At 37.3% G+C, this 72,089-nt stretch overlaps 4 protein-coding genes and 1 non-coding gene across 6 annotated transcripts; 3 read left to right on the plus strand and 2 right to left on the minus strand.

Moving 5' to 3' along the window:
• Window positions 1–3,322: 3,322 nt before the first annotated feature.
• Window positions 3,323–7,341, plus strand: LOC113355845 (E3 ubiquitin-protein ligase KEG-like). Of its 2 annotated transcripts, none has more exons than XM_026598806.1 (6): window positions 3,323–3,340; window positions 3,769–3,941; window positions 4,142–4,522; window positions 4,654–4,745; window positions 4,844–5,317; window positions 6,142–7,341. In XM_026598806.1, the coding sequence occupies exons 3-6, from the start codon at window positions 4,157–4,159 to the stop codon at window positions 7,091–7,093; spliced, it is 1,884 nt and encodes a 627-aa protein (XP_026454591.1). In that variant the 5' UTR covers window positions 3,323–3,340; window positions 3,769–3,941; window positions 4,142–4,156; the 3' UTR covers window positions 7,094–7,341. The 2 variants fall into 2 exon arrangements, with proteins under 2 accessions (XP_026454591.1, XP_026454590.1); XM_026598805.1 differs by lacking the exon at window positions 3,323–3,340 and adding an exon at window positions 3,539–3,679.
• A 50-nt stretch (window positions 7,342–7,391) lies between these two features.
• Window positions 7,392–11,001, minus strand: LOC113355844 (cingulin-like). The gene is made up of 2 exons (XM_026598804.1): window positions 10,628–11,001; window positions 7,392–9,898 (listed from the first exon to the last, which is right to left on the minus strand). The coding sequence occupies exons 1-2, from the start codon at window positions 10,709–10,711 to the stop codon at window positions 7,613–7,615; spliced, it is 2,370 nt and encodes a 789-aa protein (XP_026454589.1). The 5' UTR covers window positions 10,712–11,001; the 3' UTR covers window positions 7,392–7,612.
• A 9,076-nt stretch (window positions 11,002–20,077) lies between these two features.
• Window positions 20,078–22,989, minus strand: LOC113355846 (receptor-like serine/threonine-protein kinase At3g01300). The gene is made up of 6 exons (XM_026598807.1): window positions 22,561–22,989; window positions 21,669–21,979; window positions 21,439–21,574; window positions 21,177–21,310; window positions 20,968–21,091; window positions 20,078–20,849 (listed from the first exon to the last, which is right to left on the minus strand). Exons 1-6 carry the CDS (start codon window positions 22,694–22,696, stop codon window positions 20,401–20,403), a joined length of 1,290 nt encoding a protein of 429 aa, XP_026454592.1. The 5' UTR covers window positions 22,697–22,989; the 3' UTR covers window positions 20,078–20,400.
• Window positions 22,990–39,245: 16,256 nt separating this feature from the next.
• LOC113362332 lies at window positions 39,246–39,343 on the plus strand. The gene has a single exon (XR_003365702.1). It is a non-coding gene; the product is annotated as a U6 spliceosomal RNA (small nuclear RNA).
• Window positions 39,344–40,170: 827 nt separating this feature from the next.
• On the plus strand, window positions 40,171–40,539 carry LOC113359289. Its single transcript, XM_026602953.1, has one exon. It carries the CDS (start codon window positions 40,171–40,173, stop codon window positions 40,537–40,539), a length of 369 nt encoding a protein of 122 aa, XP_026458738.1.
• The last annotated feature ends 31,550 nt before the right edge of the window (window positions 40,540–72,089 follow it).

A 72,089-nucleotide genomic window follows, 5' to 3' on the forward strand; every position in this document is an offset into this window, starting at 1 on the left:
TTTAAAAGATGCTTGTCACATGATGAAGCTAACTCTCTGGCAGCTCTTTTGGAAATCATTGGCTCTAATCCACCCGCACTTGATGATCTACCTGACACTAGACGGTGGCCTTTAGCTTCAAGTGGGATTTTCATGGTGAAATCTTTATATGCGGAGATGATCAGAGAATCTGGAGAAGATAACTTTCCTCACAATTTTGTCTGGATTACTGGTATCCCTCCTAAGGTGAACTTTTTGTTACGGTGTGCAATTCATGGTAAGCTAAACTCTTAGGATATGATGCAGATAAAAGGGTTCGATATCTATAGCTCTTGCATTATTTGTGGGGATTGTACAGAATCGCGGGATCATATTTTCATTCACGGTAAGGTTGCTTATAATATTTGGTGTTCTATTATGCCAACTGACGGATGGGCATGGGTTTTCCCTGACTCAATGATTAATCTGGCTAGAACATGGTCTAACAATTTCCTCTCTTCTAATGGAAACTTTTTTTGGGACCTTATACCAGTAGTTGTGGTGTGGGTTCTTTGGAGGGAAAGAAACTGTCGCACCTTCTAAGAGAAGTATGTCTATAAAAAGGATGCATATTTGTGTACGGACGTTAAAACTCTTGTGCTGACTTGGACTGCAGGTTTTGGAAATCGTATACATTTAAATTTTCACATACTTTTAACAACTGGGCATAGTTTTTGCTTAGCTCTAGTCTGTGCTTTTGTTTTTCTTTTCACTACTTCTTGTAGTTTGTACATTCTTTCTCATTTGAATAAAATTCTCACTTCTGATCAAAAAAAATAAAAATAAGCCTGCAATGACCTATACGCAAAAGCATGTTCTATGCTTAAAAAAAACTCAAAGGATAATCATGCATGAAACAATGCATCGGCACAAGCCTCAATGGCTTAAAACCCTTCGCATAACGAGGGTAAGTTGGAACATTGTGGAAACTAAGTCATCATGATTACAAGGTCAAATGAACATGAGTTTTCCTAATTTTAAGACCTGATTAGTAGTATCATAGTGGTGCATCGAGGAATTACAGCCTGCGCGCAACTGGCACAGTGTCTTAATTTTTCGGTCTGTCACAAAGCATCATGTATAAAATCTACTACATTTGAAAGCTAGGTTATTATTGAAAATCCAACTCAACAGATATATTGGTTGAGATGTTTTTGTTATACACAAATTTAATAGGCCTCACATATTATAGTGTTATGATGAATTACAGGCGAACAACCAAAATCTTTCAAAACTTGGTTCATAAAATAGTTTATTCTTTGGGGTGATCGTTCCATCATTATGGGGTCACGATTCTTTCACATGACTCATATACTGCGCTATTTTGATCAAGGACGACATTTACTCGAGCACACACAACTATATACAATCATGAGTAGAGCTGCACAAGACCCTGTCCATATTACATGTACCAGTCAGGAACCGAAAAAAATGGTCCGGAACCGGAGTAGCCGGTACATGGAACGATAATCAAAAGCAGAAACGGTGTAGGAGTGAGTACATGTACCGGTTCTTAGTTAATTCCCGGAGGCACCAGACCAAAAAACCCGGTGAATATTAACCATCCAGATATATCAATCTTAGCCGCCAATCCTAAGTATAATCTATCGACTTCTCATCTGTTCTATTCATTTCGCTTAGTATCGTCTTCTTCTTTTCAGTCTCAACATCCGCAACACGATTCTTGTTTTCTCTCAACTAATTTGTGGTTCACTAATCTTCTTCATCACTACCACCACCACCTTCTTCACCACCACCACCACCTACCAGGTTCCATCAACGAAGAAATCAGTTACTTACTTACTTCTTCTTCTTCTTCGATTCATTCATCTGATTTAGGGGTTTTTCAATTAATTGCATGTCTATTTAAATTGTTTAATTGTATATTTGAATCTGATTAAGAGTAGGCCATTCAGTTCCAACGAGTCTCTGAGTTAGGTTTGATTTTAGATCTATGAATCTATGATCACTTCTTCTTCTTCTTCACCATCTCTAATCTCATGTTAGGTTTTTGATTCTATTTCTGGGATATTTGTATTTGTATTCGACTATAGTAGTTGATCATGTAATTGAAGAAGTGAAATTGAAGCTCTGGTATTGACAGTTCTTGATAGAGAAATGAAATTGAACAAGTGAAATTCTGTGTATTGATGTACTATAGTAGTTGTTCATGTAAAATTGCTACCAGAAGGTGCACAAATTGATGAGTTGCATAAGGGTATTGTTTAATGTTGTTGGTATTGCACAAATTGAATAGTTGTGTGTTATTAATTAGATGTGCAAATGGATTCAATTTTGCAATCTTTTTTTAAGAACATATGATTTATTAAGAACAAATAGATTAAGAGAAAATTATGTTGCATATCTTGTATTTTTGGTCTTCATTACTAGACTGACAGTGAAAGAAGAAGATATTATCTATGTGAACCAAAATTACAGATAAAAATCTGGTCCCGAATTTGTGTTACCGGTATAGGTACAGGTACTCAAAATAGAGAACCGGTCTACATGAGGTACAGCTACCGGATTCCTAGAAAATCCTGACTGTACCGACTCATATGCAGCTCTAATCGTGAGCAGGGATGGAGCAAAGCCCGTGAATCGTGAGCAGGGATGGAGCAAAGCCCGTGACAGAGGTTGACAGTGGCCTACCTGTCGGCCGGCTCTCAAGCTTAATATATACTCAAAATTTTCGGCTTCAAAATTCATTTTTCCCTTTGACCCTGACTCTATGTCTAATTATAGGTGGCCATGTGGGCAGCCACGTGTCGAGTTGGTTTCTTCACTTGCCATGCATTGCAGCTTGCAGGCTATGAATAGCCTTCGTGGATCAGCTGTGTGTGTCTTTTGTCTTTCTCTCCTTTGTACTCGTGTCTTATTTAATTTGGTGTTACTTCAGGTACTCTATCGCCATGTAATGTGTTAGATGATGCAAGTAAGCAACCATCATCTGGCCGTTGTTTCACAATGTCAACTTCTTTATCATTGACTTGTACAGAAATGGACGATCTGGAGAATTGTTGCAGTATGGGGTTTAAATACCTTCCAAATTGTGGGGTGTACGACATCTTCTCATTCCAATACGACAATCTGACTGTCTCAATTGTTGGACGTTTTAACGGTAGCACAACAGTAAATAGTCCGGCTAGTTAGATTTGCTTAGAGGAGTTTGGCTCAGTTGTGCTGCATAAAAAAAAAAAAAAAAAAAAGTTAAAAAAAAAAATCAGATCAGTGTGAGATAACCGGATAAAACTTGTCTGGTTATATTATTTTTGCCGATACCCTAATTCTTTCTCATCGGAGCTTGTTCTTTTGGTTTCCGGTAGGTCTTTTCTTCTCTTTTACTTCTTCTACCCATTCAATATTTTTATGCACATTGTTATTCAGAACTGTTCAGTCAATCGTTTTTATTTTTTATCTGACTCTCAAAACGGCCATAGCTCTCAGAAACCGTTTTACAGACCTTGACTTTTAGACTCCCACGTCATATTACTGCAGATTTCTTCCCTCTTCTGTCTAACCAGAGACAATCCAAAACTTCATCCATCATAATAATCAAATTTTAGTACTAAATCATTCAGTTTTCCAAAGACACGGGTTTGTGTCTGTATACTAAAGACTGTTCTTTTGTTTTCTCTTTATTCTTCTTCTTCTTCCCCAGGTCCCTTTTCTGAATCCTTTGTTCTCTTCTTCTTATTTGTACTTGTTTTTTTTTCACTATTTGATTCTTCTTCTTTTTCTTTGTTGCAGGTGCTTTAATCACTAAAGATGGTGGTGGTGGTTATTATAAGCTTTTAGCTTTCACTTTGAATTTGTTGACATCTCATAATTCTGCCTGACAAGTCTTCTTCTTACACTGGTTCTTCTTCTTCAATTCTTTGCTCATACTCCATCTCTTTATACAGATTCTCCCCCCTTTTACTGTAAGTATGATGAAATTTGGGTCTTTTCCATATTTGCTTACATTTTTTTCCTAAGAATTAATTAGGAATAATTCAGTGAATAATTGGTATGATTTTTGGTGTTTGACTTGAATTAGTGTTATGATCAAACTGGGTTTCCTTTAGAATTTGCTTTTGTATATGAAAGATCAAAACTTTGTATGGGTTTCTATTTTTGGCAGGAACCACCAGGAACAATGTCTAACAATTCCAATTCAGCTTCTGATGCTTTTGAATTTGAACTATTTGAGGGAGACCCAGAGAATTTAAAGACTGTAGTAGCAACAGCACCAAATCGGATTAGCAGTCCATGGATTGATTCTTCTGCATTGAAACTTAAGCATAGGATTGGGCGTGGTCCATTTGGTGATGTTTGGTTAGCGACTCATCATCGTTTAACTGAAGATTATGATGAGCATCATGAAGTTGCTGTCAAAATGCTTCATCCTGTCAAGGAAGATCACATGCAGACTGTAGTGAATAGGTTTCAGAATCTATTCTCTACTTACCAAGGGATACAAAGTGTTTGTATGCTTCATGGTATCTCAATCACTAATGGGAAGGTAGTCAAGTTTGTTCACATTAGTTTTTGTTGTTCCCGGTTTTATATATGTTTTCATGAGTGCAAACATGTGTTCGTTGAGCTTAACATCTTATTTATTGTCATTCATTGTGGCTTGTGATGTACTCCTAGATTTGCATTGTCATGAAGTTTTATGAGGGATCTGTTGGAGACAGAATGGCACGTCTTAAAGGGGGCAAACTTCCATTACCCGATGTTTTGAGGTGATGTGGGCAAAATCTGTCTCAAACCTTTTCTTTACATTTAAGTTTTAGACAGTCATATCAGTTTTTATATCCTCAGTTTATTTTGGTGTCAACAGGTATGGGATTGAATTGGCTCAAGGGATTCGAGAACTTCACTTGAAAGGAATCCTTGTTCTTAATCTCAAGCCGTGTAACTTCCTTTTAAATGAAAATGACCAAGTATTTCTTGGAGATATGGGGATCCCATCACTGCTGCTTGGTGTTCCTCTTCCCACTCCAGATATAGCTTTAAGGCTTGGAACTCCAAATTACATGGCTCCTGAACAATGGGAGCCAGATGTTAGAGGTCCAATATCTTTTGAGACGGATTCATGGGGGTTTGGATGCAGCATTGTGGAGATGGTGAGTGGAGTTCAACCTTGGTGTGGGAGATCGGTGGAGGAAATCTTTCGGTCAGTCGTCATAAAGCAAGAAAAACCACATCTTCCTATTGGTTTACCTCCTGCACTGGAAAATGTTCTCCGTGGTTGCTTTGAGTATGACTTCAGGAAACGCCCCTTGATGGTCAATTTGCTAGAAGCTTTCAAAAGGTAAATTTCACCTTTAGTCTTTTCTTTCATAGAGTCTCTAAACAAGTGCAGAAGTTTCTCATAGATCCGACTCTTTTTTATGTGTCTTAGAACATTTGTTGTTTTTGTTGCTAATTTCATTCATGATGATGTCATAGACCTTTACTTTAGAGGACGTAATAAGATCTATAAGGGTACCTTCCTACTTATAGGTTGATGTAGTTGTTTGATTTGGTTCAATCTTCCTACTTATATTTGTCCACTTGGGCTTTGTTAATCTCATTATAGCGGTAGACATTGATTCTACCTTAGTGATTCTACCTTAGTGGTATTGCAATTTTCTGGGTGGAGAGGACAACAGATGATACCAGAGCAATAGGTCTTTAGTGGTATATCGCTCCACGTGTGTTATATAATTGTTACCTTGTTTCGTTTTTGCTCTCTCTCTCCTGTTACCAAAAAATACGTGTCAGTACCATGGTTTTGTCTTGTCTATGCTCATGTGCATCATGTTGTCAAATGAGTTTCCTGCACAGTTGCATGTTTTATACTATGTCCTATGATTATGAGGAATGCTATGAATTATGCATCTCGTGTCAGTATATTTACATACTTCTTTGAAGAAGAAAATGAATCTGATAGTGAGTATGGACTATTTAGTGACCAGCAGTCTGTTTATGATAATATGGAACCCCTTTCTTTATAAACTAGTTCCCAGCTTATCGCGTCACATACCAAACTCATTCCACAAATGTACTGTATGCAGCATATTATGTACTTTTATCTGCAGATGTTGCTACTAAAACCAACAAACTAATATATGCTGACTCGGTTTGTCTATGCAGCTCTCTGAATGCTGTTTACGACGATGTGAGTTGGATTGGTCTTGGAAACAGGGCACTAGTAGATAAAGCAACTGGGATTGGTTATACTGAGTGGCTACTCTCGAAGGATCAGCTCCAAATGCGTGACACTGTACGTTCTCGTAAGCCACCAAATTCATGCAAAGTTGAAAACATGAATGTCCCGGAAGGAACTGTAGTTGGTTTAGAAACCGATGGATTTCTTCTTGTGAGAGTCCATGGAATTCACGATCCTTTACGGATTCATTCATCAACCCTAGAGAGGGTAACACTTGGGTTGGCAGCTGGAGACTGGGTTCGTCTAAAGAAAGAAAACAATAAAAAACATTCACCTATTGGGATTCTTCATTCCATCGAAAGAGATGGAACAGTGGCTGTTGGATTTATAGGAGTGGAAACCCTTTGGAAGGGTCATTCGTCAGAGCTCCAAATGGCAGAATCTTTTTGTGTTGGTCAGTTTGTAAAGCTGAAGGAGAATGTATTGAGCCCTCGGTTTGAGTGGCCTGAGAAACGGGGAAATGAATGTTTCACTGGAAGGATATCCCAGATTCTACCAAATGGGTGTCTTGTTGTTAAGTTCCCTGGAAGATTTGTTTTTAAGGAAGCATTTAAAACCCACCTTGCTGATCCAGCTGAAGTTGAATTAGTGTCGTTCAAAACATGTACTGGGGTTGTAAAGAAGTACCAGCATCTTGAGGCCTTCCACTGGGCAGTGAGGCCCCTTATTTTCTCCCTGGGTCTTTTTACTGCAATGAGATTGGGAATGTTTGTTGGAAGGAAAGTTGGAAGATCAAAGAGGAAGATGGACCAGAGGAAGACGGATCAGAGGAAGAAGGACCAGACTATACCAGTGGAGGTTGGTGATGGGAAAAATCAGGATGCCCAGACAGGTGGGAAAGGTTGGAAGGTCACTAATATTCTCTTTCGAGAATGATTCCGTCCAAGTAACTTAAGAATCTTAGCTTGCCGAGCCTACTTGGAGAAATCTGAAATGTAGTTCGTTTTAGCTGCCATATATTGTCCAAATTACGCTAGAAATACTGAAGTAGAATTACTTTAAAAAATGAGCAGCCGTATGATCAAGTACATATTACTGCATAGGTTGCTCATAAGATCTAATTTTACAGTGTATATATGGTGATACAGTTTCCCCCTTTCCAGTTAAATTTCGGTTTCTGTAAATACTGCGTTTTCACTTTGATGTTTCTCAGTAGTAAGATGGATGTCTTTCAAAACCATAAACCCTTTTTAAATGTGCTTTGCTATGCTATGCTGTACAGAGGTAAAACCAATTGTTCAATTATGGAACATGGAGGGATCATGAGTGAGCTTCACTATAAAAAATAACAGAAAAAACAAAGAGCAAAATTCTTTGCACCTGCCTGCCTAAGTTTTAAGTACAAAAGTTCGGTCAGATATCTACAAGACTGATCAAGAACTGTAATATTACTTTCTAGTTTGTAGAACCATCAAGTATTCCTGCATCCTTCACAAGTTGTTCAGTCAAATCAGAGAGTCGGGCGATTTCATATTCTGCTTCTGAGAGACGCATTTCCCTCTCTTGAACAAGTAATACTTCCGGGAAGATGTCATCAATGTTTGCCTGTGCAGTACTGTTAGCTTTGTCCAGTAGCTCACCACTCATGTCAGCAAGCTTTTGAAGCGCGGTAGTTGCAGTTTCCACCTCTAGCTGGGCTGCTTCAAGCTGAAGCCTCTCAATTGCTAGGTCCCCTATGGTTTTGTCCCCAATTTTCTCCTGTGCAAGCTCATACAGTTTCCTCAGGCCATTAGCATCGTCCACCATTTCTTCCTTCATCCTGCTCAGCTCCCCTTCCTTGTCATCCAGTCTGTTAATAACTGTTTTCAGCTTCTCATCCTTTACAAGCAAAGCCCTCTGCGAAGCGAGAACCTCCATTTCTTTCTCTCTCAAACTTTCCTTTGTCATCTCAAGCTCAGTTTCCAACTGCTTCATCTCCCTTCTGGAAATCTGTATTGGTTTCTCAATTGCGTTTAGTAGTAAATGATCCATCCCTGACAATTGGATTTCCTCTTTTAATGGAAAGCTTGCTGAACCATCATATCCTTCTTCATCTTCCTTCATAGAAAGAACCAACTTGTTTGTTAAGTCAGTGATCCTTTTCACAACACTAGCAGCTTCTGAGTAATTCAGCTTTGTGTCATTGAGTTCAGATTGTATGGCATCAACTTCCTTATCTTTATCCTGTAACTCCGTCCTGGCTTGAATAAGCTGTTCCTCTCTGCTGGTCAAGAGCCTCTTCAATTCTGCAATATCAAGATTTAGTTCCTCCAAGTTTTGCCGTGCATGGAGAAGATCAGTATCCCTCTCTTGTAAAATAAGTTGGCTGGAAGTCCACTCAGATTTTAGATGCTGAAGTTGAAGCCTGGTCTCCACTAGTTCTGACTCTTTAACACTAAGGAGATTTTGCGTCTCTTCAAATTCAGAAGTACTTTTTTCTAGCTTAGTCTGAATGGAAATAATCTCCTGGTTTGCCAATTCAAGAGAGGACCTCTCTTTATTCAACTCCTCTTGTAACTGTGTTATCAACTCCTCGTCCAGATTCAAGTCCCGTTTTACCTCCTTATTTCGATTCTTTGCAAGGTCAATACCTGCTCGCTCGCTCTCTACCTCAACTTGTGCATTTTCCAAATTCTTCAAGTAAGATATCATAAAACTCTTTTGTTTCTTCAATTCTTCCAATTGGTTTTCAAGTTGGTTCCCATGCTCTTCCATTTTCTGCCGGGAAGATGCCAAAGACTTCTGGGAAGAAACTAGCTGAGATTTCACATTCACAAGAAGCTTCCTCACCCTCTTGAAATCTTCAAAAGTTTCATTAGCTTCGGCCAAATTTCTGTGTGCATTTTCCGCCAGGAATTTTAGTTCTTCTTTTGCTGATAACCACTCCACAGTCCGCTTTTGTAAATGTTCTTCCGCAAGTTCCAGTCTCCCTCTCTCAAGTTCCCTCATCTTAATCGACTCTTGTAGCTCAAGTTTCTTTGCATTAACTATGTTGTGAAGTTGTTGGACCTCGAGCCCTTGTCTCTTGATTACCTCAGTAGCCTCATTTAGGAGCTGAATCCTGGAGTTCAATTCTGAACCCATCAATGTAACCTCCTCAGTCTTTTGAGTTAACTCATTTCTCATCTTATCGAGTTCGTCTTCCTTCAAAGAGAGTGCAGATTTTGCAGCACTAAGATGTCGGTCCTTCTCCTTGACTGTAAGTTTAAGATCTTCTATTTGCCTGGCTTGAGAGGCTAGATTGATATTAGCCCGCTTCAAGTCCTCTTCAATTTTTTCCTGTTTCGACCGAGCTGCAGCAATTTCTTCTTCTTGACGTTCCAACTCTTCTTTTGCCCGATTAACTTCTTCATCTTCCAACAGCAACATACTCTCAGTTTTCTTGAGATCTTCTTCCTTGTTTAGTAATACTGCTAAGGCAGCTTGAAGGTCTGATTCCACATTTTCAAGAGTAAGCCCTAAATCAATCCCCTCAGTAGTGCTGGAAGCTCTGCTTATCTGTTCTTCCAGCTTTTGTGTCTGTGCAAACAATGTCTCCAAAAGAAACCTCACAGGTTTTGTCGATCCTTCATCAGCAGTACCAATGTTCAGCATTCTATTATCCAATATTGACCTTATCATCTTCGGGGATTGCCTTTTCTTCTTTTGAACTCCCACAACACCGAAATAATTCGGTTTCTTGTTGAACTTTAGAGACCATAACTGTAGAAAATAGCATACCATTTTAACCATTATAGTACTTACAATAAACTAATCCAACGAAACCATAAGAACTCAACGCAATTTTTTGTGAAAATAGACAAGAACGAGAATAAACCGCTAAGCCAACTGCCCTGAGTAGCAATTTGTACAAAATGAACAGATACTAAAGATATAATCCAAGCCTCCCTGATGGGTTCAGCTGCTTTCCGTCTAAATCGATTCCAGAACCGGTAAAATCTACCTTATAGCCTGCTAGTGTAAAAGATCTGCATCCTATTGAGTTTTATCAAATTACTTTCATCAAGAAAAACAGAAAAAGAAATTTCCAAATCTATGAATGATAGTACAGGACAAGCATCAAACACCTATCTGCTGTGAATTATACGCATTGAAACTACAACCTTGATTAGGTTTTTGAGACAAACAATGTTACAGATTACCAAAACCTAATTAACAACATTAATACTCATGTAATCACAACAAGCAAGAATCAGACACCATAGGGTTCTCCAAGATTGTCATTCATTTAACCCTAATTAGACATCTAAATCTTCAAGATTAGCTCAAATTACTCACCAAAAACAAGTTCTTCATATAAAAAAATTACACGAATCAAACAAGTAAACTATTGATAACCCAGATTTCTTGAAAATCTAAAGAAGACAAAATGACTAACTTTCTGAAAAAAAACAAAAAAAAGAAGAAGAAAAGTCGAGAGAATAATGATACCTTTGAAGGTCTCTGAGAAGAAGTGTTGGGAAGGTTGAGATGAAAAACAGGAGATGGGATTTCCATGGTCATCATCATCATCATCAGCGTGATATTATTAGTAATCTCATCATCAACCTGGGATACATGGAGGAGAAAGGAGAGATTTCTTGAAGGTGGAGAAAGGGATTCTTTTGGAGGGAAAGAAATCCTTTTTACAGGGAGAGAAAGAAAAAGAACAGGAGAAATGAAAGTCACGGTTTATATGGTGTTTACAGTTGAATTAATGCTTCAAATTTGGTAATAAGAAAAAACTGAATACTGAAATAGAAAACCCTCATTTTACTCCATTTAGAATCTTTTTTAGACTCACTTTATGGTGCTTCTGTGTCATCCCATCCAGAGACACTGACTTCAAATTGGCCGTGTCGACATTTCAAGGCTACTGCTGAAAAGGATTACCAGATTGTATTAAAATCCAGTGGATTTTCTAATGAGGATTGTTTTATTTTACGGGGAAAATTGGGAATATGTCCCGTTTTCACTAATTCGTTTGGGGATCTATCCCATAACGGAAAAAAAAAAAGAAATCTATCCTAACCATCCAAATTTTCTGCTAAGTAGTATATATGGCACACATGCGACTGCACACGTGCGAATAAAAGACAATTAAGCCCTTAATTCATTATATTTCAGATCGAAACTCCCTTTTGTCTCTGTCTTCTTCCTAATCCAAGTGACTCTCCCTAGTTTCCCATACCAAAATCATACTTTCGGAAATGATAAATGTACTCATACATTAGTATTCACACGGTTGGACATTAGATATCAGAGAACAAGGATAAAGAAAGACGTGCAGCAAATCCAAAAGATAGACAAACACTTTCGATTGCTGGAATTGTATCATCAGGTATACATATAATGTGAAGATGGTTATGGAGATGACAGTTTTGGGGAGGTTTTATAAATGATTTGTGTCTTTTTGAATTTTTGCAATTGATGAATGATTTTGTTTGTAAATGGATGGATGGGTACTGATTTATCATGGTTGATTTCACCAATTCGAACGTTTAGGTCTAGATGATATTAGTTTAATTCCATCATCATCAATCATGGATTTTCCGTGACTACATGTTTAAAGTCCAAGCAATGATTGATTTATCACGAGAAGATTATATAATCGTGTTTGAGTTGTTAATTGAAGATGAACAGGGAGGATTGTGGTTTCTGCCATGGCCATGGAAAATGGTTCCGAGAAATGAAGATGACAGAAACTTCATGGTAAGGGTATACACGTCAATTTGTGAGAGTCTAGATGATATTTTAGCCGGTCAATAGTTCATATTGATTACTTAACAGAAAATTTAGATGGGTGGGATAGATTCCTTAATTTTTTCCGTTATGGGATAGATCCCCAAACGAATTAGTGAAAACGGGACATGTATCCAATTTTCCCTATTTTATGCAACGAGAATCGTTTTACTGTGTTTTATACGGATTTGGTAACTTCTCGTGAAATTTGATATCCCATTAGCAGTCGTGAAATGTCCGTGCATTTATAACGGCCTTGTATTTTCACTAGAGTCATTTGGAATGGATACATATGAGTTTTTCATTCGATGAAGATTAAGACCTTGTTTGTTTTTCCCTGACTCGGCTGAGTCGTCTCGACCTGAATGATATCACCTGACCTGATTTATATGAATCTGACTCAATATGTTTGTTTAATCTTTTAACTTAAGTGGGTTAGTGGCTTGGTCCTATGAGTTATTGGTATTTAATTCCTTGACTCAGGGGTTAGGTCTGACTCAGATCTGACTGAAAATAAAAAACAAACGATCTACATCTAACTCGAGCCAAATCACGAACCGAGTCAGATTCAGATGCCGAGTCAGCAAAAAACAAAGACACTCTGACACATTTTAGAATGAATTGATGAGCCGTGAGCACTAGAAAAGCTTGCACTTCTGAAAAGAGGTTAAAGGTAAGGCTGTACAGGAACCTAGCCGAAATACCGGACCGTCCCGGAACCGGAACCGGTGGAACCGTACCTGTTTTTGTACCGAACCGAGGAAAGGGGTACATGTACCGGTTCTAAAACTGAGAACCTGCCTCAGAGGGGTATAGGTACACGGTCCTATATAAGTCATGTACCGTCCCGTCCCGAATTAACCGAGTAATAATAACCATTAGATTTATGGGTTTTTTCTGAATATCTAAGGGTGGTATATATAGAAAAATTAGGTAGGCGGTCTAGGGTTTCTCTTCTTTTTTTTCCCGTCTTCTTTGCAACTCCTCTTTCTCTGAGAAGGAACTCCAGTTACAGGGAAGAGTTTTCTTCTCTTCAAGAATCAAGACTTCGACTCCACGGACACCAGTTACACCACCTCTTGATCCTTTTTGCAGAAGCAGCAAACCAGAAGAAGAAGAAATCTCAGTTGTAAGTTTTTTTTTTGCTTTTTTTCTTCTCCAATTTTATTGATTCCTTATAGGGTTTATTGTTTTATCGTTTGATTTAGACTATTGGGTTCATTGAATTTTTTTAATTTGAGCTTGATTTGGTAATATGCAATCTAGATCTGTTGGAAAATGAATGAAAAATTTGTAATTGATTTTGAGAATATTGGAATTGAGTCAATTGATTGCTCTGCCTCTAATTGATCTGTAACTTTTGTGATTTCAGTAATTAAGATTTTTCTTCTTTTTTCCCTCATGATTCATGAAGGCTTGTAATCAGTTCAAGCTACTTCTTATTAGTGATAATGATAAATCGGTTTAAAACATATGAATTGAAGTCTAGGGAGAAAGCAGAAGAAGAGTGCAAGTGTATTTTAATGTGCTCCGACTTGATTAAGTGTATTATTGCTGGTAATCTTGATTAGTTGCTGAAGTTTGAAGCTATTGAGACTTTGTTATTGGACTAGAGACAGGACAACTAGTTTCTCTTACTGAGGTTAGCATTTTACCATGTTAGCTCTTAATTTGAGGATCTTACTTTGTTGTGTTCTGTGTTCATGAACATGTGTAGTTTGGCTTGTAATCTGCTTATTTAGTTTATATGCAAAGTGAAAATAACATCCTGAATATTCAAAGTGATAATGGCAGGTTGTCTCTAACTAATTTCGTTTGTGTAGTTTATATGCAAAGTGTAGTTTGGCTTGTAATATGCTTATGTCTGCAAACATGAACATGTGTTATACTGTAATCTTTTGCCACTTTATGAATGCAGAATGCACGTTATATGAGCATTAGTTTCTTCCCAAGGAAATAAGTACGATATGTTATATTATTTCCAACTATGCGCACATTACCATTGATGCATGTAATTAGAGTCTGCTTATGTTATGTTACTTAGTCCTTTCATGTTGTTGTTGTTGTGGTGGTGGCTTGTGAATTGAAATCATGTTTGTGTATATATTGTTTGTCAGTGATCAATCATGGATGCATCAAGTCCATCTAGGGTTCGGCGTGCCATTTCACTAGGAGAAATGTTACAAAAGCCACTTGTAATTACTGTGGAAAGACATTTAGGGCTCACATAAGCAAAAATGGAACATCTGCATTGTGGAAGCACTTAAACAGATGCCAGAAGAATCCTAATGCTAACAGAGCTCACATAATGCTTAGAACTTAGGCTTAGTGGTTTATGTGTAATTTGTACTGCAGTGTAATGTGTACTGCAACTTTACTAGTTAGTATTTACTTTGAAATTTGATGTTTTATGTCTTTAATCTTTACGAACAATTTGTAGTATTTAACTTTATAAATTATATGTATGAAATTCACTTTTAGTTTCAGTTATTACTTCTTATTTTATTTGTGGTATTCTTTGTGATTTTTGGTGGTTTTAATATTTGATTAGTGGCTTAGTGCATGTGTTTGTGTATATGTAGTTAGTATAGTGTACTTATGTTCATGTATATTTGTGATTTCTTAGTGATCAATCATGGATGCATCAAGTCAAGCTTATGCAACAAATACTCCTACACCTACTTCAGTTGTTACACCTACACCTGCTATAGATACAGTTGTTGGATCCTCTATCTAACCAACAGATGGAGCAACAGAGCCAGAGACAGTAGCAACAGATGTAGAAGCTACTTCTACTCAAATGGGTGGTAAGACAACATCTGAGATTTGGAAACATTTCAGTAAGAAAAATGTTCAAGAAGATGAGTGTAACTACTACAAGAAGACAATAAAGGCTCATACTGGAAGGAATGGTACAAGTGGAATGTGGAAGCACTTTAACAGATGCAAGAAGAATCCTAACAAGCCAAAGCCAAAAGGACAACAAACTTTGACATTAAAACCTTCAACACTGGGTGAGCAGGAAGGTCAGTTAGTCTCAACTATTTTCAGTCAAGAAAAATGTAAAAAGGCAGTTGTTGAGTTTATTATAATTGATGAGATGTCCTTTAGAGCAGTTGAGGGTGAAGGGTTTAGGAGATTGATGCATTTCTTAGAGCCTAGATTTGTTGTACCAAGTAGAATGACTGTTTACAGATGTTTATTAGAAGTGTATGTATATGAGAAAGAAAAGTTGAAAAATTACTTCAAGTCAAGCAAGCAGAGGGTTAGTTTGATAACAGACACATGAACTTCACCAAATAATTTCAACTACATTTGTGTAACAAGTTCATTTTATTGATCAGCATTAGAAGTTAGAAAAGAGAATTATTATGTTTTCTGAGGTTAGTGGTCACAAAGGAATTGATATTGGTGATATGTTGGAGAAGTGCTTGTCAGATTGGGGGCTTAAAGATGTTTTTTCTGTCACTTTGGATAATGCTAGTGCCAACAAGGTAGCAATGGATTATTTGACCACTAGTATTGTTTCAATGATAAGGGCAGAAGAGAGAGCTAAGTACTTGCATGTAAGTATATGTATATGATTTATTTATTTTTACTTTCTAGTTAGAATTGTGTTTATTAGTTATTACTTTGAATAAAAATCTAATACTTGTATATGTGAATCTACATCTTTCCAGGTAAGGTGTGCAGCTCATGTACTTGCACTTGTTGTAAAAGATGTTGTAAGGGTCTACAACAAATCAATTGCAAGAATCAGGTTAGTTGTCAAGTATATAAAGGGTTCTCTAGCTAGGTTGGCTAAGCTTAGGCAGTGTGCAAATTTAGTTGGAATAGAGTCTAAGATAGCATTGATAATAGATGTTAAGACTAGATGGAATAGCACATTCTTGATGCTAGAGGCTGTAGAAGTGTATGAAAGAGCTTTTACTAGGTTATAAAGGTATGATAGGGAATATCAGAAGTTGTTTTATTTCCCAAAAGACAATGAGAAGGATTTACCCAATGCTAATGATTTTGATATTTATGTTAATGTTGGTGAAGAAGAAGAAGTTTTTAATGAAGAAGAAGAAGAAGAAGAAGTTGATGTGAAAGGCAAGAAGAAGGCACAAAAGAATAAGAAGAAGCCAATAGTGAAGAAACCTGCTCCATGTCAAGAGGATTGGATCTTTGCCAGAGGCCTTGTGAAATGTTTGAAGGTATTCTTTGATGCCAGTGTTGCATTTTCATCCTCAACTAAGGTAACAACACACACTTTCTTATGGTAATTAGTTCTCATTTATGAACAACTAGTTGAGTTTAGAGATAATGTAGATGAAGATCCTTTTATTGCAACTATGGCTGCCAAAATGTTTAAGAAGTATAACAAATATTGGGGTGATTATGCAAAGATGAACTCTACAACTTTTTTTGCCATGTTGTTGGATCCTAGAGAGAAATAAAAAGGACTAGAATTTGCTCTTGAGTGTTTGTATGGGAAGAAGTCTTCAAAGGTTGAACTTGTTATGAGGAGTGTGTTATTGGATTTTAAGATTCTATTTGAAGAATATAAGGATGTGTATTCAGTTTATGAGGAGGAGTCAAGTACTTCTATGCAGGTACAAGCCAAATCAGTGTAAAGTAAACCAGGAGCAGGGCCAAGTCGTATGAAAGAGTTGATGTCAAGGAGTAAGAGGCATAAGAGAAACCCAAATGATGATGTGGGAAAAACAGAGTTGGATAAATAATTCATAGACAAGTTTGAAGAAGGTGAAGGAGAAGATGGTGATGAGGATTTTGACTTATTCGGTTGGTGGAAGACCAACAGTAAAAAATATAAGATACTTGCACATATGGCTAAGGACATAATAGCCATTCCTGTGTCTTCTGTTGCATCTGAATCTGCTTTTAGCATAGGAAAGAGAGTGTTAAGTCCTTGTAGAAGCTTTTTATCTACAAGGACAGTTGATGCATTGTTGCACACAAATCTGGCTAAGGAAGCCAATACAACTTGATCTTCTAAGTGACTATATACCAGATGACAATGTTGTAGTTGAAGAAGGTAACATATTCTATTCACAAATTTCTTTTTCCTTATTATTTTTTTTTAGTAATAGTTACTAACTGCCTAACTTGGTATTATTTTTTTTACAGAGTTAGTGGGTCCTATCAACAATAATGCCTCCATCTGTGCAGCCATGAAACAGATCTCCACAACCACTTCACCACCAATGCTTACAAGCCTACCACAACAACTTCAACTAACTTGCTATTAGTATTAGTTGTTAAGACAGTAAAACTTAAGAGTTAAAACTATTGTAGTATTGTTTGTGTTTGTCAGTGTGTGTCTGTGTGCTACTCGTTTTTTTTCCAGATTTTCAAGACTTTGGCTGTTTGGCACTTTGCTTTGCTAGTATTATTGCTACTTGTTAGTTGTTACTTTGTTCTTTGATTGAGATATTGCTTAATATATTGAAAAATAGGTAAACACAGGTACTTAAGATGCCTAATTTGTCTGGAAAATTGACAGAAAAATCTGTCTGGAATTCTGACAGAAAGTACCGACTGGTACCGGAACCGTGCTTGGTACCGTACTTGTCCCGAATAGTACCGGAACCGAGGACAGAGGTACAGGTACCGGTCCAAACTATAAGAACCGAGATTAGGGAGAGACAGGTACTCGGCCTCACAAGAACCGAACCGTACCGTGTGCACCCTTAGTTAAAGGTGTTTACACAAATAAGAAACTTCAAATTAGTATTTACACACCGACATTTAGAAAATGTAAGTTTACCCATAATATAAAAATTCTTATCCGGTCAACTAATTTGAAAATTCAAAAAATCATAATTATTTATATATTTACTGAATTTTCCATTTTAGAAAATTCAATAAAAGCAAAATAAATTTGTTAATATCATCTAGTCCTTGCTATTTGTTAAGGGGCTTTGAATAAAAATGGGCCCAATTTGCTAAAATATAGGTGCACTCGGTCTTATTTGTTCAAACAAAAAGATATTCGTTTTTGTTTCTGAGCAGTGATGTCCCGCACCGTTTTGCGTGAAGCTATCCCGCTCAAGCGACTTCTTTACCACTAGATCACGCTAAAACCCAGATCTAACAGCCTTGAACCCTTTAGGGAAAATTGTGGGTTCTTTGCTGATGCGAATCCAACCATTGATTTGATCATCTAACAGTAAAGGAGACACTTGAGCGGAATAGCTTCCTGCAAAACGGTGCGGGATAGCATTTGTCTTTGTTATATGCTTCCATCTGCTGCATGGTTGGCTAGGCCATCTGCTGCTTGATTTCTTTCTCCGTAGTTGTGTTGGATAGCAGCCTGCGTGATCTGTTGCATTCTATTTTTTATTTCGTCGATCATCCCTGAGATGTGCCAAGGTGGAGGAGTAGGGGATGTGATGAAGCAAAAAAGGTTTTCTTAGTCCGTCTCGAATATGACTTTTGTCCAGTCCTTTCTATTGCTTTTCTTGATGCCAAAAGCATAGCCCAAGTTTCTGCAGTTAATGTCGTCGTAATTCCTAGAAGTTGAGCTAGAGCCATAACAGTTTTTGCGTCGGAGTTCCTGCAAATGAAACCTGCACCGGCGAAACCCGGATGACCCCTAGCCGCTCTGTCTGTGTTAATCTTAATCCAGATCATGTTTGGGGTTGACCATCCTACTGATACTATTGAAATCTCTTTACTGCATCTTGAGCGGTTAAATATCGGTGAATCTTCTGGTAGAACGGGAGGTAAGGAATCTTGCGCTGCAGAGTAGTCTTGTTGTTGTTTTTGAGCCCAAGCTAAGATTTCTTCTGAGTCGTCTCGATCTGACTGATATCACCTGACCTGACTCATCTGAATCTGACTCAATATGTTTGTTTAATTCCTTGACTCAAATGGGTCAGTGGCTTGATCCCATGAGTTATTGGTATTTAATCCTTGACTCAAATGGGTCTGATTCAGAGGTTAGGTCTGAGTCAAGTCTGACTAAAAACAAACAATCTGCATCTAACTCAAGCCAAGTCATGGACCGCGTTAGATTCAGATGCTAAGTCAATAAAAACAAACATACCCTAAACAGTTTATAATGAATTGGTGAGCTTTAGCACTAGAAAAGCTTGCACTTATACCTAGATGATTTTTTGGGTTAAGAGTACTTGGATATACTTTAACACAAAAAATTATATGTTAGATTGAGTACTAAATGTTAGAATGACTTTCGAAAATAGCTTAAAATGAAAAAATATTTCTTTTCCACAAACACAGCAACATTTTGGTGAAGCAAATTTCTGAAAACTACTTGTACTTCTTGAGATAATTCTGATTCCAAACATGCTACTATAATCATTTTTGTTCACTGTAATGTTGTCACCCAAAAGAAAGATGATTTACGAGGATACAATTTACAAATGTTGCCGATCACCAAGTGGTCTGGTGGTTGGCATACTCCCTCCCATTGAGAAGGTAAGAGTTCGAATCCTATAATTGTCAAAATCCGTTTCAATTTAAGAAGTTTAGATGTAGTTTAGGGACCACTGGTCTATGATTATATATATATATATAAAAGAAAAAAAAAATTATTTACAAATGTACAAGGGTGCCTCTAAAAAAAGTACTTTTCGTTTGTCTTTCGGAGATCCCCACAATGTGTACGAAGCTGAGGCCTGAGAAAGGTAGGGTAAGCTATACAAATGTAAGTATAGGCAAACAACGAAGAAGACAACTAACAAGTTGTGTGTCTTCTCAATTTAGATTTTGTTTGTTTGGATCAAGTTTTGGATCTATTGCCATCTCTACTCTATTCCAGTAATTTCTATCCGCATCATTACTTTTTATGTCGACCTTAATTAATCACCAAATCTAAGATGTGGCTAATAACCTCCACAGGCCCCAAACTCAAACCTCCCACCACAAGCTCCTACAAGGAGAAACCAACCAGGGGAAGCAATATTGGATTTTCCATCCAGAAAATCGTTCCGCGCGAACCATAAAAAGGATCATTGCGGCCAAACTTTTTAAAATTTCATGGTTCTGGATGTCTATACTACCTCCGTTTCTGGAAAAAAGATACTATCACTTTTCCAGATACGGTCGGTCATATGCTGCACGAGTGCATAATGAAACTGTATATTAGCCTTGTAGCCTTGATATATTGGCCTTACGCCATGTAATCTGCAATTACACATGAAGTTGTTTCTTTCTTGCTTTCTGCAATTACACATGAATTTGTTTCCCCTGAAACTTGGCTCCTTTAGACATGCCCACAAATAAAATTGCAACTTGGGCTACTCTGAAGAAAGACAGTGGTTGGTGCACAAATGGTCTTGTACATGATTCACCGGGGAAAATAAAGTACAAACTCGTTCTTAACAACAAGAATTTATCCAACAAGTTTGGCTTTAGGTCAGTATATAGAACCAATTAACCAAAGAGAAATAGATACAAGTATGAAGCAGCTATATCTGTAGATGAAATATTCAAAAAGACACCCAACTGAGCTGTCATTGCTGCTTACCAGTAGTCAATGGCGACTGCCTGACGACTCTGGATTGGGTATAATTCAGCTGCCAATTCCCATCTGATTTCTTTTTCCGCCGAGCATGTTGAGCTGAACGTGAATGATAAGATAAGATTGCGAGGTCGTTAAGGTCTTGCAGTGGAGTGAGACACTTGACAACTTCATCCATTGAAGGGCGGACTTTCGAGTCTCTGCTGAGGCAATAGTAAGCTATCTGAGCTACCTTAGCTACACCTTTAATGGAGTAATCGAGTTCTAATCGAGGATCAACTAACTGGTAATGTTTACGTTTGTCAGCTAAATATGGCTTTGCCCAAGCAACTAAGTTTTGCTCTCCACTAGGTCGGTTCTTGTCCATTGATCTTCGACCAGTTAACATCTCGAGTAACACAACACCAAATCCATAGACATCACTCTTCGATGTCAGATGGCCTGACAATAAGAAAGAAGAGATAAGGAAAATAAATACAGTGCTGCACAGATTGCTATGAATGACAAATACTCTATAAATTGCTTACATCTAGGCGAATTAGGATTGCGGAATTTATACCTGTCATTACATACTCTGGTGCAGCATAACCATAAGTGCCAACGACCCTAGTAGAAACATGTGTTTTGTCACCTTGGGGACCGGCCTTTGCCAAACCAAAATCTGAAAGCTTCGCGTTATAATCCTGTAAAAGATTTCTCTAAATCATTAATGGAGAGAACATACAATTTCATAAGGGTGTAGTACTTTTGAGATGTTCAGAACCTTACCGAATCAAGTAAAATGTTTGATGTTTTGAAATCTCTATAAATGACAGGCTCAGAACCTGCATGTAGAAACGCTAATCCTTTAGCTGCACCAAGTGCAACCTTAATTCTGCTTGACCATGGAAGTGGTAGAGATCCTTCAAAAACATTGAAATGAGGAAAGAAACCAATCAATGCCGGAACCAAACTGAAATTCTTTTACGCAAAATTGTTCGTACTCGAAATAAAAAAAATAGAAGCGTAAGGAGAGAAAGCTTTCACTCACTTCTGAATAGATGGTTTTCAAGACTTCCCCGAGTCATGAATTCATACACAAGTAGCCGCTGATCATCTTCAATGCAGTATCCAATAAGCTTGACGAGGTTAGGATGATGAAGCTGTCCAAGAAAGTCAACCTCGGCCTACATGAAAAAAAACACTTAATCCACTAAAACACACTTGAAAAGCTCTAAAGGTAAGATCAATCTACTGACCGAAATAGATACAGAAACTAACCACCCATTCTCTATGGCCTTGAAGAGCATCTTGCTTAAGGCTTTTGACAGCAACCGTGAGACCTGTGCCAGGTTTTGCTGGGGCAGTTCCATTCTCCTCAATCCATCCCTTGAAAACATACCCAAATCCACCTTCCCCTAGTATACTATCAGGTCTAAAATTTCCAGTCGCCGATTTGAGCTCCTGAAAACTAAATTGTAGCAATTGACGGATATCTTTCTTTAGCAGATCTGGATTTTCAGTGGAAAGCATCGTGTCATGTGACGCTAACAGCTCCCGGTTGCTTGCATTTAGATATCGTGTCTCCGTAGCTGCATTGCAAGAAACAACACTATCATATCTCTTTTGCACGACACTACTCATTCAAGAACTAAAACATCAGAACTCGAATAAACCAAAACAAACATCTTGGCAGCATGAAACTAAAGCATCAAATATGACTGCAGAAGTCAAATTTACAAAATCTATGTTGCTAAAACCCACATGCAAAATTAGCAAGATCATAACTTTTTGCAGCACAACAACCAAATTTCAAGACCAGAAGAGCATAAGAATTGCAGCTCTATGGAAACCCATTTCAACAAACTTATTATCAATTTGGAGACAATTATTTAAGAATCTGATGATTTACAAAGCAGAATCACTTCAACAGATGAAGTGGGAACTTGCAAAGTCAGATCAACAGAGAAAAATTCTAAAAATTATTAAGAAGATGAAAATATTTAAGAGAGGAAACCGATTTCTGAAACTGATTACAAGAGATAGATCATAAAACGGAGGAACCAATTGCTTTATAGACTTCATGAAAAACTGATCAAAAGTTAGAATCAAGCAAAACCCATATCATAAATTTCAAAGGACAAGACTATTTTAGCAAAGATTATGAAATTACCTGTATCATAAACAAGACTAGTTCTAGGGAGTGCATTAATGGAATCTCTTGAAACAGAGGATTTGCAATTTCCTGTTATCCCTTTAGCAAGTGCTGACCAACACCCACAATTCTTCTCCATGTTATTTGCTTTCATTATACCTAACAACGATTCCTTAACTCCAAAAAAACAAAAAAAAACTACATCACTTGATCAAAACTACATCATCACTTGATCAAAAAAAGTATATTTTTTTCTCTATGGATGAAGACAGAAACAGAGGATTTAGTGGGATGAGATAAAAACAGAGGATTTAGAAGAAAAACAGAGAATTGGATGTTGTTGTTGTTGGAGGTGTGAGAGGTCTGCAAAACACAATCATAACCAGCATCAAACACAATATATACAAAAAGAACTTTTTTCCCACCATCTTCATTTTCTTCTTGTCTTTTAATACAGAGAAATTCTTCTCTCTTGGTATTATTTTAATTGTTTTATATATGGACCCACTTTTGAGCCGACCCATCCCACCAACAGGTCCATCCCATGCACCATTTTATCTGGCCTCCCGAGCAGGTCCAGTCCAAAGACCGCCGATTTTATTTCCGTTAACAAATCCGGTCAATATCTCAATTGTGTCCTACGGTTAGCTTTGAAAATTCTTAGAGTAGAAAATAAAAAATGGACTTTTTTTAGAGAGGGTTGATAGGGATATATCATCTTTTTATATTCCCAACTCCAATAATGCATTTATACAAAAAATACTCAAAGAAATACAAGTCATGTTGTTATCATGGTTTGAGGAGTCATTGATAGAAATTAGTATCTACCTATAGAGATTTCCACTATTCCTTCTTCCCATAAACAATAATACCATTACAAGTTGTCAAGTACATGAACGGTTTCATGGAGCCATAGGAGGTGCCAAGAAACTGTTGCAGGCCAGCGATAAACATCCTCAGCGGAACCAACCCCGCATAGCATTGTGGATCCTCGTTCGCAATTCTGGTTCGCATACTCTTGTTGCGGTACAATAATACTGGCTACTGAGAATTTCGGATAATATACTAAATTTTTTATATGCGGTTGACCACGGTCTTAATATGAATGTGCAGACCGGCAAGAGAGAATAAACATGCCCACCAATTATATTCTAATATAGTAATTTGATTCTTGATGCTATTAACTTAACTAAAATGGCCCAATGCAGTGTACTTAAAGCTATCATGCATATTTCTAATTTTTCAGCTTTTTTGTTTTCATTTTTTTATGATAATGAAAAGAAAATATTCCGAATCAAAGTTTACTCTAGTAAATATGATTCGGAAAAGATCACCTGTTTAGCAGTTTTTTACGAGACAAAAATATGTGAATTTTTTACTCTAGGAAACAGTTTATAGAGTTGGAAATGCGCATCATAAAGATACCGACAATATATTTTTTTGGCCAGGGATCTCTGCTTGCTTTAAGATAGCATAAAAGCAAAAAGGATTCCAAGTAAATTTTCAAGATTAGACACTAATCACCAATTATTACTGCAAGAAAAAGGCATGCCTGCTTCTAGTCTTGATTATAAGAAAGATATTATGGTTGCATGGTTTGATTCACCAACAGACCAATTTAACTAACTAATTGTAAATCAACTAACTTCAATTAAATAACAAAAATGAATTCATAAACGGATTTGGATAGGTATGGATTATTATGGTTGACAAAACGCATCATACTGGTCCATTGATGATTATGATTAATTCATCTATAGTCAAATTGATGTGATCACTGTTTTGAAATAAATCTCCATTTGCCCAACTTGAAAGTCCATAAAATTTGCCCAAGAAAATGCATAGCGTAGCTGGTAAATTGGATAGATATATTGTTTAAAGGATAAACGATTGGCTGATACGTGGTTCGTAAAAAACATAGGTGGTAAACTACCGCCAGATATCTGATTCAAGTCGAGTCAAGACCCGAATCAGGTCCAGACATTGAATCAGCGGAAAATAAATACACTCATACATGCCATCCCATATGTAATGGGGACATTTTTGTTCCACTCTAAGTAATCAAAGGTTATGATGTCTATTTCAATTTACTTTTTCTCTTTTTTGGTCATATATGATGATACTGTAGCAAAAGGAATTATTCTAATCAAGATTAATTTAACTTAGAAAGGGTTTTAAGTATTAACTGTTTAGTAGTTTTACAAGACAAATATGTGTGCATCAGAAAGATTCCAACAGTGTTTTCTATTTGCTTAGGATCTGCTTTAAACAAAAGACAATTTTGATTCCAAATAAATTGTCAAAAGTTAGGGGAAAAGACTAATCAACAATTATTAACGTAAGCAAAATAGAGAAGAATTAATTAGATAGGAGGATTTTACACTCATACGGAGAGATTATAGATCTTTTTCACACGATATCAAGTTGGATGTGAGAGTCATTAGTAAACTCGATTTCAAGCCAACATGAAAAAATTTCGGCTCTTGATGGGTTGATCGTTTTGTTAAAATTTAACAAGCAAATTACAAGTTTAAATTTTAGGTGGACGAGCCTGACCGTTTTCACTTATAACATAAAACATTGGTTTAGAGCTAATTATGTTAAGGCCTGCTAGTATTGGCTATAAGAAAGAGCATTATATGGTCGCATTTGGTATGGTTAATTCACCAGCAGACCAAGCTAATTTATTGTGAATTAACCAAACTTTCTTTATGTGGAAATAAAGAGATCAGAAAAATGGATCCATAATTGGATATTTAAGACTCAAGGACTTGGTTATGAGTATCTACGGTTGAGAAAGCCTGATTAATCACATTCATGTGGTCACTGTTTTGGAAAAATCTCCACTTGCCCAACCTGGACAAATTGACGTACTAGAAATGACTGACTTGTGAGATTTGGCTCTAGTTTAGTGTGGAACACGGAACACATGATTTTCAGAGAATCAAACTCGTAGGTCAAAAGAATTTGATCACATAGTACTTGGAATAATAAGCTTAGCTATAAAATGAGTTGGTTTGTATCAGAAGTTATTACGATCATACAGTAATAATGGAGAAAGGAGAAAAAACAAAAATTGTGCCTGAGCCTGTTTTCAAACAATAATGGTAGAGTGCCTGAGCCTGTTTTCAAACAGAAATAATGGCCTCCGGTGGAAACAAAAATCAACAAGGAAGGTGAAGGTTGAAGAGGGAGAGGGATCTACACCACAGGTTAACAAGAAGTAACAACGACATACCTATTTGATTGAGTAATTCTACGAAAAAAGATTTTTTTCAGAAGTGAAGAAACGTATACCTGGTCGCAGCCAAAGATGATTATTGGCACTAACGTCTACCACTACTTGTTCGTGTTTCTTCCCGAATCGAAGCTAAGCTAAAGCTATTAGTCTACCTCTTTCTCTGTATTTTTTGTTTTTTCTTCTAGGTTTTTTCGGTGAACAAACCGAAGCCCTATCAAGAATACAAAGCACAGTTTGGACAACTGAGCCTAGATAAAGAGTGGCTGAGATTTGTCTAGGATGAAGATAAATCTACGATTGTGATCTGTTCAACTTAACATTATAAGTATTTTATTTATTAGTGTATCATTAATTGCTTATAATAAATGATTAATTAATGTTTTATTATAAATATCCCTTTAATTAATCTCATAAATACATATTTTTATTAATAATTAAGTTTTACTAAAAGTCATAGAATTACTAATGGTGGTAGTGGAAGAAGTAACGGGTGACACAAAAGGTGGCGGGTGTTTGTGGGTGGTGCACCCTCAATAAAATAACTTATTATGGAGTCGTACTGTTACTACACGGGTTATATTCTATCTAGCTGATTTTTTTTTCCGTTTCTTTGATTTGTATTATAAAACAAAGTTGGCAAAAGTTAGTCAACAGAAAGAGCGATCTTGATTTTCCATCCCAATTGATAAATTCATGGTTGTGGTCGATTCTATGAATACATGCTTTAATTTAGAAATAATGCATTGCGTGTTCTATTTTTCCCAAAAGTCAGGAGCAAAGCAGAGAGTTTGATCGACCAAAAATAATAAACCAATATTCCCGTAAAACTAAACAATTGATTCTCTCACTCACATAAAGTGGATTAAAAAAATTAATTCCTCATTTTTATGCAAACCTAAATCAGAAATAAATTTGGGAAGGAAATGTGGACTATAGAGACAAAAGAACTTAAATCCAAGAACATACTTCCGCTCAATTTTCTTTCCTTGATGATTTGGTATCATCCTCGAAATATTTGATATTTCTCTTAATTTATCAATTGATTTTGGTATTGTCCTCAAGATTTGTTTAGAGAGAAGATAAATCAATGGTTCTTTATAAGTGACTGTATGATTTAAAGTTAAAAATTAATCTAACGGTCTTAATTTGTTATCGTGTACATCATCATTGTCTCATTAATTTTTCATAATAAATATTTTATTAATCCCCCATAATAAATGTCTTATTAATGATCATAATGAATATATACTTCCACTTGTTAAGATATGGTCAAATATGATATATCTTGATATTATTGTGTTTGTTATTTGGTTGTAACTGCATATATATTCTTTCTGTATATATCCTAGATATTGTTAGGTGTATCTTTTATTTTCCTTATCTAGTTGTTAGGTGTATCTTTTATTTGCCTTATGTAGTTGTGTAAACATGTATAAATCAAGCTTTTTCCTATCAATGAAGATACGGAGAATTATTCTCACAACTACATTAGAATCTCTATGATCATGTTCATCATGGCATCAGAGCTAGGAAAGATCTGAGAACCAGTTTCCGATGCAATACAATCCAGAGAAAATACAACCCAGAGAAAACATAGTAATCATGTCAAGAGAAGATTCTCAACCTATCACTGTCCGTTTTGATGGAACCAATTACAATCACTGGTCATTCCTCATGAGGAGTTTTCTTAAAGGAAAGAGTATGTGGAAGTATATCGATGGTATAGAAAAGAAACCTACAACAAGCAGTTCTGTTGAAAAAGGGAAAGAAAATGAAACACAGAAAAAGGATCCAAAAGAAGAATTGGAGATTAACAATCACATGATTCTCACTTGGATTGGAAACACAGTCATTCCTTCCATAAGCATGCAACTCACAAGTTTTGAGGTAACCAAAGATGCATGGGATTTTCTTTCGAAAAGGTACACCCAAATCAACTTTGCTCAGAGGTATAAACTAGAACAAGATATTAGATCTATGAAACAATCGCATGATCAGTCTATTTCTGTTTTTCATTCTGAGATGTCTTTAATCTGGAATCAATTAGCACTCATGGAACCAATATGGACCGTAGATTTGGAATTGTGGCAGAAGTATAGAGAGGAAACATGTTTATTTCAGTTTCTAATGGCTTTGCGTGATTAGTTTGAGTCTGTTAGGGCATCAGTCCTTCATCGTTCACCTCTTCCCACGGTGGAAGTTGCTTTGTCTGAACTTATTATAGAAGAAACAAGGAAAAGAATCACACCGGAGATATCAGGAGTATTTGTTGTGCCCTCACGATCCATCCCTAAAAATTTTCCAAGAAACTCAAATGCTCAAGTGCAACGTGATATGTCTCAAGTACAGTGTCATAACTGCAAGACCTTTGGACACTTGGCAAGGAACTGCAATCTCCCATCGGCCAATACATCACCTGCTGCCACAATACCTGACACACCCACAACACAATGTGGGTATTGTAAGGAATTTGGTCACTCATCTAGATTCTGCACCTCACCAACCTCAAGAAACATGAGAAGGATCAATGCTAATGGAGGAAACAAATTCAATACACCTACCAGATTTACGGCAGCTCCAGTTTCATCTGTAACAGATCCATATGCAACATCGACAACCTCATCTGCATTAGTTGTACCTGGTGGTGGTTCAGCACCAAACCTTGCTGATATTCAAGAGATGATTAAACAAGCACTCTCAATTGGTAACAACCCTACAGCTGCATCTGCCTTCTCTATCTCCTCAGGTATTTATTCAACAGAATGGTTTCTCGACTCAGGAGCATCAAACCATATGACTTTTAATCAAAAGTTTTTTGAAAGTCTTCATCCTGTCATCACCCCTAAGATTCATACTGCTGATGGATCAACAGTAACTGCAAGTCATATAGGCTTGGTCAACAATTCAAATAACTTCTATGTACCAGATGCGCTTCTTGTTCCAAATATTACAATGAATCTTATTTCAGTTGGTCAACTGTGTGATCAAGGTTATAACACATATTGTTTTCCTTTTGGTTGTGCTATACAGGATCTCAAAACCGGGAAGCTAGTTGGGATAGGCCGTAGAGTTGGTCGGTTGTATGTCCTTCAATTTCTTGTTTTCTCAGCGGAATCTAAAAGTCATGTCGTAGCTGCTACTCCCACTGCACCCGTGTCAATATCTCCCTTCATGTCTTGGCATTATAGGTTAGGTCATGCTTCCTTTTCTCGTCTTTCATATATGATCAATAAGGGTTTACTAGGAGATACTCGGTTAGATAAAGAACCAAATTGCATCTCTTGTAAACTGGCAAAACAACCAGCTCTTTCTTTTAATCTTAGCACTTCTGTCTCAATTGAACCTTTTGCTCTTATACATTCTGATGTCTGGGGTAAATCTCCAATTATGTCAAAGGGAGGTGCTTTGTATTATGTCAGTTTTATTGATGATTATTCGCGTTATACATGGGTATATCTTTTCAGCTCTAGAGCAGATTTTCTTAAGTTATATGTTGATTTCTCAACCATGATAAAAACTCAGTTTGGTAAAGTGATCAAAGTTTTTCGTGCTGATCAAGGAGGGGAATATATTTCCAATCCATTCAAAGAATTTCTTAAAACCCAAGGCACCATTCTTCAACTATCATGTACTGAAACTCCAGAACAAAATGGAGTTGCAGAACGTAAACACCGTCATATTATAGAGACAGCTAGAACTCAGTTAATTTCTGGCTCAGTTCCTTCAAATTTCTGGGGAGAATCAGTCCTTACTGCATTCTACACCATCAATAGAGTCCCAACAAATGTCATAGGAGGAATGTCACCTTATGAGCGTCTCTATGGTAAGAAACCAAACTATTCTGAGCTTCGAGTCTTTGGTTCAACTTGTTTTGTACTCTTTCCAGAACGTGAACGTCATAAACTTAGTCAAAAGAATGTCTTGTGTGTCTTCCTTGGTTATGGTATTGAACAAAAAGGGTATCGTTGTTATGATCCAGTTAATAGAAAGATTCGTGTCTCTCGTCATGTCACATTCTGGGAGAAAGTTCCATTCTGGTCACTTCCAAGCAGCAAATCATCATCTTTTGAGTGTTTCACTTATTCTGATCCATTTCCTAGTGAATCCAATCCTAGAATTTTTCCTATATCTACTCCTGAAAGTCCATCTCCTCTAGTTGTTGATCCACCAAATACGGATGACCAAGACCACTCTACGACTCAACCTAACAGTGCAACTCAGGAACGAGATCCTGATTCTGGAGAAAATTCTTTGCCACCTCGCAATCGAAGACCACCAGCTAAGTATGCATACTATCACTGTTCCTTGTCTTCTATTTTGTCATTTTATGAACCAAAAACATAAAGAGAAGCCGCATCCATTCCATAATGGCAAGATTCAATGGATGATGAATTGGAAGCACATGCAGAGGCAGGCACATGGGAACCTGGAAAATCATTTGTTGGAAGCAGATGGGTCTATAAAGTTAAGACCAAGTCAGATGGTGAGTTTGAACGATGTAAATCACGAGTTGTTGCAAAAGGTTATACACAAGAGTATGGTGTTGACTATGAAGAAACATTTGCACCAGTGGCCAGAATGGTTACAGTTTGTACATTACTTGTTGTTGCTGCAGCACGACAATGAGGTCTTCATCAAATGGATGTGAAAAACGCGTTTCTTCATGGTGAGTTACAAGAAGAGGTTTACATGAAACCTCCTCCTGGTTTGCCTCATGAACCTAATCAAGTATGTAAGCTTCGACGGGCATTATATGGACTCAAACAAGCACCTCGTGCTTGGTTTGAGAAGTTTAGCAATGCAATTCTCCAATATGGCTTTACACAAAGCTTCTGTGATTCAGCTATGTTTGTCAGATCGTCAGAAAAAAGAATTGTCATTCTTCTCTTGTATGTTGACGACATGGTTATTACTGGCAGTGATCTACAAGGTATTACTGAACTCAAATCATATCTCAGTGATTGTTTTAAGATGAAAGACCTTGGATCTTTAAGTTACTTTCTTGTCATTGAAGTTGGCATGTCACCCACTGGTTATTGCATATCACAAGTCAAATATGCATCTGAGATTCTACAACGTGCAGGGCTATCTGACAATAAGGTAACTGGCACACCTCTTGTGTTGAATGTAAAATACAATCCTACAGATGGGACTCTATTGTCTAATCCAACATTGTATCGTCAACTAGTAGGGAGTCTAAATTACTTGATGACAGACGCATTTATGTGTCTATTTTGTTCTCAATATTCTGTATTGTTAGACTCGATTAAGTACTTATTGTGTTATTTTGTGTTTTTGTAGATGTTTTTAGAGAAATAAGCCCTTGCGGCGAAATGGGCTCAAAAAGTGGTGTTTTACACCCCGGAGAAAATTACTAAAGACACCCCAGAAATGCACCGGAAACGCCCCAGAAATGTGCTTGAGGAACCCAGAAAAATTACTATTTCCACCCCAATTGATGTTCGCACCCAGCTCTGGTTAAGGGGCACCCTTCTTCTCAAATTCAAAAATAAATTTTGGCGGGAAATTTTCTTTATACACTGATATATTTTCCAATCGATTTTTGAAGGTGTTATAAGGAGATTAAATCGCTGAAACTTAATGGGTATATGTGATATGGATATAAGAAGATATTGTGGTGGTTGGGATCGATCAAATTTTTCCAGATAATCGATTCTCGATTAAAGAAGGAAAGAAGAGATATCGGTTAAACTTGGAAAGAAAATTACGTAAAGATGCTGCATGGGTTGTGGAAGTTAAGTGCAGATATTCTCCTAGGTTGCATATCAACAGATTTTGGAAATTATCAAGACAATTAACGCATGCAGAGAAAGAAAATAAGAAATTATTCCCAAGAATAATTTTCCTTTACTGTGAAAATTTTGAGGAATTAATGGCGAGATTTGATGCGCCTGGAATGTATAAATAGGAGATACATGAGTCCTAGAAGGGGTGTCGAGAGTTGGGAGAAGATAGGAGAGCACAGGAAGCAGAAATCACGAGTTGAGTTTCTGCTGCTGTTGCCACTGATGAAGGCCAAGAACACGAAGAACGGACTTGCATAGACAGTCTTTCTCCAACAGTGTTTACGACGCAGAGCAGTGGGTCGTAGTGTGGGTCGTAGTTTGGCTATTGCAACATCATAACATTTGTATCGTTCTTCTTGTAACAGTTGAACAATGCCTTTGCAACAGTTGTTTCTGTTGCAATTTTTCTGTTGCAATTTTTCTGTTCAATTGTTTTACTCCCTTTAATCAACTTTTGAGCTTTATACATGTATTTTGAGATTATGATTAATATGAGGAGCTAAACCCCAACACTGGGGCGACGGAGGAAGCCTTAATTCATCCATGTGGTAATTTTATTTAATTCTTTATTTACTTTTTGCACCAATTTTAATTGAATTAAGATTTTAATTAATTATTTGTGATTTCATTTGATGGTTTATGCTTAGTCCTAGGGATTTTTGATATGCCATGCTTAAGAAATACAAGTAATATTTTATAAAATCTACTTTGGCAAAGAATAGAGTTAATATTCATTTTGTTTTGAATTATAATTGCCTAGAATTAATTTCTGAACCATTTAAGAAATGAATTTGGCCGAATCCTAAGCCCCAGTTTCTCGCACCAGTGTTAATATTTTTTGTATATATTTTTATTTTTAAATCTTTACAAGTCCGAGCAACGATCTTTTACTACCACTTTCAAAACTATAACAAAATGGCGCCGCCGACGCGGATTTGTGCTTAGGTAGAATTTTTTAGGTTTTTATTATTTTATTTTTTTACTATTATTTGTTCCTTTTTACGTTTCTTTTTGTGTCTTTGATTTACAGGTTCGAAGTGGAATACTAAGGACTTGGGAACAAAAAGCTTAAAGCTAAAAGCTAAAAGAGAAGAAAAAAAAGACATAATTTTTTTTTTAGGATTTGTAAATAGGCTTTATTTTTCATAATTTTTGTAATTTTTGGACTTTTTATTTGGACTTTATTCTGGACCATCGGACTTTATTCTTTTTTTAACCCTACGGAAGGGTATTATTAAAAAAAATAAAAAATTATATAAACTGTGTGCAGTTAAGGACGACGATTACTATATCGTCTCGGCCCCTCGGGTTCGTACACGGAATAGGAGTCGTGGCCCGAGTCGACGACAATGGTTCATCCCCCGTCTGGTACGGGAGGTAATTCCAATCGAAACACTCGTGAATCCCCTGCAAGCGAGTTACTGTATGCCTTAAGGTGATAATTGTTTGAGGACGAACCTGACTGTCTTTATTTTCCTAGTAAAGGGCAAGGCATGGCCTAAACAAGATAAGGGTTCGGATTTCATCACCGTTCCCTTCTTGCCCGTTTTAGGAAAACAAAACCTAACGCGAACCCAAGCTTTAAAATCTGATTAGAAAGAGACCTATAGGGTATCGAGCTTGTTAGGAAAATTTTTCGAAGGATATTGGTTACCTTTTAAGCAACTTCAAAGTTCATGATGACTTCTGGGAGTTGAAACAAGGCGCCTTGAAACGCCGGTGAGGCCTTGGGTATCAAAGCTCCATTGAGCTTCCCTCGCCTCAGTTTCATCTCACATTAGCTCGGATTGATCCAGAGGGGTTGCTCAAACTGTAACGAATTCCCCTTCGAGAGATAGAAGCTGGTCTAGAAACAATCTAAGTGGAGCCATCATGCTTTTTGTTTGCTAGAAATCTTTAGGTTTGCTTTTGTGGAGTCGAGTCGGCCTTGTTTGTGATTGTATAGAATCCCTCTGTAGTTTATATTTCTTCGGTGATGAATCCTTTTGAGGAGACGCCACCTGCGATGACGTTGCGAGAATATATGTCTAGAAATTCTCGTTATCAAGAGACGTCTTCGGAAATGACTCTTGGTGAATATATGCGTGGGCAGCGATATATGGATACTCCAACTTTTATTGAGGAATCACCTCTAACGATCTATGAGAAATATTATAAACATAGACCATGTAGTTGGGAACAAAGCTTGAGAATTCGTGAATATCAAAAATTATATTGTGATGATGATGAGGAGGAGGATGGTGATGATGATTATAATGATATTTCTAGTTCAAATCCAAATAATTTTAATAATTATTTACCTATTCAAAAGGACGAGGATTTGACTAGAAATACCCCCGTTTTAGACGATGATTACGAAACCGATGATGGTTTAGAGGAACCAGTTTATCTTGAGAGTATTGTTTTCGAGTCAAACGATTTAGAAACAATAGTCTTAGAAGAACTCGTAGAGATTAGCGGGGATGAACCTGACTTAGAAAAATCAATCGCCCACTTTCAGGAATCTGATAACCTAGAAATTAGGGAGATTATGACCAGTCTACCTAGAGACGCCGAAAACTCTAAGTTTGGGGGTTATTATCATTCTCCATGTTCTTTAACTCTTAAAATATCCCTCACTTGGGACTTGACATCAATGCCTCACCCATCTTACGAGACTATCTTCGTACTCGTTTTCCCGAACTTAATAATATTCAACACGAGTCTCAACTGTTAGAAACGCATCCTCTGGTTGATGAGGTTATCTCAGGCAATAATCCCAAGATTGACTTTGTTTTCCCACCAAAAACGTTTCTACCAATTGTGGGAACTTTTGATTTTAAGATGTGTCGGTTATTAAGTTTTGAGACTAAACCTAATCACTTTAGGATATTAGGGTCGACACATTTTCTTAAGGAAGACCACCTCTTTCATTGTGGTCAGCTGTGTGAGTCAAATCTGATTGACTTCGAGGATCCCCAGTTATTCAGGTTGTTGTTATGTGCTTATGAGTTCTTAGTTGAGTTTTTCCAGACTCTAATACCTGAACCGGATCTTAGATTTGAGGAAATCGAACCGATGAAAACCTTTTATTTAGACCCTTTTATAGAGCCTGAACCTGAACCACAACTAGATGTAGTTGTCTTAAGCAAGGGTATGTTCGGTATCTTCTTGGTCTGTTGCAGTTTCCTCTTCTTGTGGGTAACACTTTTTGATCCAGATGACCCACAGTTATTCCGGCTACTACTATATGATTCTACGTGGTGACTAATCCTTGCTTAGTCTGGCTGAAGACTTTAAACTTAGCACTTCTTGGGAGGTAACCCAATATTCATGCGACATGGTAATATCTTTCCTTATCTCTTTTGCTTCATTGGTAACAGTTTCTCATTGTTCATGCTTTTAATGTTATCTTTAGAACATCGAGGACAATGTTAGATTTAAGTTTGGGGGTATGGGAGAAACATTTTAGTCGCATTTTTGAAACTTCTAGCGTCACATAGTACCCGGTTAGCTAAGTTTACATACTGTTTCTCACCGAAAATATAGAAATTGGAATGCTAGAGATAACAACCTATTGAGACATTAGAGAAAAAGACATTGAGATCCTTGAAATTCAGGAGAGAATTTGTTCCTTTTATAGGGTAACCGTGATGGACCTAACCATCCATGATGGAAAGGCAAGTAGGTCAGAAGGAAATGCCAGAAAGACAGAGCAACCTCACAATGTAGTCTTAGTTACTGGATTACGACTCTCTCTCAGTAGAAACTTATCATCATCAACAAGCGGAGTGACATCAAAATTTATGAAAAAGTTGAAGACGTTTAAGGTTTAGAAGCAACAATAGAAAAGAATAATTCAAAAATCAAAGTTGAAGACTTAGTTACAAGAAGTTACAAGAGCAAATGATATAAGTTGTTGAAGTTCATGATACCAAGACATCACAAGTTGTGAAGATCCAAGTTCTAAAGTCCTTCTCTCATGGCCATGTAAATTTTTGTCTTGTAAAAAAAAAAAAATGAAAAAAAAAATGAAAAAAAAAAAAAAAAACATCATTACGTTCTTTTTGTTCAATAAGGCCATAGGGAAGAAGAAATTTATAAGTCAAGCAAGAAATCGAAGAGAAGAGTTAATTGTCAAGGTTCTATGAGGTTCGAGAGTTTATCATCAACAGTTGAAGACCGAAGAAGACGTTATTTCTACTGAGCACTGTGAGAGAGTCGAAGAAAGATGCATTTTGGTTGCTTTGTTAGTCTGCTTTCAATCTGGCACAAGATCTTTCTAGCACTGGTTTAACTCATCACACGTAATTAGTCCAGCTGTGTAGCAGATGTCCCTCTCATTTATCTCTCTCCTAATCTTATCCAGCTGTAAAGCAGCGGACGCATCTTACAATGTTTATCTAGCTGTGTAGCGGATATCTCTTTATTAGCAGTCGTGCGGATGTGTCTCCCCTTTTCTTCAGTCAGCTTTAGAGCTGACACCTTTAATTTCTCTGGCATTCTAGTTACTTGGAGATAGGTTGAGAATATGTATGTCCTCATAGCTCTTTGGATACTTGTGACCAATTAGAAGTCATGGTTTTTGTGGGTACACCTCTGTTAAACCCACCCGAGATTAACTCGGTTTTATTTTTTAGTTTTGCTCGAGGACTAGCAAATAATAAGTTTGGGGGTATTTGATAGACGCATTTATGTGTCTATTTTGTTCTCAATATTCGGTATTGTTAGACTCGATTAAGTACTTATTGTGTTATTTTGTGTTTTTGTAGATGTTTTTAGAGAAATAAGCCCTTGCGGCGAAATGGGCTCAAAAAGTGGTGTTTTACACCCCGGAGAAAATTACTAAAGGCACCCCAGAAATGCACCGGAAACGCCCCAGAAATGTGCTTAGGGAACCCAGAAAAATTACTATTTCCACCCCAATTGATATTCGCACCCCAGCTCTGGTTAAGGGGCACCCTTCTTCTCAAATTCAAAAATAAATTTTGGCGGGAAATTTTCTTTATACACTGATAGATATTCCAATCGATTTTGAAGGTGTTATAAGGAGATTAAATCGCTGAAACTTAATGGGTATATGTGATATGGATATAAGAAGATATTGTGGTGGTTGGGATCGATCAAATTTTACCAGATAATCGATTCTCGATTAAAGCAGGAAAGAAGAGATATCGGTTAAACTTGGAAAGAAAATTACGTAAAGATGCTGCATGGGTTGTGGAAGTTAAGTGCAGATATTCTCCTAGGTTGCATATCAACAGATTTTGGAAATTATCAAGACAATTAACGCATGCAGAGAAAGAAAATAAGAAATTATTCCCAAGAATAATTTTTCTTTACTGTGAAAATTTTGAGGAATTAATGGAGAGATTTGATGCGCCTGGAATGTATAAATAGGAGATACATGAGTCCTAGAAGGGTTGTCGAGAGTTTGGGGTCAAGAGGAGGTCCAGAGAAGCAGAAATCAAGAGTTGATGAAACTCTGTTGCTGCTGCTGCTGCTGATGAAGAACACCAAGAACACGAAGAACGGACTCGCAAGGACAGTCGTTTATGAACAGTGTCTAAGACGCACAGCCGCGGGTCGCAGCGAAGTCTAAACAGCAGCATCACTTGTCTTTTATCGTTCATTCTGTGACGCTTTTTGTGCGTCGCAGATTACAGTTTTACACCATTTTCTCTTCTTCTCATCATTTGTAAACCATTTTTGAGCCATAATAAATTATTTTGAGAGCATTTTTACTATGATGAGTTAAACCCCAACACTGGGACGACGGAGGAGGCCGAGCTTCATACATGGGTAATTTTATTAATTCTTTTTAAGACTTTTGCATTAAAAATTAATTGAAATATGATTTGATTAAATTGGGTGTTATTTGATTAGATGGGTCATGCTTAGCTTAGGTGATTTGATGTTCCATGCTTAACATTTACAATCAATGTTTTGAGAATCTACTTTGGCAAAATAAGAGTCCATATATGTTTTGAACGATTATTGTTGAGAATAAATCATTGAGCCCTATGTTATGAAGATTGGCCGAATCATTAGTCCCAATACCTCTCTACCAATTTGTCAATATTTTTGTATATAATTTTTATAAATCTAAAAATCCTCCACCTTCACAAGTCCGAGAGTTTGAACCTCATTATTACAACCACGAAAAAATCTTTAATCACTTGACCATTAAGAGACCATACATAAGTCATGCAGTTCACATAGTCAGTCAGTTTATGTCTGCTCCAAGATCTACTCATTATGCAGATGTTCTCAGAATTCTAAGATATATCAAGGGGTTTCTTCATCAAGGTCTGTGTTTCTCATCAAAGTCTGATCTCACTCTTCAAGCTTACTCAGATTCCGATTGGGTTGGGGATATTACAGATAGAAAATCTATTACAGGCTATTGTGTGTTCTTGGGAGACTCGTTGATTTCATGGAGAAGTAAGAAACAAAGTGTGGTTTCTCGTTCAAGTGCTGAAGCAGAGTATAGAGCACTTTCTCACACCACATCTGAACTCATTTGGTTACGGTGGCTACTTCGTGATATGGGAGTTCTAATTTCTGCTCCTACACCACTGTATTGTGATAACAAGGCTGCTATTCAAATTACACACAATGATGTCTTTCATGAGCGTACAAAACATATAGAGATATATTGTCATTTTACTCGTCATCATTTCAAGAAAGGTACAATCACTCTTCCACATGTTAAATCAGAATTTCAAATGGCTGATCTTTTCACCAAGACTCACTCTGCAGTTCGTCTTCGATTCTTAATTTCCAGACTCAAGATGTGTACTCCACCACCTTGCGTCTGAGGGGGGGGGGGGGGGGGTGTTAAGATATGGTTAAGATATGATATATCTTGACATTATTTTGTTTGTTATTTGGTTGTAACTGCATATATATTCTTTCTGTATATATCCTAGATATTGTTAGGTGTATCTTTTATTTGCCTTATCTAGTTGTGTAAACATGTATAAATCAGGCTTTTGCCTATCAATGAAGATACAGAGAATTATTCTCACAACTACATTAGAATCTCTATGCTCATGTTCATCACCACTAAACAACTTTGTTAATAATTACATCAATAAATATTAGGGATGGTCAATGTGGTATTTGTGAGTGGTGGTGCATGGAATCCGTGGGGGTAATGATGCCGGTGGAAAAGGTGGTGGTAATGGGTAGTTCTGGTGGTGGTACTGCAGTTGGTCAATGCAGTAGTATGCAATGTTTATTCAGTGTCGATATGGCATAAACAACAACATATTATGGAAGCTGTGTTTGAATTTTTGTTGTTAAAATAAACTCGATTATTATAAAAATAAAAAATAATAATAAAAAGTATGGAAATAATTATAACTTTATAGAATAAAAAATGAATGACACCAATCAAAATTGATATAGATTTTCTTGCTTATTTTCGAAACCGTGCCGTTGCGGGTCAATTTCTATATATAGGGCAGTATTTCGCATAATCTTATAAAATAAATATAAATACATGGCAATATAGCTTTTGCGTTACTTTGTTTGATATGGGGATTACGGATAGTCGAACCTTGGACGTGCCATAAACGGAGACTTGTGAGACCGGACTCTATTTTAGTCCCCCATCTGTCAGTTCATTAAGCAAAGGCGTGTTGACATACTGTGAGGTGCACCTTATACTCGTCCCTTCGGGGACATCTGATAAAATTGGAACGACACAAGATTAGCATGGCCTTTGCGTAGAAATGACATTTTTTCTCTGGAAAAAGAAGGTAATATAGTGGATGCCCCCGAAAACACCTGAACCACAAACGGGAGGGAGAATAAGAAAAAGTGTACCCCATGCAGTGTGGGAAAAAAAGACCATGTTCTGTAATATTGATTGATACCCATAGTAATTGAAACGCCAACGGAAAATGGGTCATTTGTCCAAATATTTTTAAAACATGATTCAAATGGACGAGTAAAAATCATTATGGGTAAAATGGAAACCAAAAAAATAGCAAGGATGAAACTGAATTCATCCTGACTTAAACTTAAAAAATAGTAAGGTTGAAATCGGATGCATCCTGATGTAAATTAAAAATAAAAAAAAGTATTTAAAAATGGGTAGGATGAAACTGTTTACATCCTGGTTATTTTTATATTTTTGTCCATTTAAACAGTATCAAAATCTAAATGTCCTTTTCATCCAGGAAGTGTTGATTTTAGTCTTTTTAACCAATTTTGTGAAACGCCAAACCTGTGGTCTTTTTATTGGTTAAGAGATTATCTCGCTCAAATTTTGACACATTGAACTTTTTTCTATTTTTGTGATAAAGGAACCATTGAACCCTAAAAGCATTTTTGTTTCTTGGGAAAAGGCTCAAAGAAGACCACAGTTTTCTCCTTCAAGTAAAAGTGTGGGTACGTAACACTCAGTTTCTCTGTATACAGCGTGCTAGCTTCTAACTTTACCCATTCATCTTTCTCTCTCTCTATATAGCGGATCTAATAGTCTCTGTTGCATCTCAAACTGGGGTTTCTCTATTCAAGCTTTCTTTCCTCTAGTTCTTTTAGCTTTGAAAACTATCTTCAAAGAGTGAGATCAAGATTTCGTCCATGATCATGGAGACTTTCATGCTACTGAAATGGCTTGTTAACTCAATAGGCACAATGAATTTTGGGTACAATAACTCATCGTCGTCGTCGAAGGATGATAAGGCTCAGGAGATAAGTTTCTATCCAATGCATGATGATGAAGAGAAGAAATTCAACAAGGTCACAGGTGCATCATCAGGTTTTCAAATGCCACTTCACTATCCTCGCTACAAGAAGTCAGATTATGAGAAGATGGAGGAATGGAAGGTTGATATGCTTCTCAGAGAATATGGTCTCGACAGTTTTAAAGGTACCCTTGATAAGAAAAGGGAATTTTCTATGGGGACTTTCTTGTGGCCTGTGTTAAATAGTACCACATCGTTTAGGGAAACTTAGGATCCATGTTTAATAAGCCATGCGCAATTCTAACCTTGCAAGCCGGTTTTCGAGGTTAGTTAGGCCCATGGATTTCTAACATGGTATCAGAGCCAGACCCCTCTCAACCTATCCATGTTCATCCGTGTGTCCGTGGTTTCCGTATCATCCATCAGTGTAGCCCAGTCAGCGGCTGTCATACCCATCAGTTCAGTATAGCCCTAGTCTTTGAAGGGGGTGTTAAATAATACCAAATCGCCTAGGACAATTTAGGATCCATGCTTAATAAGCCATGAGCCACCCTAACCTTGCAAGCCGGTTTTCGAGATTAGTTAGGACCATGGATTTCTAACAGCCTGATCAGTTCTAATTATATATGCACCACCAACTTAAATTGTATATTTGAGGAATTAAAAAAATAAGGAAAATGAATTCATAATTGGAAAATCACTCTAGGCATGATGCCACATTAATTATTAGATCTCTAAGCATGCACAAAATCTTGAAGGAAGAAAAAAGCAAAGAAAACATATACTTGGAAGGACATAAAGCTTAATAATCTAAATAGTAGTAAACTGACCAGCCTACTGAAGAGAAGTCGATAGTAGGACGTACCAAACTAGTTTAGTAGAAAACTTCATAGTTTATCGAATTTCTTCCTATAAACAGCCATCCTGGAACTGCGTCATCTACATTACAAGTTAAAAACCGCTGAAAATCATAAAAACATTCAAACTTAAACGAAGTTCCTTCTCCTCGAGGATGAAGGTTTTCAGAGAAAGGATGTTTTCCACTTTAGCGTGTAGATGATAATCCATGTATGGGCATGGACAGATTCCTTCCATCTTATGCTTAAAAATATCCCGAATTCTCTTCTTCACCCGAGGAGAGGGAGCCTCTACCACCATGAAATCAACATTATTCGTATGGAATTGGTAGTATGCGAGGCATTCACCGTCGAACCAATATAACACCAACTGATCAGAGAAACTCAATATACGTGAAGGAGGGGTAATAAATCTATTAGTCTTTTCAAGGCAACTACATCTAAAAGGATCTGGTAGATCACTATACTTCGTGTCCCTAAAAGTTACTTCGAGAAACTCCTCCTCGATCCATACTTGCTCGACCTTGTCCTTGAGTATGTACATTTGAACATCAAAATGACAACGACAATAAGCGCGGTTGAGATGACGAACATGATGACCTGGTATGACTGACATTCTCTTCTCAGAAATTGCAACACAAGGATATCCTTTAAACTCCAGAAGATGGTGATCAACATAAGCTGCGAAATTTGTTAAAATTCTCTTGCTCACTGCCATCTTATTACATTCAGTTGGGAGTCGAACGAACTGAAACTTCTCGTTGTGGATATCAAATGAGAGCAACATTTTCTCCTTGTTATTATCATTGATTGTTATATCCTCTCCTCCATCTTGTACGTAATTATTTATCCTCCAATAAAGATCACCACCGCAAAGAGTGGCTGATCTAGAATACTCTCTCCAAGCTCTTGTCACAATTCTTCGTCTAGTCGTCGGAAATGAAGAAGAAGCTGGTGGTGAGATCTCAGAAGTCTTAGTAACTGTCTTTCTCCACTTAGTTTCTCCGGATGTATAAACCATGCGAACAAACTCCTCCTCTGCTTCTACTGTTGTTGTTGTATAGACTACTACAACCTTGTATTGCAGTGACGATGAATCAAAACCAAAACCATGACATAAATATTTTCCAATGCTGTTACCTCCACCACCATTCGCAATAGGGTTCGAATAAAAGAGGGACAGTGTTTCATTCCGTGCCGGGTTAATCACAGTTATCCTAGCTCTTTCTTCGTTGTCCTTGCTCATTGCTCTAACACAAATCAAACCATCGCAATACCCTACTAGTTCATTTGGGATTTCGAAATCTGCTGATGCTAGTAATTCATAATCAGTTTTATGATTTCGCTTCCGTCGTAAATTGAATATGTAACAATTTTCCTCGTTCAGCTGGGATACATTAAGGATACTGAAGATGCAACTATTTGTTTTAGAATGAGCACAGTTTTGACGAGATAAACGAGTGTTCTGATGAGATAAGTTTTGTGCAAACGCTGCTGAATCGGGCGAGTGGCCGAGCTGGTAATCTCGTCAAAATATTGTCGATGACTAATTCATGTGGAAGAGCTTTACCTGAATCATCATCGACAATTCTCTTCTTCTTCTTCTTCCTCCTCTTCTTGTCACCAACACAGACGGATGCCCATTTCCTCGTCATTTGAGTTTCAGTCAAGCCAGATTGAATCGAAATGGGAAAAAGCGGAGAGAGATCAAGAAAAACCTTAACCCTAATTCTCAAATGAAGTATACCGAGCAACCTTTGACGAACTGGAAATTGCTGACTTGTGAGATTTGGGCTCTAGTTCAGGCCCACAGCTGTCAGTTGCCTGACACTTTCATGGCACATACAACCCAAAAAAAATTAACATCAGACTCAATACAAGTGAACTAATTAACCCATACCGAAGAAGAAACTCGAACAACAAAGTATCAAAAAAATCACATAAATAGGATTTTCATAGTAAAAAGAAGAACAAGAAAATCACTTGAGCTTTAAAGGCAAAAAGATACTGAGGCTAAAATTGATACCTGTAAGAAGTCACAAACAACAAAACAAAGTCATGGCCCTTCTGCATAAAGATGAACTTCTCATCAAGCAATTGATAGATAGACATTAAGTATTTATGAATCCTAACCAGCACTTACATGGTTCTTCAGTGAGTTGATTAGTACCAAAAAAGAAAATGGATCAGATATACACGAAGTAATTCATCTCATAGTGTACCAAATATTAACAACACAAATGATGTATGTACAAAATAAAAAATAAAAAATTGTCTAATACAAACACTAAAATTGAATATTCAAATACAGAAGCCAGGTTTAATACAGGTGCAGTAGTTGCACTGTTTCCTGTGTACTTAGAGAAGAAGTTTCTTCATCTTACTGTTATGTTTATACCCCTTGGACTTGGGATACTTAGTCTTAGATCCCAAGTTTGGCGTGTGATTTTCCAGGATTAGACGACGCTCGTCTATGAATTTTCTCTAACCGTCTTTTATCAGCTGTTGACGGCTTAGATTTATTCGAGCCCAGAAAGTGACCAACTACACCTCCAAACAACTTTCTTACATGTCCATGTTGTTTGGGCTCCTTCTTATCCTGTGTTCTTCTGTTGTTCTTTCTCACCGCATGGTCATTGCTTTTGCGATCAACTTTACCATTACTTACAGGATTTACAATGGAGCGATGATGAGCATAGACACCAGTATTATGACGGCCGGGATGAAGGTGATGTTGGAGAAAATGAGTTATTTAATAAATGGATTTTTGGTCTTGGTGTGGTTTGATTTCATGACCTAAGAGTCTAAGGATACTCACTCATTTTTGAGTGAATGAAATAGAACCTTTAGTCCCACATTGTGGAAAACTAAAGAGGTGCTCCACTATATAACCATGTGCTCATGTATATATTATAAAACAATGTGGGTGGAGCGGGTGGGGTGAAAAATATATGTTTCAACCCATGCGCGTACACTATGCACAAAGTTCCTCTTCTACTCGTATTTATTTTTGGTGAATTTTTCTTTAGGAAATTAATTCCAGAGTTTTACTTGTTTTTGAAGAAAACCAAAACCTAACTTGATTTTTCAAGTATCTCATCCTATAAATATGACTCGAAATTCTGTTTTCAAAACACACAAGCAGCGACTATCTCTAGGTCTACTTTTCTTCTTCTTCTTATTTTTTGTGCGGCGTTTTACTCCCATCCCTGTTGCTGAGTTCAAGAGTGGGTAACTTGCGTTGTGAAAAATATATGTTTCAACCCATGCGCGTACACTATGCACAAAGTTCCTCTTCTACTCGTATTTATTTTTGGTGAATTTTTCTTTAGGAAATTAATTCCAGAGTTTTACTTGTTTTTGAAGAAAACCAAAACCTAACTTGATTTTTCAAGTATCTCATCCTATAAATATGACTCGAAATTCTGTTTTCAAAACACACAAGCAGCGACTATCTCTAGGTCTACTTTTCTTCTTCTTCTTATTTTTTGTGCGGCGTTTTACTCCCATCCCTGTTGCTGAGTTCAAGAGTGGGTAACTTGCGTTGTGAAAAATATATGTTTCAACCCATGCGCGTACACTATGCACAAAGTTCCTCTTCTACTCTTATTTATTTTTGGCGAATTTTTCTTTAGGAAATTAATTCCAGAGTTTTACTTGTTTTTGAAGAAAACCAAAACCTAACTTGATTTTCAAGTATCTCATCCTATAAATATGACTCGAAATTCTGTTTTCAAAACACACAAGCAGCGACTATCTCTAGGTCTACTTTTCTTCTTCTTCTTATTTTTTGTGCGGCGTTTTACTCCCATCCCTGTTGCTGAGTTCAAGAGTGGGTAACTTGCGTTGTGAAAAATATATGTTTCAACCCATGCGCGTACACTATGCACAAAGTTCCTCTTCTACTCGTATTTATTTTTGGCGAATTTTTCTTTAGGAAATTAATTCCAGAGTTTTACTTGTTTTTGAAGAAAACCAAAACCTAACTTGATTTTCAAGTATCTCATCCTATAAATATGACTCGAAATTCTGTTTTCAAAACACACAAGCAGCGACTATCTCTAGGTCTACTTTTCTTCTTCTTCTTATTTTTTGTGCGGCGTTTTACTCCCATCCCTGTTGCTGAGTTCAAGAGTGGGTAACTTGCGTTTTGAAAAATATATGTTTCAACCCATGCGCGTACACTATGCACAAAGTTCCTCTTCTACTCGTGTTTATTTTTGGCGAATTTTTCTTTAGGAAATTAATTCCAGAGTTTTACTTGTTTTTGAAGAAAACCAAAACCTAACTTGATTTTCAAGTATCTCATCCTATAAATATGACTCGAAATTCTGTTTTCAAAACACACAAGCAGCGACTATCTCTAGGTCTACTTTTCTCTTCTTCTTATTTTTTGTGCGGCGTTTTACTCCCATCCCTGTTGCTGAGTTCAAGAGTGGGTAACTTGCATTGTGAAAATATATGTTTCAACCCATGCGCGTACACTATGCACAAAGTTCCTCTTCTACTCGTATTTATTTTTGGCGAATTTTTCTTTAGGAAATTAATTCCAGAGTTTTACTTGTTTTGAAGAAAACCAAAACCTAACTTGATTTTCAAGTATCTCATCCTATAAATATGACTCGAAATTCTGTTTTCAAAACACACAAGCAGCGACTATCTCTAGGTCTACTTTTCTTCTTCTTCTTATTTTTTGTGCGGCGTTTTACTCCCATCCCTGTTGCTGAGTTCAAGAGTGGGTAACTTGCGTTGTGAAAAATATATGTTTCAACCCATGCGCGTACACTATGCACAAAGTTCCTCTTCTACTCGTATTTATTTTTGGCGAATTTTTCTTTAGGAAATTAATTCCAGAGTTTTACTTGTTTTTGAAGAAAACCAAAACCTAACTTGATTTTCAAGTATCTCATCCTATAAATATGACTCGAAATTCTGTTTTCAAAACACACAAGCAGCGACTATCTCTAGGTCTACTTTTCTTCTTCTTCTTATTTTTTGTGCGGCGTTTTACTCCCATCCCTGTTGCTGAGTTCAAGAGTGGGTAACTTGCGTTTTGAAAAATATATGTTTCAACCCATGCGCGTACACTATGCACAAAGTTCCTCTTCTACTCGTGTTTATTTTTGGCGAATTTTTCTTTAGGAAATTAATTCCAGAGTTTTACTTGTTTTTGAAGAAACCAAAACCTAACTTGATTTTCAAGTATCTCATCCTATAAATATGACTCGAAATTCTGTTTTCAAAACACACAAGCAGCGACTATCTCTAGGTCTACTTTTCTTCTTCTTCTTATTTTTTGTGCGGCGTTTTACTCCCATCCCTGTTGCTGAGTTCAAGAGTGGGTAACTTGCGTTGTGAAAAATATATGTTTCAACCCATGCGCGTACACTATGCACAAAGTTCCTCTTCTACTCTTATTTATTTTTGGCGAATTTTTCTTTAGGAAATTAATTCCAGAGTTTTACTTGTTTTTGAAGAAAACCAAAACCTAACTTGATTTTCAAGTATCTCATCCTATAAATATGACTCGAAATTCTGTTTTCAAAACACACAAGCAGCGACTATCTCTAGGTCTACTTTTCTTCTTCTTCTTATTTTTTGTGCGGCGTTTTACTCCCATCCCTGTTGCTGAGTTCAAGAGTGGGTAACTTGCGTTTTGAAAAATATATGTTTCAACCCATGCGCGTACACTATGCACAAAGTTCCTCTTCTACTCGTGTTTATTTTTGGCGAATTTTTCTTTAGGAAATTAATTCCAGAGTTTTACTTGTTTTTGAAGAAAACCAAAACCTAACTTGATTTTCAAGTATCTCATCCTATAAATATGACTCGAAATTCTGTTTTCAAAACACACAAGCAGCGACTATCTCTAGGTCTACTTTTCTTCTTCTTCTTATTTTTTGTGCGGCGTTTTACTCCCATCCCTGTTGCTGAGTTCAAGAGTGGGTAACTTGCGTTGTGAAAAATATATGTTTCAACCCATGCGCGTACACTATGCACAAAGTTCCTCTTCTACTCGTATTTATTTTTGGCGAATTTTTCTTTAGGAAATTAATTCCAGAGTTTTACTTGTTTTTGAAGAAAACCAAAACCTAACTTGATTTTCAAGTATCTCATCCTATAAATATGACTCGAAATTCTGTTTTCAAAACACACAAGCAGCGACTATCTCTAGGTCTACTTTTCTTCTTCTTCTTATTTTTTGTGCGGCGTTTTACTCCCATCCCTGTTGCTGAGTTCAAGAGTGGGTAACTTGCGTTGTGTTAACTCAATTTATATCGGGCAGTCTTATCCTGGACACATCTTCGCACGTTGGGATTTAGCATTACTTCAGAGTATACCCGCGAACTAATGTGTTAAGGACAACTTGTTGAACCTGTGATTCTGCCCTCATCAATTTGTTCGTGGTAGAGTTGTTTGATACGGTTCTTTATATTTATTGTTTGATACATCTGACGTTTCTTCTATTGTTGCAAGACACTAACAGGTGATGGAACCCAAGCTTGTTCTTGATTCGTCTAAACCATCCCACATTGTCATCAGTGGAATGATTTGATGGATAAAGCTTGGAATCACGCCTCTTCCTATGTGAGTAGACCTCATCTGGTGATCTACTACGCGACACGGAACTACACTCCGGCGACCGACTCCTTGATATGGACCTACTACGGCGACGGTGATCCGGCATTCTGCCTCGTGGATGAGGTTCCCTCTCGCTGTAGCTTGTATTTGGAGCAACGGAACCAGGTGACGAAGCAGAATATGTTGACCCCCACGACGATGTTCTTTGATATCTACTAGGAGAATCCGAACCAGTTGAGGAAGTTGCAGACCTGGCCGGTGAAATAGACCTTGACCGGCTTCTACTTTCAGAGCAACTCGAGGAATCTGAATATGTCTGGCGACACGGTCTTGATTCTACAAGAAAACTTAGAATCGAAATAAGGTTCTGAATTTTGATTTCCCATGCAAGAAAAATAAAATATGTTGAAACCAGAAATATTAAGGGATTCATTAAAACTTACTGTTGGAGAATTTCTTGAGTTCTGGTCTTGATAGAAGAGTCGCCACATATTTTCAATCGAGCGAGCGCATGGTTTCTGCAATCGTATTTATTAGGAGATACATAGTATGCATAAGATGTTATGCAGTATGCGTAAGATGTTATGCAGTGTATTAGGAAATAATATATGAGAGTCTATATTTAGGAGAATTATGTGAGTTATATTAGGAATTGAATATCTTGAGAACCAAGTCTTGTGCCTTGAGAGACAAATCTTGTGATTGTATAAATAGTTAGAGAATTAATGAGAAATACACCGAATTATTATCAATGTAGTCTTTTATGCTTCCGCGTTTATGCTCTCCTCTCTCTTAACATGGTATCAGAACGAGGTGAGAGGAAGAGAGAGGAGATGAAGAAAAGTTTAAAGAAGTTAAAAGAGTTTTTCCGTTTAGGGTTTAGGTTAAAAAAAAAAAAAAGTTTGGTTCCTGCTGAGAAGAAGGCGTGAGATCAGCCGTGTTGATGTTATAAAAGTGAAGATGAAAACTCGTTGCCTGTCAAGCCATGTTGCTGTTTTTCAAAGGAAGGAAGATGCTGTCATGAAAGCAAGGTTACTGTTCGTAACTTGTTGGATTGGAGAACAAGTTTTGGTCGCTGTTAGATCTGTCAAAAGCAGTGATCGGTGAGGATGGATGTCGTAATAGGATCTGCGGCCAGTTGTTTTTCTTCTCAGATTGGTGGTTGATCGATGAATCTGAGTTCCAGTTTGGTTAGAGTACGGAGCAAACAAAGAAGAATTGGTGGGTTCTGCTGGTTGTCGAGAAACGAAGGCTGCTACAAGAACCTTGAGATCGAGATGAAAAAGGAAGAAAAGATGTTAGTACCATGAAGATGAGTTGATGCCGACTGGATCAGAATAGGGAGTCATGGATACAGTTGAGATCGAGAAAGATCAATGGAAGAGAGGATACAGAGCTTTGCAGTGATGATGTTTATGTCGCGCAGAATTATAAACAAGGTATGTCGCTGCTCCATGACTTGTTACCTGTCAAGTCATGTTCATGTGGTTTGATCGTATGGTTGTTCGTGGATGGTGTTCCATGGTATGATGGCAAGCAACCCAAGATGTAGGTTGGTGGCTAGAATCTGGCGAGATCAAAAGTAAGCAAAAATCTGTTCGAGTATTTCAGGAAAGCTGAGTTTGAGTTTGGCAGAGTTGGTGGAAAAGGGAAAGTGTTATTGAAAAGTTTGGATGTTACAAAGATTAGTGTTACAGTTGCAGAAGAACTGTTGCTGTCGAACTGTTACAGAAGTGTTACATGAGAAGTGTTACAGATTGTGAGTAAGTGTGACAATGGTGATATAACAGTAAAGAAGTGTGATAGTTTCTGTTAGAGGCGTTGCAAAAAGCTGTTCAACATGTTGGAAGAAGTGAAGTGTGGTTGAAGAGTTTGTGGCAGAAACTTAGAGATCCTACAAAGTGTGGCAGACTTTGTAAAGACGACAAGATTGTGAGAGAATCTTGAAGAACAAAGAAGTGTGAAGGTTTCGCAAAAACAGCGTGACTGGAACAAGAGAAGAAGAAACAACATCCATGTTGTGAAGAAAAAAAAAAAAAAAAAGAAGAAGAAAACAATCACCAAGAGGTGATGAGAAAAAGAACAACAATAATAGGTTGAAATCCTATGAGTCGTCGAGAGAGTACAAAAAGTATTCTATCGAAGAAACCAAGAAAACAAGAGTACAAGAAGTATTCTTCAGAAAATGGGACCGAAACGTCCTTAAACTACAAAGGGAACCGAAATGTTCTAAAACTACAAAGATGGGACGGTAATGTCCTTAAACTTCCGAAGGGGACCGAGATGTCCTAAAACTACGGAGATGGGACCAAAATGTCTTTAAACTACGAAGAGGACCGAAATGTCCCTAAACTAAGAAGATGGGACCGAAATGTCCTTAAACTACGAAGGGGACCGAAACGTCCTTAAACTACGATCTGAAGATTTTTTTTTTTCGCAAAAGTGTTGAAAAAAGAAGAAGAAAGAAGAAAACCGAAGTTAAATTTCTTTTGTCCAAGATGGGCATTCGTGATCTACATGCTCCATCTTGAGGGAGGGTATTAGGAGATACGTAGTATGCATAAGATGTTATGCAGTATGCATAAGATGTTATGCAGTGTATTAGGAAATAATATATGAGAGTCTATATTTAGGAGAATTGTGTGAGTTATATTAGGAATTGAATATCTTGAGAACCAAGTCTTGTGCCTTGAGAGCCAAGTCTTGTGATTGTATAAATAACTAGAGAATTAATGAGAAATACACTGAATTATTATCAATGTAGTCTTTTATGCCTCCGCGTTTATGCTCTCCTTTCTCTCTTAACAGTATTTTCGGAATCCATTTTCGTTCTTTCTTGATTTTAAAGTATCGAGCATGAGCACAAATTATGCGGGGAGTAGTTACTGTTAACAGAGCGGGAAACTAGTACGAAATAAAATGAGTAGGTTACGAGCAAGTATTGTAAGGTATTTATATGCATGGATAAGTATGTGTCAATTCTTTTAAGAGCAATCTTTGAACCATCAGAATGTTTCAATTTGAAAGATTGTTTGAAAAGACACTACAACTATTTACATGATCGGACTCTCCTTTCCTATTCAGGCAACTACCTGTTCGATTCAAAATACTCAGTGTCGGCTTGTAAGTAGAGTGCAACTAACTCTTTCAAAATGACTGTGGATGCAACCCTTTTAATTCCTTTGTGTGACTGCACAACAACAATATGGGCAAGGAATGTTCTATATGCCCAAATGGTGGCCGCTCTGTTGCTTATCATTTTCTCAACTATCTAGTGTGAATGTCAAAAAGTAGTAAATGGTTTGAATGGTCTATGTAATAGTCTTCATCGATTCAGAACCCATTCTTCAACAGACTCTAACAAATCCATCCGCTGTCTTCAATTTCATCGATTTTCCATTTGTTGATTCAACATTAGCAACAACTCCCTTCAAAACCCTGACTTTCAATTCCAGAAACAACCATCGATATCATGGTTTCGCTATCTTCTTCTATCTCTTCTTCTCAGTCTTAATTTGATTTCTCGTTTTGTATCTCGGTCCCGGTGTGAATCCTGTTTGATCTGGAATCTTGTCTGCAGCCGGCACCGGCTAGGGACTGAAACTTGGTTTAATCTGGGTATGCTGTTTTTGGAAGGAATTGCATCCGTGAATGAGAATAAACTTGGATGATTTGAATGGCGTTGAACAATGTATATTAGTCCCACATCGCACATTTCATAAACTTGGTTTGGTCTGGGTATGCCTTTCAACAGATTTCTCAATCCATTCATGTCTTCAACTTGCATTTATAACAAATTTAACACTCATGTATAAGTACTAAATGGTATCAAAATTTACAACCTGCTTATTAAACAGACCAAACTAGTGCATTTTTTTCTATACTTGCAAGATCAAGAACTTCTAACCGACATTTCATCGAACACCATAATCCATCTTCTTTCTCTTCTTATTCTTCTTCTCCTTCTCCATAAATTTTAACTGATTCTTCTGTGAACAGTAATAATCAGACTGAGGGTAAGTAACACAAAAATCAAAACCAAGGGGTAAAATGGATGATCAAAATGGGTTTAGTTTTAATCCTAGTAAACATAGAGAAAACAAATCGAAAGAGAAAGAGAATGATATTGAAAAGACTGCTTCTTTTTATTTCAGCAGTAAAAACCCTAAGCCGATATAGCTGGATTTGACTCACATATTTTCGAGTCAGATCTGACTCAAAAACAGATACAAATTAGTCAGGTTTCAGTCAGATCCGAGCGAGTCAGACGCAGACGAATCAGATCCAGGAAAAAAAGAAGAAGAATGATGTTAATTTAAACAACTGAATTGGGTTAGTATCCAACCACAATAGTTATGTGAGGAATTCATCCCACCTGTTATGTGTGTTCTTGGCAAACATTGGCAAATATAACATTGGTCGTTAATATATTTTCGATTATTAATTCCTGTAGGCGAACTTTCACATTCATCGATTACTATGCTTACAATTGTCTCCATGTTGTTGTTCTACTCTTCATAATCACCAATTTGTATCGTTACCACAACCCTTAAACATGTGCCTGCGGACTGTCATTGGTGGGATCATAACTGCTGCACCTGCATTCAGGACCAGGTAGTCGATTATTAGCTTGGAGAAAGTAACTGGGCAAAATGATGTAGAATGTTTCTATCTATTCCTCAAACATGGCAAAGTCATAAAAAAAGGTACTTGCCGGCAACATACAAGGCAAGGACGGCTAACGAGGAATTAGTAACTTCAGATGGTTGTACCAATGATAATAAACAACACTAGCAAATACCTTCCTTTTTATAGCCTCTGTTAACTCGCCGGTATAAAATCCAAGCAAACAAGAACAAAAAACTGTAGTAATCTAATCGGAAATTCGTCGAACACTTCATGGCATAATCTATGCAACAACAAAAATTCGCCCGAGGCAGTGCCCTGGCCCTGCATTTTTTATATACGTACTACATGATCATGAAACTCTTATCTGTCTGTTTTTACTAGTCGCGAGCATATGGATAAATGAAATTTTGGAATCCTAAAATGATTCACAAATTAGGAACGGGATTCTTATGATTTCTCTCTTTCATACACATATTTGGAAGAAATGGAAATGATTGACTGGATTGGGCGATTCTGCTTCAACATCTAACTCAAAGTGCATAACACAATGAGCATGCTCTTACAAGCTGCTGGATTTTGAAACCTATGATCAGTTTTGGATGATATCAACTAGATGTGCTTGCTTAACAACAGCAGAAAATTAACTCCCACATAGATGCGAACAATCAACATTGTTTGACTTCTACCTGTAACAAGATTCTGGCTTTGAAGATTTTGATTGTCCTCTAGAAAGCAGTCATAATCGAGCAGCAGGTCGGTAGTTTGCTTCTGAAGGGCGGCAACATCAGATTCTGCTGCAAGTACCCATTTATCCTTTTCTTCAAATTCTGATAAGATCTTTCTCAAATTCTCTTTCAGTTTGGAGACTTCTTTTAGTAATCTTCTTTCCTTCAAAGCTTTTTCTTCCTTCTCTTTGATTTACAGTTGAAGCTTTTCTGCTTCCCATTTGCAGAACTGGGCTTTAGTCTTTAGACCACACATTTTCGTAAAACAATGGTGCAACGTATTAGATGTGTATATAGTCTGCACCGTCAGTCCATGTATAGTCCAAGTCTTCAGGAATATGGTTATTGAACCTGTTGTAAATCCGAGTCCTATGCATCTTTAGTTATTGTAACAAGCCCTGTAAACTCGTTCTATCTGTTAGGTCTTTCATTCCTTGTAACTTGTATAAATACTTAATGTAGAACAATCTGTAGAGTGTGTGTGAGATTAATAAAATCAATTCCTTAGAATCTTTGATGGTATCATCTTGATCCATCCTAGGACCTATCTCATCTTCCGCTACATCTTTCTCTGTATCCTTTCATCATGGTTGAATCTACTCCTCAAACACCACCAGACAGTCCTCAAGATCAAACTTCTCAACATCAAACTTCGTCTGCAACTCCAATCATTCCAGCCTCAGGAAACTCCAGAATTTCAGATCCATATGTTATCCATCCCAGTGATAACCCTGCCACTGTTTTGTTTTCTCCATTGTTACAGGGTGACAATTATGGATCCTGGGTCCGTGGAATCACCAAGGCCCTCAACGCAAAAGGGAAACTTGGATTCGTAGATGGTACTCTTCCTCCTCCCACTGATGCTCTTGCCTATCAGTGCTGGAAGAGATGCGACGATCTGGTGGGCAGTTGGCTTCTCAACTCTGCCAACCTGATATCCGGGCAAGCTGCCTATATGCTCCTTCTTCTCATGCAATATGGAAGGATCTGTAAGTGAGGTTTTGTATCTCTAATGCACCTATTTTGTTTCGATTGAAATCTGCCATAGCTGTTATACGGCAAGAGTCGATGTCTGTTTCCTTATACTACACAATGATCAAAACACTGTGGGATCAATATGACTCCCTTGTTGCTGTTACTGAGGTGTGTATTTGTGGTGCTGGGAAACACCTGCTTGAACGCCTAGAGCGTGACAGAGCCATGGAGTTTCTTCAGGGCTTGCATGACTGTTTCTCTAATCTCAGAAGTCAGATCCTGTTGATGGACCCTTTTCCAACTTCTCTGCGCATCTTCAACATGGTGCAGCAAGAAGAGGAACAACAACACATCACATACATCCCTCTTCCTAACATCGAGTGTGCTGCTTTGAACACCAACCGTTACGCTGCATCCTCATCTGGTTCTCGTCCTGCTACCAGCCATAACAAAAGGCCTCGACCTCACTGTGGTTATTGTAATCGTCATGGCCATGTTCGAGATAAATGCTATCGTTTACACGGTTTTCCTAACTCTTCTCTGTCCCAGCCAGTTGCTTCCAATACTACTGCTGCCCATTTGGAATCCCAGCTTACCCATTCACCTGCTGCTCCCATCTTCTCAGCTGATCAGTATTCTCGACTGTTGGCTCTTATCACTCCTCCGTCTGAGGACACTCAAATGAAATCCAGGGTGAACTTCGTTGGACCGGCTCACGACCAAAGTGATTGGTCAGGGTGAACTTGCCTCTGGTCTTTATCAATTACGGGCTTCTGCATCACACTCTCCAGCCTCTAGAGTTTTTTTCAATCATAAGACGTCCTTCGATACATGGCATTGCCGGCTTGGACACCCTAGTTTAGCTCGTTTTCGTTTTCTTTGTAATTCATATGACTATATTAAGTCCAATTTTTCTAGCTTCTGTGATGTATGCCCTAGGGCTAAACAAACTCGTCTGCCTTTTAATAAGAATCGTATTTCTTCTCATCGTTGTTTTGAACTACTTCATTGTGATATATGGGGACCCTTTTCTACTCCTTCTCTGACTGGTGCTAAATATTTTCTCACCATTGTAGATGATTTCTCCAGATGTACTTGGGTATATCTCATGCATACTAAGAGTGAAACATGCAAATTTCTCAAATTTTTTGCTTCTCATGTTATGACTCAGTATTCTACCCAGCTTCATACCATCTCTACAGGTTCTTTCCTACCTATCTTACCAGTCTTACAACGTATTCAATCAGACAATGGTACTGAATTTTTATCACGTGAATTTCAGGCATGGATACATGCAAATGGTATTCACCATCAGCGTAGTTGTACTTATACTCCCCAACAAAATGGGGTGGTTGAAAGGAAACATCGTCATCTATTGACTGTTGCTCGGGCTCTTCGTTTTCAGGCCAATTTGCCCATTACTTACTGGGGTGAATGCATTCCAACAACAACATATCTCATCAATAAAATGCCAACTCCAATACTATCTAAACGTTCTCCTCATGAGGTCTTATTGGGTACGAAACCTAACTATCGTCATTTACGTATTTTTGGTTGCTTATGTTATGCTCGCAGTACTAAGATAACACATAAATTTGATTCGCGTGCTATGCCAGGAGTGTTCCTTGGTTATCCATATAACCATAAAGGTTATATCATTCTTGATATGTCCACAAAATCCACCTTTGTGTCTCGTGATGTTATTTTCCATGAGCATATTTTTCCTTTTAAAGGATGCACAGATTCCTACTGATGACATTTTTCAACCTGTTGTTCAGGATGATTTTGTTTATGACGATTCAACTTATTCTTTGGAATTGCAATCGTCTCATCCCTCTGCTGATTCTCCAGCGAGTATCAAATCCAGCGAGTATCAAGAAGTTTGTGTGGATTTGTAGTTGTTGTGTTCTTGTGTTTTGCTCTCATAGCTTTTCCTATTCCCATGTTCAAAAGCTGTATCCACGGCCTGCGGATATTCTTTTCATCTTTGCTTCAAAAATTTCTCAAATTTTCTTATCGCCGGAGGACAGGGAGCCTTTTGATACCTTGAGACCATTCATTTTGAAACTATAATATACAAGACATTCCCCGTCAAACCAATTCAAAAGCACCTGATCAGAGAAACTAAGTATTCGTGTTGGAGGGGTTGTAGCAGTAGTATTCTCAAAGCAGCAACTACTGAAGGGACGTGGCAGTGGACTAAGCACAGTGTCCTCAAAAGTTACATTGAAAACCTCCTCCCTGGTCCATACTTGCTGGGCCTTGTCCTTGAGGACGTCCATATCAACACCAAAATGACAAGAACGAAAATGGGGGCGGTGATGATAGCTCTGACGATCTCTGTTGCTTTTCATTGTCTTCTCAGAAACTGCAACACAAGGATATCCTTTAAACTCCAGAAGATGATGATCAACTACTGAATCTGATTGAATGGGCGTTCTCATTGTGGTCGCACTGCATTCAGTTGGGAGCCGAATGAACTGAATCTTCTCGCTGTGGATGTCAAACGAGAGCAACATTTCCTCCTGGTTATCATCATCATCGTCGTCATCATCATCATCTCCTCTTCCTCCTTGTAAAGAATAAGTCATCCTCCAATACAGATCACCCCCGCAAAGAGTGGCTGATCTACAATACTCTCTAGCTCTTGTGACACTTCTTCGTTTAGGCAGCTGAGATGAAGAAGAATCTGGTTGTGGTGGTGGTGAGATTTCAGAGGCACTAGTAACTATCTTTTTCCATTCAGCTACTTCTGATGTATAAACCATGCACACAACTCCTCATCTGCTTCTCTTGTTGTTCTTGTATATATAACTACAATCTTGTATTGCTTCGACAATGAATCAAAACCAAAATCATGACACAAACATTCTCCAATGATGTTACCGGGATTCAAATAGGCAAGGGTAAGTGATTCACTCAGTGCATGGTTATACACAGCTATCATATCATATTTTTTGTCGTCATGGCTGTTCAGTTCTCTAACACAAAATAAACCATTACAATAACCTACTAGTTCATTTGGGTATCCGTCCTAGTTTACTAACCAAAATAGGATTTTGCAAAAACTTGAAACAAATTCAATTTTACTTCCACATACACCGTCAATCTTTCAAATCACTTATTTAATATACAAGTTTTTGTATCCTAGTTTTTATTTCTTTCTTGATAATTAGATAATTTTAGTGGGAAATATAGTAATTTTTTATATTTTTATTAGAGAAAACACAATTTTGACAAGTAAATTAGGACCGATGGAGTATGATGTTTTTAGTAACTTATAATCAGCAATACATCTTTATTGTCATTTGTTTTCTGTTGCAATTCTAATAAGCAAAAACTTTCCTCACAATGTTGTTTTTGCAGTGAATCTTGTATTATTGAAAATTGAATCATACCAGTTCTTACTGACACAGCTTAATCTGGCGAGTGATCGAAATGGTAATCTCGTCAAGATATTATCGATAACTAAATCCTCTGGAACAACTTCTCTCGCAGTTGTCTTCATCTTCTTCTTGTTGTTGTTCCGCTCTTGATAACCACCAGCAGAGATTTTCTTCTTTTTCGCCATCTAATCTCCTCAGCGAACCCTAATTGAACTGAAACGGAGAGAAAATGAAATTATGGAAAACCTTAACCTTACTTATAACCGAAAAAACTTTTCTGGATCCGACTTTTTTGCGAAGAAAAATGAAAAATGAAGTGGATCATATGGCTGCATTCTGTTTAGGTGCCTGGGAATTATTTGTTCATCAGATCCACTGGTTAACAAGAGGAAAACATGTACTTGAACTGTGGCAAAAAATGGGGCACATTCTGTTTTATGGCATTAGCAGGCACTCTGTAGAAACTTAGATTTCTCCGTTCAAACTACCCCTACATACTTGGCTGATCTTGTTTCCTCGGAAGAACTAACGCGAGCTATTGTAAGATTTTAGTATCCAAATGGCAAATGACAGTCAATTACTACCTCTAAATTCTGTTGGAAGCAGAGGTTGTGTGTACTCAAAAAGAAATTCATGTGAAAAGCAATCATCATCATTTTGTGCATAACCTGGGAAAGAACTGAAGCAGGAACAACAGGAGATACACAATTTGCATACTTTAATATAGACTACGTGCTTCAATCTCCCCAAAATCCATTTAACAAAAACAACTGAAGAGAGTGCATTACAAAAGGAAAATGAGAGTGTCACCTTTACTACTCGACTTCTTGACCCAGCGATCCAAAGCCATTGATTGGCCAAATCGACAAAAAGAGCAGCTAACACAAAGGTATGCTTTCACTTCTAATTCAAAACTAATGACTAAAACGTTTGGGAACCACAAAACCACCAAAATCACTTCCTGTTGTACCAAAGCCAAGTTAAGATGATATCAAATTATTATACATAAAAAAACATGTATTTTAGTAAATCCAAGGTTGCGTTGTTGGTGGACAGGATGGTGACAGTAGATGTGATGAACCTATAAAAGTGTTTAGAGAGAATTTGGCAACAAGACTGAAAGAGTTAAGCAGTTGACACAATGATGGATGCCCTACAAAAAAATAATTCAAACACAACATTTACAAGCTGATTTTTAAACCAAAAACATTCATACATGTAGAAAATTTAACACTTAATATATAAGTACTAAAATTGGTATCCAAATTTAGAACATGTTCTCTAAGAGCGTCCACAGTGGTACGATCAAAACCAAAGATCAAAGACCAAAATAAACGATCAAATTTGAGTTTAGTCTGTAGTGTCACGTTAAGGCAGTGGAGTATATTTAGTCGGGCGGATGTATAATCCACGCTTGCATGTGGAGCGTTGGTATAATCTTCGTTTGGGCCGGGCGGAGATATAGTTAACGCTGGTTGTGGGGCGTTGGTAAAGAATACGCTTGTTGTGGGGCGTACATATAGTTCACGCTCGGAGAAGGGGCGTAGGTATAATCTACGCCTGGTGTGGCAAACGTATAATCAACGCCTGAATGAGGCGTACGTATAATCAACGCCTGTTTTGAGGCGTACGTATAATCAACGCCTGTTTTGAGGCCTACGTATAATCAACGCCCCATTCAGGCGTACGTATAATCAACGCCTCACAACAAGCGTACGTATAATCAACGCTTCTCTCAGGCGTACGTATAATCAACGCCTCACTCTTCTCTCAGGCGTACGTATAATCAACGCTTGGTTTCACTCAGGAGAATGAAGGAATCAACGCCTCATGGCAGGCGTACGTATAGTGTTGGACTTCTATTAACACACGTATCGAGCACGTGTGGCATTAAAGACCAGACAATCTCTAACCACCACGTATAGCCCACGTGTTCACTTTCCCTTTACCCTAATCTTCTCCGTCTTCTTCTTTTCTTTTCTACCTCCTGTTTGTTTCTACCGCCCACAAACACAGCTTCTAAACCAACACATCACAGTAACGAGCAGTAAAAGAAAAGAAAAAAACGAGATACTTGATGAACCCGGGTTACAAAAGAGGTATATTTTTTTTCATCGATGTCTTTTTTTTTATCCATATTGTTGTACAATTTATTTAGGGTTTTATTTGTTAAAATTAGTTTATCTAAAATTGGGTTTTAACGAACAAATATGAATATGAAATTGGTTAAATTTAATTGGGTATGTGTGTTTTATGTTTTTTTTAGAGATTAATATGTATGTGAAAAAAACCATATTTGATGCTTATGTAAATTTGGTTAAATTTTTTTTTAAAATAGTTATAGAAGATCTAATTTGTGGGTGGAATAGATTTATAATTTTTGGGTATTGTAAAAATCTGTGGTTATGTAGATTATGTGGGAAATAGTTCTCACCCTTCATCTGTTTCAATCAACCTATTTCAATTGAGAGCTTCCTTTTATTGCTTTTCTTCATGTTGTCTGTTGGTAATTAATTTTAGTGAATATGGTTATCAATAATTGTAGTTATGTTATTGGATTAATTTTAAAATTATTGGATTAATTTTAAATTATTGTAGTTATGTAAATTATTGGATTAATTGCTTTTCTGCATGTTGTATGTGAATATGGTTACCAATAATTGAATTTGTATTGTTTTTTATTGAATTTTGAGGTGATTAATTTTAGTTATGTAAATTGTAGTTATGTAAATTTTGGGAGTTACATATGTAGAAGAGCTAATTGCGTGAGTATGGAATTGATTTTTTAGTGATTTTATGGAATCTTGAAGTGATTAAATTGGGTTGTGGAATCTTGTAATGATTTTCGAAATGCATCGGTGACGATTTAATTTGTGTTTCTGGAATTATAGAATTTGGAATTGATATGGTTTGTGTTAAGGATTTATAGTATTTGGAATATAAATGGTGATGGACTAATAAAAAAATTCGTTAATGAGGGTTGGTCTTTTAATAATGTAACTGCATCTATATTGTGTGTGCACAGATGTTGAACAAATTCACAGCGCGTTTCAATGGTCGCATGAAGACGAACAAGAAACAAAAATCTGTAGCCGAAGAGGATTATAACTTAATCCGTACTGGTACAATTAAGGAGGTTGATATTCCCCGGTTAGGGAGGTTTCCTATACTGCAAGATGATAAACCGCACGCTACTACGGACATCACATTTACAGGGGAGCACAAATTGAAGTATCAACATCGTGGATCTTTGGCATCGGTAATTCATCACTATCAAACTATTTCACAACACTGTCCTAGAGCTATATATATTATTGAAAAAGCGGGATGGCAAAATTTACTGGACATACAATGTAGCGAAACCAACCATTCAATGGTTGATTATATTGCTGAGCGGTTTTGGGATACAACAAACACTTTTCACTTCCCATTTGGTGAGATGGGATTCACTCCCCTAGATTGGCTCATGTTGACTGGACTGAGTATCGGTGATGGGCCTGATGTTCCTTATGATTCGGGGAAGTACCAATTTGAACATGTTCGTGAGCATATCTTTCCGGATATCCAAGATGTCACGCTCTGTCCAAAAGCACCGTCGTGGGTTTCAAATTCAATTACAATTAAATATTTAAGGTCATATTTCTTCGAAGACAAGTTGGTTGCGGCTGAAAATGATAGCACCCTTGCCCATAGAGTAGCAATTGCCTTTTTCATGTATGTTTTTTTCTTTTCTAATGCAAAGACTTATATTGATGCTGGATGGTTAGCTGCTTTTGAAAATCTTGATGTAGTATCCACGTATGACTGGGGTGGTGCTGCGTTTTCGAAATTGTATGCGGCACTCCGTTTATCTGGGAGGAGACAGAAGGCACTATGTGGTCCATTCCAAGTATTAGAGGTATTCTTTCAATCTAGTTATTTTTCCTCTCATTGTTTATTTTGTTGCTAAGTTATTAAATTGGCTAATTATTTTGATGGAGTAGTTTTGGGGGTATGAATACCTGGGCATATGTCGACCAGAAATCCCAGAGGCGAGTACAGAACAAAAATGGCCCGTATCTTCTAAATGGAATGTACCGAAGAATACAAATGATATTTTCCGTTGTAGGGATTTACTAAGTAAGCTTACTGCTGAACAAGTGACATGGCGCCCATGGGAATCATACAGAGAAGTTCTTGCATCTGATATGGGATGCACGGCTACGCGGCTATCAGACTCGAGATATATATTTTCTTACATGGGCATTGTGAGTTAATTTGTAAATTTTATTATATAACATACTTTTTTTCTATATAACATACTTACTATATAACATACTTTTTTTCTATATAACATACTTACTAAATTCTTATTCCCTTTCTAACTGTACAGCACAACATGTATCTTGGTGAAAGGTGTTGGCGGCAAAACCATTGTACTTTCGCTGTTCCTATAAGACTACACACAGTTATAGGGGATATTGGCAATATTCAAGCCGAACGCCTAAAAAAAAGGTTTGGTCGATGCAACAGAGATAGTGCAAGTTGTTAAAGATTATGATATATTTACAATACTGGACAATGGTAACCAACTCCAAAGATTACGTGACTCATCCTATTTGGGAAGCCCAAACATATGGGTATGTCGGTGACTTGTATACGGTCCCAATTGAACAACCTGTTGAACATGTACATATCCCTCCTCCATCTATTATCCCACGTAAGTGTACTTTCGACTTTTTATTGTACGTTCGATTTTTGTTGGTATATTTGTACTTATGTATTTTATTTTTTCTTGACAGCATGAAGCTTACACATTATTTCAAGAAAATGCTGATTTTAATCAACAATTTCGCGAATTTACATTAAAACAAACGAAGGAGAGGATGGACGTTATTATGTCGAAAGAAGCAGAAACAAAGGCTAAATAATGCGAACGTTGATTTGCAGCAACAACTATCTCTTTTCCGTATGCCGCACACTGTCCAACCTCTCCTTGGATACGGTTCCTTTTCCCAAACCCTGCCATCACAAGTTTGGAGTGGTATGAATCAAGGATCAGCTTCAACAATGTCCTCAGTCAATACCAATCCGAGAACGCACATGCCTTTTGTGGCACCAAGATCGTCCACTTCGGATAATGATAATATGAAGGGTTAATTTGTTATGACTATTTAGATGACCTGTCTTTGGAGTTATCTTTTCTTATCTTATATAGTATAGTCATATCATATATATAGTCATATCATATAGTATAGTCATATCAGGTCACTGACAAACACTTTATCTTTTTTGGAAAACACTTTTGCGTGAACCCAAAAAAATATCTATTTTTGGTTTTTTTAATGCTCTTGAAAATGGGTTATAAATTAAAGACCTGATCACTCAATATATGAATAACAATACATCTCTTCTGCTTCATATAGTAATGGAACACTATGAGAAAACCGCTCATTATTGCTCTTCTGTTTCTTCTTCATCTTCTTCTTCTAATAGTAGTTTTTATTCCTCGGATGATGATGCAATAGCAATTATGCAAAATAACATGGCCGTTAGTTTGGGAGTCCTTGTTACAAATTCAAAATGGCCTCAAACTCGTATCAGAATACCAAGAGATCGTGAGTCAGGGGCTGAACTTCTATGGAACGACTATTTCTCTCCGTACCCAAACCAACCACCCAATGTTTTTCGCAGAAGATTTAGAATGCGTCGACAATTGTTTAACCGGATAGTGGAAGGTGTTACCAATGCAAACAGATATTTTGTTCAAAAGCCCGATGCTTGTGGAGTTTTAGGATTAAACCCTCATCAAAAAGTAACAGCAGTACGAATGTTAGCTTACGGATGTGCGGCAGATGCAATAGACGAGTACTTACGCATAGGAGAAACAACTGTGCTGGAAGCTACTCGTAGGTTCTGTAAGACGATTGTGAATGTGTATGGGAAAGAATATTTGCGTGAACCAACGGCTGGTGATATTGAACTGTTGCTCAAGCAAAACAAAGACCGGGGATTTCCTGGGATGCTGGGTAGTCTAGATTGCATGCATTGGAAATGGGATAAATGTCCGTCGGCAGAATCTGGGGCTTACACCGCGTATAAAGGGAGCGAAAGTATCGTGTTGGAGGCAGTGGTGTCGTATGACCTATGGTTTTGGCATGCTTTTTTTGGTATGCCCGGTTCTAACAACGATATTAATGTTATGAACCGTTCATATGTTTTTCGAAGTCTTGTAACAGGAAAAGCACCGCCGGTGAGCTATGAGGTGAACGGACATTCATATGATATGCCGTATTATCTAGGTGATGGAATATACCCAGAGATTCCTACTATTATTATGGCCATTAAACATCCGGTTGGTAGGAAAAAGGAAATATTTTCATCGATGCAAGAGGGTGCAAGAAAAGATGTTGAACGGGGATTTGGTGTACTTCAACAACAATTTGGAATCATCAAACAACCTGCAAGAATGTGGAATCCAGATGTGCTTGCCTATATCATGAAAACTTGTATTATCTTACATAATGATAGTCGAGGATGAGCGTCTACCCGGTGACTGGCCACATGTTTATGAACAACGTAGCAACGCAACCGGTTAATATATTAAGAGGCAATAGTGACGAGTTTTCCCAAATTAGAGCTCAGCAACGCCGACGTGCAATGCGTAACAAAGATGCACATATTCGCTTGCGTGATGACTTGATCGAATATATATGGGCAGAATATGGGAATTAAAAATTGTCGTTTGTCATTTCCTTTCTATTATCTCTTTGTATGTAAACATCCTCAAGTTTTAATTAAGGTCGTATGTTTCAAAAAAGTAGAAATTTAATTCAAATCAACGGAAGTAAATTTAAAATCCAAAAATTACATAATAATAATGCTAATTGTTCAGATAATAAGAAATTTAAAACATAATAATACTAATAATACTACTAATCACTAAATAGGAGAAATAATTAAGGTTTGAACTATTCCGCCTTTGTGTTAAGATTGGTTTCTTTTATTCCGAACTATGTCCGCCCTGCGAAGTCGGAAGTACTCTTGTTGTACAGGTTCCATTTTTTCAAGATCCATCATAATGATGCGAAATTCTTCGTCTTCAGCTTGCTTGGCTATTTTTGCCGCATGTTCAGCTTGTTTTGCTGCAAACTCTGCTGCTCTTTGTTCCATCTTGAATCCTTATTGTGCTTGGTAATGAGTATTGAAATTTTGTTGTTCTTTAATAATTATTCCCATCAATTCCTCTTGGTGACTGGATTTCTCTCTCCATGTTTTCTTCAATCTTTTTGCTGCTTTTTTCCCCATCTTACGAAGATATGTGTTCTCTATGTCTCCCCCATCTGTGTCGTTACCGGTCTCTCCTTGAGTTGTTGTTTGCGGTCCTTCATCATCTTCCTCGTTATTCTCATAAGTGTCCAAATCATGCGTCGTATCGAATACAAAAGTCGATCGTCGATTATATTTTATATTTTCTAACACAACTGGGTAGCATTCTTCGCGCTTAAATTTTTTCCCATCGTTGCATTCCTTGAACCTCTTGTTAACTTCTTCAAGCTGTTAATGTTTTTAAAAAAACTTAAGTACATGGGCGCTTATTAAATATTAGAAAACAATTGTTCGAAAAATCAAGAATGCTTACCTTCTTTTCAGGACCCCATCCAGTATGATATTCACCTTCAACTTCTGCCTCTTTTGCCGAAAATAACGCCACATCTTTACTTATTCCCTGATATCGTTTTTGCCAAGAACTCCAAGACCGCTCTGGATTATTAGGTAAATGAAGTTCAATATCATCCTTGATACGAGTCCACAACGTCGCCTCTGATTGATCAGCTCCAATACTAGAATCTTGAGATATAGATAAATGAATTTTACACATTGTTACATCTTCGATTGTCGTAAAATTTGGACCTCGTGCTACTCTTGGTGCCATTGTAACCGAATCCGTGAAAATTTTCCAAATGATTTGAAAGCAGAAATAATATTTCTTCTTATTGGTGTGATAGATAGTTTGAAGTATTAGTTGGAGGAAAATGTCACAGGATCTCATGTGTATATATAGGTGTTTCTTCCGAAATTTTCAACGTTCCAAAATGTCTTCCAAACTTTCCAACGTTACAAATTATCCAACGTTCCATTTTCTTCAACGTTCGAATTACCAACGGTATAAAAAAATTTCAAAATCAATTTTGTCTAACGTTTTAAATTTTTTTTTAAACTCAAGCTTGGGGCGGAGATATTAAGTCCGCTCAACAACAGGCGTTAACTATATAAACGCCTGGCGTGGGGCGTTAACTATATCAACGTCGGGCTGGGGCGTTAACTATATATACGCCTGGAGTGGGGCGTTAACTATATCAACGCCGGGCTGGGGCATTAACTATATATACGCCTGGAGTGGGGCGTTAACTATATCAACGCTTCAATGGGGCGTTAACTATATATACGCCTGGCGTGGGGCGTTAATTATATCAACGCCGGGATGAGGCGTTAACTATATATACGCCTGGCGTGGGGCGTTAACATCAACGCCTGGCGTGGGGCGTTAACAATATCAACGCCGGGCTGGGGCGTTTGTATAATCTTCGTCTGAATGGGGCGTTAATTTTATGAACGCCTGGCGTGGGGCGTAAACTTTATCAACGTCCCAACGGGCGAACATTTCAGCAACGCCTGAACTGGGCGTAACTTATATACACGCCCGGTGACTTTACGTACGTTTCACAACAGGCGTAGATTATATACACGCCCGATGACAAACGGTGATTATACATCCACTCCACTATATATAGTTTTGGTCTTGGTCCCAGACCAAATATGGTCCTGAATTTGGTTTTGGTCCAGATTTTAATCTTTACTCCGTCCCGTTGCGTCTTGTCCATGGACGATAATTATAGGTTTGGTCGTCCACTGCAGTTGCTCTAAACAAACTAAAGTCACTAAACTAGTGTATTTTTTCTATATGTACATGATCAAGAAATTCTAATCGACATTTCATCGAACACTTTCATGGCATGCAACCAATAATCACATACAACCCAAAAAAAATTAACTACAGAGCAAGCTTCACTCATTAATCACTCAACATCCCCGCAAGGAGCAAGCCTCGAAATTAAACTACAGAGACTGTACGTTCAATCCGATGCTAGTGCAGCTGGTCTTGTGGTATACAAACCAAAGGGAAACTAGTAACCTAAACAGTGTGGGACTAAAGTTTGATAAGCAAAATTTAGTACCACCAGATTTTGAAACCTTATCTGTCTGTTTTAGTTCTCCCCTCCTATGACAAGTGAAATTTGGATTCTCAAATTAGGAATGGGATTCTTATGATTTCAATGCTGCTGCAAATAAAATGGCAAGAGTGGGGGAGCTAATTGACAATGGAAGATGGAGGATACGACTAACAACCATTAGATCCGGAAACACAAGAATTCTATAATCTGTTGCAGATTCAGCGAGACTCGCCAACTCTGGTGGAGGAAGAGGACATCACTTCTAGTTTCGGCTGCTTATGTAATACCCAAGCTCACATGCTGCTCTCTTGCGGTTTTTCAATTCGAATTTGGGACCATTTGCATCTAGCTTCACTAACAATTGGAGTCATGAGTCTTCTCTGATAATGCACATGGAGCAGCTTTGGCCTAGTGTGCCATTTCTTTTACTGATTTGCAGCTAGTTTTAGATAGCAATTTGTAATTTTCCCGGCAATTGGTTCAAAAAAAAATTAACCTTTCCTTTTTTTCAACACAATTTTATCCTTTTGAGGCTCAAAAAATGCAGAAGAAACAACAACAAGAAGAAGCAAAGTGCCCGCCATAAGACCAAGGCCACTAATTTTGCTATTCAATTCAATATAAACAGATCAAGGATTCTCTCAAATATGATACTAAAAGATTACCTATTTTACTGCTCATAAACCAGCATCTCTTATGCTTTTCGCCAAAACAAAATAAATTACTTGAGCTTCAATGCGTTGAGTTCCCGGCCACACTGCGTAATCTGGATCTGAGTACAACTTGCGAACTTTTTAAAATCATAAGGGCATTCAAATTTAAGAATAGTCCTCCGTCCTCCTTGACAAATAAAGGTTTTCAGAGAAAGGATGTTTTCCACTTGAGCATGTAGCTGATAATCCATGTATGGCAATGACTATTACTATCCTTGTGCCAGTACTAACCTCTTGTTGTTCTGCTATTCGTAGTCACCAACATGGATTTTCCTCTTTGTTGTCATTTAATCTCCTCAGCCAACCCAAATTGAACCGAAATGTGGAGAAAACAAAATTAAGGAAAACCTTTGCCCTAATTCCCTTAAAGGAATTAAGAAACAACAAACGAGTGAATCTATGAAATAATTTGCTCAGCAGATTCATTGGTTTACAAAAGAAAAACATGTAATAGAACTGTGGCAAAAAATGGGGTACATTAACTGTTCATCAGCAGGCACTCTGCAGAAACTAACACTCTCATTTAGAGGAGAAAACTAGGCACCTTCTGCCATACATAAAAGAAACAGGGATAAAAAGAAAGCAACAAAGAAAACTAAGAAACTATGACAGAGGCCAGAATACATAAAAGAAGGGAAGGTAGAGAACCACCTTCCATGGACAGGCGAGCAATTTCATTCTCCCGAGGAAATTGAAATCTCAACCATGCAGATGAGTTTCAAACCCAACGACTTTACCATGATACTACTAGATAGGGCCTTGAAATCTCTAATCATGCTTTTGATAAGCCAGTTAATAGAAGATAAGTAGATAACCTGTTTAGAAGAGCAATAAACATCACAAACGAGGAAGACAATCTCATTTATTCTGCCAGCAGCTGAACTTCAAGTAAGAAAGAGAGAGTTTCTATCATAGACTGGAGATGGACGAAGATGATTATTCAATCAAGACCCTGCTATAGATACCATCAGAATCAATTACGAAAACAATGATGTATGGCGTTACTGAAACCTCCATACACATGCACAAATCCTACTCCATTCCCATTTTCTGTATATGTCTCAAGCCACTTACCGTAATAATTTAATTTAGTTGATCCTTTTGGTACGAAGGTCTGAAGAGGAAGAAAGCTCTGTACATAAAAGTAGAGTTCATAGTCGATATGTTCCCGCCTACTATACATAAGTTTATTAGTAGTATCAACATCATCATCAAAACAAGGTGGGAGTTGCAGTAATTCCTCAGGTTTAAAATCCTGAATACACCCGATATCAGCAGATGTTTTCTTCTCAATAGAATTGAACACATTCACCAACAAACCAGTACAAGAAAACTCTACCAGAAGAGCACAGTATCTGTGTTATGCTGAGGCTGAGCTAAGTATTCACAAAATCTTGAAGGAAGAAAAGAAAGAGAAAATAAAAAAACCTACTCTGACAGACACAAAGCTTAATATTCTGAATTGTAGAAAACTTCATATTTCACCGCATTTCTTGTCGTTGTCAGCCATCCTGCAGGTTTAGTAGAACTTAAACAGTGTCTAAAACCATTAGGTTCTTCATATATACGAGTAATCCTTCCTTGACGAATGAAGGTTTTTAGAGAAAGGATGTTTTCCACTTGAGCATGTCGCTGATAATCCATGTATGGGCAATGACTATTACCATCCATACCAATACCACGGCCTGGAGAGAAGTTCAAAAATTTCCCGAATTTTCTTGTCACCGGAAGAGAGGGAGCCTTCTGCCACCTCGAGACCATTCATTTGGGAACTGTAGTACACGAGACGTTCCCCGTCAAACCAATACAAAACCACCTGACCGGAGAAATTCAATATACGTGTAGGAGGGGTTGTAGTAGTAATATTCTCAAAGCAACAACGACCGAAAGGGACATGACAGTGAACTAAGCATAGTGTCCTTAAAAGTTGCATTCAAAACCTCCTCCCTGGTCCATACTTGCTGGACCTTGTCCTTGAGTATATACATATGAACACAAAAATGACAAGAACGAAAAGGGACGGCAGTGATGATAGCTCTGACGATCTCTCTTGTTTTTCATTGTCTTCTCAGAAACTGCAACACAAGGATATCCTTCAAACTCCAGAAGATGATGATCAACTACTGAATCTGGTTGGTTGGGCGTTCTCATTGTTGTCGTACTACATTCAGTAGGGAGTCGAATGAACTGAAACTTCTCGCGGTGGATGTCAAACAAGAGCAACATTTCCTCCTCGGTATTACTATCATTGATCATTGTACCTCCTCTTCCTCCCCCTGGTAAGCAAATAGTTACCCTCCCATAAAGATCATCCCCGCAAAGAGTGGCTGATCTACGGTACTCACTCCAAGCTCTTGTGACGAAGAAGAATCTGGTTGTGGTGGTGATGAAATTTCAGAAGTCCTAGTAACTATCTTTCTCCATTCAGTTCCTCCGGATGTATAAACCGTTGGAAAACGATTAATAAAAATTGATTTTTAATGGTTTTAATAAAAATAATAATTTATTATTTTTTTTTGTGAATGAAAAACTTATTAGTCCCACACTGTGGAGTTTCCACTTCTTAAATTGTTTTATTCCATTATATAAAGAAATTCATTATTTTTGTAAAATCTATGGGAAAGGGGTTGCGTTATATTTTAAAGGGACCCATAAGGGAAAATATTTTATAGCGTTTCTTAAGAGTTCGCGATTTTCCTTAACGTTTTTTTCGGAGTTGCCAAGCTCAAGTTGAGCATCTATTACATATGCTAGTAGTAGGTGTAGTAGGGTGTTTTATCCTGAAGATATCCGTCCTGTGAGGGCTATAGCATCACTCTTGAGTGTAGCCGGGCGCTAATGTCTTAAGGGCAACGTGTTGAACACGTGACTCACTCTGTTTTTCCAAAGTTTTGCCTTGTTGTTGTTGTGGAGATATGATAAGCTCGTTTGTTTCGTCAATCGATCACTTCCATTATAAATGAGCTAAGTATCAATAACTTTTGCTTATTTGATTTTTTCTTTATTTTGATTGTTGCATCCAACATAAACCATGCAAACAAACTCCTCCTCTGCTTCTATTGTTGTTGTTGTATAGATAACGACAACCTTGTATTGCTTAGACAATGAATCAAAACCAAAACCATGACATAAGTATTTACCACCAGTCTTTATAGAATTCAAATAAAGGAGCCTAAGATATTCACTCCGTGCAGGATTAATTACAGTTACCTCAGCATATTTTTCATTGCTCATTGCCCTAAGACAAATTAAACCATTATAATAACCTACTAGTTCATTTGGGTCTGAGAAACTTGATCTAGTCAACAACTCATAATCAACAAATACATCCTTATAATCATTTTTTTCTTTGCTGTAATTCAAATATGCAACAAGTTTCCCAATTTCACCAATCACCTCGTTCAGATACATTAAGAAGGCTAAACATAATTTTTCTATAATTTTTCTGATGATCCAAGTGTTGTGCAGTAAATTTTTTATCATTGAAAATTGAATTGTACCAGCACTTACTTACAGAACTGAATCGAGCCAGTGATCGAAACGGTAACCTCGTCAAAACATTATCGATAACTAATTCCTCCGGAAGAAATTTACAGGAATCGTCGATTTTCTTCTTTCTTGCAATTGTCTTCTTCTTCTTCGTGTTCCACTTTTCATAATCACCAACACAGATGTTTTCACTTTTCCTCGTCATTTGTAGCCAAATTGAATCGGAACGAGGGAAAAGCCGAGAAAGAAAACATTGTCATTTGGCTGCTTGATCCATTATTATTTTGATTTTTTTACTCTAAGATGTTTTTTTTTTAAAATAGGAAAGGAGGTTTTATTTTTAGAAATTAATCGAGTTCCTCCCTCCCGAATGAGAGTTTGTAACCGACCCGGAAATTTAGAAAACCACGACACCGACATTTTATTTGTCTTTGCACTTTTGTAAGGTAGTGTGCGACTTCATTCGACTTCCTAGATACCTTAAGATGCTGACATGTATCAGTCAGGGATAATCTCTATCAAGATTGGTTTTATTTCTTTAAATATGTAAGAATTATCTGATAGATTCATTAAAAATGAAATCAATATAGAACTTTTTCCATAGGCTGATTCTTTGGATCAGAGTTACTTTCCTTCAATTATGTGTAAAATTTTCCCAAGTATAGAACAATTACATCAGAGTCGTTCAATCCTGATTTTTATCATGGGTGGATCGAGAAATATCACTGTTAAGGAGGTTATGAAAAATTCCGTGATTCAGTTTCCGAACAAGTCAATGATAAGGGAGACGATGTTAACAATGGGGGGATTCATTAAACAGATGGAAAAATACGTTGGAAAAAAAGATGATGGTTCCGAAGATCCATGAGGAAAATGATCACACTCTAATTCTCATCAAGGGGTACGATATTCAACTTCCATCAAGGTGGTGCGTAATTCAACAATAACCAACGAATGTCTAAGTTAGATTTTCCAAGATTTGATGAGGATAATCATAAGGGGTGGATTCAGAAGTGTAATTGTTATTTCCTCCTCAATAACATCAAAGATGAAAACCAGAGGGTTACAATAGTGGTTATGCATTTGGATGGTAAGATGGATAAATGGCTAGCCAATTTACAAACATTTAGATTTCTTTCTTTCTGGTATGACTTAGCAGAACATGCATGTATTTGAACTGAAAACCCTGCAAACGAAAATATATTGGGCATATTTAGTAAATTGTCTTAAACCAAAATTGTGGATGAGTA

Source organism: Papaver somniferum, chromosome 3 (genome assembly GCF_003573695.1).
Source record: "Papaver somniferum cultivar HN1 chromosome 3, ASM357369v1, whole genome shotgun sequence".
Classification (NCBI taxonomy): domain Eukaryota; kingdom Viridiplantae; phylum Streptophyta; class Magnoliopsida; order Ranunculales; family Papaveraceae; genus Papaver; species Papaver somniferum.

Excerpts from the sequence above, each read along its gene's own strand:
- LOC113355845 (XM_026598806.1), top strand. The coding sequence starts at position 4,157 with ATGTCTAACAATTCCAATTCAGCTTCTGATGCTTTTGAATTTGAACTA. Across the intron at positions 4,523-4,653 it reads TCTCAATCACTAATGGGAAG|ATTTGCATTGTCATGAAGTT; the intron begins GTAGTCAAGTTT and ends ATGTACTCCTAG. Across the intron at positions 4,746-4,843 it reads CCATTACCCGATGTTTTGAG|GTATGGGATTGAATTGGCTC; the intron begins GTGATGTGGGCA and ends TGGTGTCAACAG.
- LOC113355844 (XM_026598804.1), bottom strand. The coding sequence starts at position 10,711 with ATGATGATGATGATGACCATGGAAATCCCATCTCCTGTTTTTCATCTC. Across the intron at positions 9,899-10,627 it reads CTTCTCAGAGACCTTCAAAG|TTATGGTCTCTAAAGTTCAA; the intron begins GTATCATTATTC and ends TATTTTCTACAG.
- LOC113355846 (XM_026598807.1), bottom strand. The coding sequence starts at position 22,696 with ATGAAAGCAAATAACATGGAGAAGAATTGTGGGTGTTGGTCAGCACTT. Across the intron at positions 21,575-21,668 it reads AAGGCCATAGAGAATGGGTG|GCCGAGGTTGACTTTCTTGG; the intron begins GTTAGTTTCTGT and ends TTTTTCATGTAG. Across the intron at positions 21,311-21,438 it reads TGAAAACCATCTATTCAGAA|GATCTCTACCACTTCCATGG; the intron begins GTGAGTGAAAGC and ends ATGTTTTTGAAG.
- LOC113359289 (XM_026602953.1), top strand. The coding sequence starts at position 40,171 with ATGGAGACTTTCATGCTACTGAAATGGCTTGTTAACTCAATAGGCACA.